The following is a 72,089-nucleotide window of genomic DNA, read 5'->3' as shown; positions in this document are numbered from 1 at the left end:
GAGCCCCCCTTTCTCCCCGTTACCTTTTCCTCTCACCCGTCCAGGTGTATGGTTACGACTAGATCCATAGCTTCTCATCATAATACCGTTGATCATCAAACAGACACTCCCCATCCAAACAACCCACCACAGTACATCATCGAACTTACCAACAGCATTAACCGCATGGCCGAGCAAAACCAGGCCCTGATCAGTGCTTTACTTCAAAGAAACCCCCCCGCTCCACCTCCAGATATTCCACCCAACCAAGAAAGAACCCCGGTCCACACTGCTCCACAACCCCATCCGCTCAACCCAGAAGGTTTACAACCTCCTCCTCCTCCACATATGAGCCTACCACTTCCACCCCCACGCCCGTCAGTCGTGGCACTAGCCCCTGAGGGGGAAGCTAGCAGCGTCCAGCCTCCATTGACCGACCATGGTGACAACAATCCCCTCTGGGACGCTGAACTCCGAGCTATGAAGCTCCAACTACAAGGGGTCATGCAGAACATTCAGCACAAGCCCTCAATCACCGCCAACTCGCCTTTTGTTGCCTCTATCCGGGACAAACCATTGCCCGCCAAGTTCAAAATGCCCACCATTGACTCTTTCGATGGCACAACGAACCCAGTCGACCATCTGGAAACCTACCGCACCCTCATGATCCTCCATGATTTCCCTAATGAGATCATGTGCCAAGCTTTCCCCGTGACACTGAAGGGATCAGCTCGGTTGTGGTTTAGCTAGTTACCGGCGAACTCCGTCTCCACCTTTCAACAATTCAGTGACTCCTTCCTGAGCCATTTTATCGGAGCCCAGCATCAGAGACGCCCAGCCACCCAACTCCTTAACATTCGTCAGACCGAAGGGGAGTCGCTCCTCAGCTTCGTCGCCCGCTTCAATACCGAAGCCCTTCAAGTAGCGGAGAACGACGACAAGGTCATCCTCACGGCTTTCATGGCCGGCCTACAGTCATCCGATTTTCTTTTCTCCCTCTCCAAAAACCCTCCAACCACCATGGCAGCCCCACTATCCAAAGCCCAGAAATACATGAATGCTGAAGATTCCCTGGCCGCTCGACAAGAGCCGATCATTAAAAATCCGACCCCCAGAGACAAAAGGAAAGACTCAGAACCCAGGACCGCCCAGTATAATAGCCAAACACCCCACTATAATGACCGACCCCACAGAGCCGACCGGTCGACTTCGACCCGACCGCCCGGTCGGTTCGAGCGGTACACACCACTCAACTCTCCCATGGAACGCGTCCTCAATCAGATCCAGCGGAACTACCCCCTCAAGTGGCCCCTGCCTTCACGAAACCCTTCCAATCTCAAAGATCAGTCCAAATACTGCCGTTTCTAACAAGACCATGGCCATACCACCGACGAGTGTATTAACCTCAAAGATCAGATTGAGACCTTCATACGTCAGGGCCGCCTCAGCCGATTCACAGACACCCGCCTTCAGCAGAGGCAAAGAACCGACCTTTCCAGGAACAATCGCCGACATACACCACCCCAGAACCAAGCCCCACCTAACCAAGGCCATGATCGCCCACCACCACAGCCTCGACCTCCAGGCAATCCCCCTCCACCAGTCGGAGAAATCAGAGTCATTTCAGGCGGCCTTGCTTGCGGGGGACCATCCCGCTCGGCTCAGAAGGCAGAGCTCAGAAAAATAAGGTAGGGCTCAGACAAAGCAATGGCGACGGTGGACCGACCTTCCAAACAGTCAAAACAGTGGATCGAACCCATCACCTTCACGGACACCGACTGTGCAGGAGTCCCTTACCCATATGATGACCCCCTTGTCATTTCTGCCATCCTCTCCAACTACAAGGTCAGACGAGTTCTCATAGACAACGGCAGCTCTTCAGACATCATCTTCCTCAATTGCTTCTGCCAGCTCAAGATTGGAGAAGAAAGCTTGTCTCCTCTCCAAACCCCTCTGGTCGGTTTCACCGGCAATCGTGTGACCTCCATCGGCTCCATCGATCTATCTATAACCATTGGCAAACACCCGAGGTAGACCACTAAGTTGCTCACCTTCCTTGTGGTCGACTGCCCCTCTGCTTACAACATCATCCTTGGCCACACAGCCCTAAACGCCTTCCAAGCCATCACATCCACATATCACCTTGCCATCAAATTCCCTACCGATCTCGGCGTTGGAACTGTCAGAGGAGAACAGACCGTGGCCAGGGAGTGTTATGTCGCCTCCCTCAAAGAAGTCAAGCTGAAAGAGGCCATGATCATCGAAGGGCTTGACGTCCGAGACGAGGACGAGCTGGTCAGAGGAGAACCTGTGGAGGAACTTGTTGAAGTTAACATTGATCCCACCAACCCCATCAAAACTGCCAAAATCGGCAGCCAACTACCTTCCCAAACCAAGGTCGACCTTACCGCCCTCCTGACCGAGCACAGAGATGTTTTCGCCTGGACCCATTCAAACATGCCAGGCATTGACCCCTCCTTCATAACCCATCGCCTCAGCATCAAACCCCACTTTCGACCCCACCGCCAGAAGCAACGCATTTTCCATCCGGAGCGCAACACTCTTATAGCCGCAGAAGTTGACAAGCTCCTTGAGGCCCAATTCATCAAAAATGTGGACTACCCTCGATGGTTGTCCAACGTGGTCCTCGTCCGCAAACACAATGGCAAATGGCGGCTTTGTGTCAATTACTCTAACCTGAACCGAGCTTGCCCCAAAGACAGCTACCCCCTTCCCCGCATAGATCTGCTGGTCGACGCCATGGCCGGTCATCAAATGTTCAGCTTCATGGATGCTTTCTCTGGGTACAACGAAATCCTGATGCACACATTTGATCGGGAACACACATCATTCATTACCGACCGAGGTACCTACCACTATTATGTAATGCCGTTTGGATTGAAGAATGCTGGGGCCACCTATCAACAGCTGGTTAATACCGTTTTCCATCACTGAATAGGCCGGAATATGGAAGTCTACGTCGACGACATGCTAGTCAAAAGCAAATATTCCTCTGATCACCTCACTAACCTACGAGAGACCTTCGCCACCTTGCGCAAGTACTAGATAAAGCTCAACCCAGAGAAGTGCGCCTTCGGCGTAGGATCTGGGAAGTTTTTGGGTTTTATGGTCAGTCAGCGCGGCATTGAAGCTAACCCTGAGAAGATCAAGGCCTTGGTTGAGATGCAGTCACCTAGGACGGTCAAAGAAGTTCAAAGACTCATCGGCCGAGTGGCGGCCCTCAACCGCTTCATTTCCCGTGCAACAGATAAGTGCCTACCATTCTTCAAAGTTCTTCGGCATACTTTTGAATGGACAGCTGAATCCGAAGAGGCTTTCCAACAGTTAAAGCAATGCATGGCCAATCCTCCCCTTCTTTCACAGGCAATCACGGGCGAGCCCCTTTTCCTCTACTTAGCAATGTCGAGCACTGCAGTCAGTGCAGCTCTCCTCAGAGGAGATGGCTCAATCCAACGGCCGGTCTATTATATCAGTTGGGCTCTCAGGGGAGCGGAGCAGAACTACCCCTTATTAGAAAAACTGTCCCTGGCCTTGGTCATTGCCTCCAGACGACTCCGCCCATACTTCTAAGCCCACTCCATAGTGGTCCTCACTGACCAGCCCCTGAAAAAGGTCATGCAGCAACCAGAACTCTCAGGCAGACTAATGCAGTGGTCAGTAGAACTCAGCCAGTTGGACATCTCCTACCGCCCTCGGACAGCAATCAAGGGGCAAGCTGTAGCTGACTTCATCCTGGAGTTCACCAATCCGGCCTCGACCACTACCCCACCCCTCCTACCAACTCCAACAGAGCCAGAAAATCCTCATTCTTGGACTCTCAATGTCGACGGTTCGTCTCGCAAAGAAGGAAGTGGGGCCGGCCTCATCCTCATCTCCCCCGAGGGCGGCTATTTCAAATGTGCCCTCCGTTTCTTGTTTGAAGCAAGCAACAATGAGGCCGAGTATGAGGTATTGATAGCAGGACTCCGCATTGCCAAGGACATTGGGGTCAGCCACCTCCGAGTATTCAGCGACTCCCAACTCGTCGTCGGTCAGATGACGGGGGACTTCGATGCCAAGGAAGACACAATGCGAGCTTACAGGGATATGGCACTCCCCCTCGCTCGCCTCTTCAATACCTTCCACATCAGGCACATACCTCGGGCGGAAAACTCCAAAGCAGATGAGATGGCTCAGCTGGCCTCTGCTGACCATCCTAATCTCAGCCATGATGTCCGTCTCGAATATCTACACCACCCGGCCATTTCACCCGACCCGCAAGCTGTACAGTTCATCCAAAACGAACCCATCCCTTGGGCATCCGACATTCTCCTATTCTTGACCACAGGGACACTCCCAGATGACCAACAGCAGGCAGCCAAAGTTCGATCCCAAGCATCCAATTACATCATTGTCAACGGTATATTGTACAAGCGCGGTTTTTCCCAGCCATATCTACGGCGCCTTAATCTAGCTCAAGCAACTTATGTAATGCAGGAGATCCATGAGGGAATTTGTGGTAATCATTCAGGCGGCAGGTCCCTTGCCCACAAGATACTCCGTACTGGGTATTTTTGGCCAACTCTTAATCAGGCCGATTTCGTGCTCAAATGCGATAAATGTCAACGTTTCGCCAACATCCCCCATGCTCCTCCTACAGAGTTAATCACACTCTGCAGCCCTTATCTGTTTGCCAAATGGGGGATCGACTGGGTTGGTCCACTTCCCACCGGTCGAGGCCAGACCAAGTTCGCGATTGTCGCCATTGATTACTTCACCAAGTGGGTCGAAGCCGAACCCCTTGCCACAATCACCGAGCGGAACACCACCAGGTTTATCTGGCAATCGATCGTTTGCCGATTTGGCATCCCCCAAGCCATCATCTCTGACAACGGCAAACAATTCGACAACGGGAAGTACAGAAAATTTTGTGCAGATCTCCAGATTCAACCATGCTTCTCTTCCCCCGGTCATCCCCAAGCAAATGGCCAAGTTGAGGTCACCAACCGTTCTCTTCTGAAAATCATCAAAACTAAGCTCGAAGCTGCTAAAGGCCTTTGGGCTGAGGAACTACCAAGTGTACTCTGGGCTTACCGAACCACTGCTTGCACTCCCACTGGGGAAACCCCTTTTCGCTTAACATATGGCGCTGAGGCGGTTATTCCGGTAGAAGTCGGTCTGCCCACCCCTAGGGTTTTACATCCGAATCTCGCCTCAACCGAAGAGCTCCATCGAACAGACCTGGACCTCATCGAAGAGCTCAGAAAGACTGCTGCCGTCAGATTGGCTTCGTACCAGCAGAAAATGAGAACACACTACAACCGCAGAGTTCGACCACAAGAGTTCTCTATAGGCGACCTTGTCTTGAGAGAAGCGACTCTTGCCACAAAGAATCCAACTGAGGGCAAACTGGCAGCCAAATGGGAGGGACCCTACGTTGTGAGAGCCCGACCACGACCAGGCACTTACCGACTTCAAGACATGGAAGGCCGAGACCTTCCCCATCCCTGGAATGCGGAACATTTGAAGCGTTACTATCAATGAGTTCACACTTTTGTATTGTCAACATTATTGTATTTCCCCCTTTAATACATAATGCAAATTCCGACTGAAGTTCTCAGCTTTTATAATTCAACTGTCTGTATGTCGCTCCCATGACACTTTCACTTGCAGCACTTCAAAGCCTCAGCCGAACCGAGCACTCAAAGCCTCGGCCAGACCGAGCACTCAAAGCCTCAGCCAGACTGAGCACTTCAAAGCCTCAGCCAGACTGAGCACTTCAAAGCCTCGGCCAGACCGAGCACTCGAAGCCTCAGCCAGACCGAGCACTTCAAAGCCTCGGCCAGACCGAGCACTCAAAGCCTCAGCCAGACTGAGCACTTTAAAGCCTCGGCCAGACCGAGCACTCGAAGCCTCAGCCAGACTGAGCACTTCAAAGCCTCAGCCAGACCGAGCACTCAAAGCCTCAGCCAGACTGAGCACTTCAAACCCTCAGCCAGACTGAGCACTTCAAAGCCTCGGCCAGACCGAGCACTCGAAGCCTCAGCCAGACTAAGCACTTCAAAGCCTCAGCCAGACTGAGCACTTCAAAGCTAAGCAGGACCACATTTTTAACACTTAGTCACATTTTGAAGCTTATTCACAATTCCCGGACCACGTTTTTACTTAGTTAGATTCCAAAGATGTTCTCACGTATTTCATTTACTAATCAGATTATCTCCCACCCCATCCAGTTTGTTTCTCCAATCTCTTCTCTACAAGTTTACAATTAACCGCTTAGTTACGATTTGCAACCTACTTTTCTGTCCTCATCCATGGATTCTTCATCTGTACTTATTAAACTGGAAGTACTAACCCCATTCGAATATTATGTTCTACAATTTCATAATCCAATTTTTCAATCAACCACTATCATCCTTTCAATTTTCATACAAATCCAATCTCACTCTGCAAGGAGGCACTTTTAACTTAATTTTGCACGAAATTTTTATTGCACAATTTTTATAACTAGTTTTTGTGACAAGACTTCATTCATTTTAGACAATACAGGCCAACACAATCAACTGACAACATAAATGAAATTTTATTCATTTACAATGTGTACACAAGTTCATTACAATAAAAAAAAAAAAAAACAAACAAACACAGAGAGGGGGTTCTTCATCTCTCTTGGTTATTCCTCCTCGCTGGATACAAGCTCTTCTTCTTCAATGCCCTCGTCCAGGGGGGTCTGGGCCACATCATCTTCACCAATCGTTACACTACTCAGGTCCAAGTCTGGGAACAGCTCTTCAGCTCTGCGTTTGAACATCTTCCAACCGCTGTCCCAGAACTCAGCCATTTCGTGCTTGTAGAAGTCTGACTGCCGGAAGCTCTCAATAACTTCTGCCTCTATCCTACCTCCAGCAGTCGTCCTTGATGGGCCCACCCCCCCAGATTCTTGCCCAGCCAGATTCTTGGCGACTGCGGCATCTACCGCCATCTGAAATTCGGGAGACCCTTTGTATTGCTCCACTGCTGCAACGCACAGATCAGGGTAGGCCGCCCTCTCAGAAACCGCATTTGCCCTCTTTTCGTCCAGCTCTCTCTGCAGGGCCCCCCTTTCAGCAGCCGCCGTCGCCCTTTCCTCTTCCATTCCCTTCCTCAGGCTCTCCATCTCCGCCATCGCCTTCGCCTTCTCTGTTTCCAACTCCCTCACGAGCCTCCCCTTCTCCTCCTCCGCTTTGACGCGCTCATCCTCCAACTCCTTCAACAGATCTCCAATTCGGGCATCTGCCTCATCTTTTTGCCTGACCAGCTCTTCATTGCTGCTCATGGCCTCTTCATGCCGCTCGATCGCAACGGCGCAGCCTCTTTCAGACTCCTCCAACTTTTTCTGTTCGCCAGCCAGTTGGAACTCGAGCGACACGACCTTACGGCGTGTGTCCTCCAGCTCCAATTTGACTGTTTGCAGCTCAGCATGGGCAGTCTTCCAGTCGGCACTCTCCTTCTTCAACTTGGCCAACTGGGCCTTAGCCTCTTCAGCCTTTAGCTTGGCAGCCCCTGCTTTCCTTAGAAGGGCCCCTGCCAAGGTGGTTACCTCCATTTGGGCGGAGCATAACCCCCTCAGCAGGTCAGCCTCATTGAATCCCGATGCCGAGCGCAGGGCTGTCTCCTTCACAATCTTCACCAAGCGGTCTGCCCCCGCCCTGGCTGGGCCTTCTTCTCCCTCCAACCTTCTAGCTACCGCGCGAGCGTGATAGATTGCCGTGGCCAGACGGACCCCTCCTTCCTGGGGGGCAGGGCCCTTTTGGGTCTGCTCCCTCCCGCTCGACGCAACCTCAGTCAACCCAACTCCTACTTGCACTGTTGGGGCAGTCTCCACAACCTCCAGTGTTGGGGTGACCCCCACCACCTCTGGGGTATCCTTGGCCACAGGGACCTCCACCTCAGCTGGGGCCACCTTAGCCCTCTTGGCCCCAGGCTCATCTGCAGCTCCCTCTGGGGCACTCCTCTTCTTCTTCTTCTTCTTCAGAGCCTCCTCCTCCTTTCTGGCCTGTTCTTTTACAGGATCTACTGGGGGCGATCGTGGCTCAAAACTGCTTAAGTCCTTTCCCCCCAGCGGCCTTGGGCGCGGTCAGATCCTCTCCCGCGCGATCGGTTGAAGCGGTCAATCTCCTCGCGCTTCCTTCAATTTCGTGGCTTTGGCAAGTATGGCCTGATCCTCTACTTCCTGAACTTCTCTTCTAGCCTCCAATTCTACTCGGTCGAGGTCTCCACCCCTCGGCTGCGGTCCCAACCCTGCCTCAAACAATGCGGACGGCTGAACAAGCTCGTCCCATTTGGCCTTCTCTCTCTCCCTCCACTCCTTCACCCTCTTCACCCTCTCTTCCGCCGCTGCCCCCAGTCTTGGCTCCATCGACCTAATGGGCACCTTCCAGATGGTGCGTACTCCCCGTCCCCCATTGCCAGACACGTAGAACCACCGTGGCTGCCACCTCTTGATCGATGTCGGCAGCCTCGCCACCAATCCCCTCCCCATCACTGCCTGTAGGGTGACCCACGTCTCTTATTGTCCCGAAGCCTTATAACAGGAAAAGAACTGGTCTACCGCCATGGCTTTCCCTCCATTCGCCTTGGGCCACGCGCTAGCACAGGCCAGCAGAATCTTCCATGCATTGGGCATCAATTGCCCCGGTGCTACTTCTAGACAGTTCAGTACGTCAACCACCACTTGGGGCAGTGGCAACCTCAGCCCACCTTTTAGCGCCTCCTCGTAAAGGGAAAACTCCCCTGGCCTGGCATCAGACGGCCTTTCCCTTGACGTTGGCAGCAATAACTCCACCTCTGCCGGAATCTGGTATTTTTCCCTGATAGCCTCCAAATCTGCCGCAGTAATTGTGGATTTGTCAGCCTTAGTGTGCCAATGATCCGGCTCTACCTGGCTTATTGGCTTTGGAGCCACTATCAGGGCCGACGCCTGCGATTGTCCCACCGGTTCCCCCACCCCCACCCTCACCATTCGTGTCTCCGTCCTATATCGCGCTGCTAGCTCCTCTGCATCATCGTCTCCTAGGGGGTCCACCCTCACATTCCCCACTTCTTCTCGTGCCATTTCTAGGGTTTGCTTACGAATCACTTCTGACGCAGGAGCAAGGAAGTTGAGAAAATGTTGCAAAGGTGTGTCGTGCGCAATGAAGGAATTAACACTTGGGTATTTTGAGTTTTTGTAAAAAGGTAGGTGAAACGAATTATACCAAAAATCCACGGTTTACCCGTATTCCATGGATCCAAATTAATTTTCGCCCGTTTCAAAACCTTTCAAATCAACCGCCAAAACCGCCTTTTCAAAACCCCCCCGCGTGACCTATCGTTTCATTTCTGCTCCAACGCTTCACTTCCCCTACGATATTGCCACGTGTATGGCCACAATGCACTGTCCCCTCCCCTTACCCTGTCCTTTCCATTTCACATCATCACATGGCACGCCTCCCCTTTTTTTTTGAGGGTCGCGCCGTCCTGGTCGGCATGCCTCACGGTCGACCCCTCCCGCTCGGCCACCCTTGCGGTCGGCACGTCTCACGGTCGACCCCTCCCGCTCAGCCACCCTTGCGGTCGGCACGTCTAACGGTCGACCCCTCCCGCTCGGCCACCCTCACGGTCAGCTCCCCCCGCTCGGCCACCCTTGCGGTCGACACGCCTAACGATCGACCCCTCCCGCTCGGCCACCCTCACGGTCAGCTCCCCCCGCTCGGCCACCCTTGCGATCGGCACACCTAACGGTCGACCCCTCCCGCTCGGCCACCCTCACGGTCAGCTCCCCCCGTTCGGCCACCCTTGCGGTCGGCACGCCTCGCGGTCGGCACGCCTAACGGTCGGCCTCTCCACTCGATTCGCACTTCTCTTCCTTATTACTATTCCCTTCGTTGGACTAAAGCTGCACTCGGAAATGGGGGACTACTGACATGGATAGGCCCATAAGGCTTACAGCCCACAGCAAACAGCCCCAAACCCATCGCTTGGGACCCATAGCATAACCCGGTTGGCAAAGCCCAGGACAGCTGGAGGCCATCTGGGCATGGAGGGCCAATGACATTCGGGCACATGGCAGGTGAAACACAGGCCACATCAGCAAATAAAGATCTGCAGAGTTATTGCCACAACACATCACCATTAATGCAGCCCGTCACAGCATTTATTACGACAACACCTCCCCGTCGGAACAGAGCCCCCTCACCCTGAACAAGGTAAGCTATGGCACAGGCTTTCGGCGGAAGGGGGCACGTCGCAAGGGACAGTGAAATGATTACCAAAGGATATAAGCAAGAATCGAAGACAAGAGGAAGGTTAAGCTTTTCTATCTCTCTCTCTCTCTCTATATTTCCTTCTTCCTTACTGATTTGCTCGCCGGAGGGTTCACTGGGGGACTACCCCGTTCCCCTTTGGACTTGCTTGCAGGTCATCTGGCGGAATCATTCGCCTGGATCAGAACTTGAAGAGCTTGAACCAGTCCGACCTATCCGCCCAGGACAAACTGCATCATCAAGTTCAATTTTGATCCGGTTACATAAATTTAATGATTTAGTTACAATTTTTATTTTTTTTAAATCATAGGGATCGATTCAATTCCTAATTTATCATAAAATCGAACCAATCCGATATATGAACACACCTATATATGAAGTGGAATCCAAAAAGCTAGCAAATTCATGCCAAAAACTTTTGCAACTTAATAAAATGTCACGAATTCAATTTTCTCATGTACATCTATTCGTTTAATGGAAAAAGTCTAAATGTATAAAAAAATTTCATATAATGAGATATAAATTTGAGATAAAAATAATCTTATTCTGTAAAAATCTCTGTCTTGCCGCCTAACTTGTTTAATAATATCTTGTTTCACTTTTTTTACATAATTAAATATCCAATAAATCTCAAGATATTTATAAAATAACTCCAATTCAAATGTCTAAAAAAAAAAAAAATGAAATCAGAACTGTGGACGAAGTCAATCAAAATGTCGCTTTATTGATTGTGATGAAGAGAATAGTCAAGAGTTTATTTTAGAATTTGCCCACCAAACACAAAGAGGTCATTATAGGACTAGGACACTTCGAGATTGTTAGAAAAAATTGGATTGACCTCATCCAAGGGATTGCTTTGATTGTTGGCTAGTTACAATCAAACTTCCTTGTTGTGATCTCAACACCAATTTTGATGACAAGTTTGAATAAATAAAACTTGTCTGACCATAGAAATGGGTGGACATTCTGGTAATAATGAAAAAAATTAATTTATTAGTTTATTAATTTATTTAGTTTACATCATTTTTTATTTTTTATTTTTTATACTTTTTTTTAACAAACAAAAAAATTAACTTTTTTTTTACCTCCCAAAATAGGCCATTGTATTGTGTTGGTTGTGTTTTTGTCGCGTCATTTAAGATCCGTGACAGAATTATCTCAAAATTAATCTAACATGTTTGATTTTCTATGTTATTATGTTGTTGTCATTTTCATGTTGCGTCCGACACCTTTAATTACAGAAATCAATTATATAGATTTCATGAAAATATTCATTCATAAAAATGTTTGATTTCAACTCAATTTTATTTTTTCAATTTACAAAATTTATACCCTATTATTTTATGTTTTACTAGATTGACTTCAAAACAATAAACAAAAAATACATTATCTTTAAATGAAAAGAAAAATCACATTAGTTTTAAAACCCTATTTTACATATTTTTTAAAACACAATAAGAATTCAAAAATATCTAATACCACTTAGTAAAAATAACATCAAAATATTAATTCTTCATTAAACGGTTTGTCCTATTAATTTTGTGTTATGCAGTTTGAACCACACTCGTGTTGTTTTCATGTTGTTATGTTCGTGTTAAAAAATTGTCAACAAAAACCTATTAATTTCATGTACAATTCGAATTATGTCATTGTATCACCCAAAAGCAATCTACATGACAAAAGTGACCCAAAACTGAAAAGAACTATATCATATATATTCATTACCCTGTAAAACAAAGAGAAACCATAACAAAAGCTGCTCCTCTATACCATGGCCTCTAAAATTGTCTGCCCTTTACTCCCTCTTATGCAAAATACCAAGTACAGAAATGAAACACAATGACAAAAACCATTTATATTATCAGAAATCTACCAAACAAGGCCAAGAAGAGTGTATCTTTACTGGCATTACAGCATGAAGATCACTCCTCCAGGAAGCCGATTCAGTAGGGTGAGTAGTAGTAACCTCCCGGCTGCCCCATCCCAGTCACCGGTGGCATTCCATAAGGCATCATCATCATTGGTTGTGAACCTGGGCCATAGAAACCACCTCCACCGGCAATCTTGGCGAAACCCAATTGCCCTTGCATCCCATTATTTCCATACTGCTGCCAAATCTGTTGTTCTTGCACAAGCAAATGCTGTTTTTTCTCCATATCAGCTATCTGAACATACGCAGGAGGGGGAACCGACAACGACGCTGCAAATGGATCTTGATGCCCCACTGCTTGTACCGTGCCATCTGGGGCAGGCAATGCAAGCACTGGCGTTGCACTCTTACCTGCCATAGGCAACGCCACACTACTGGCACTCCCACCGCTCACCTGAGAGTTACTCACATGTTGCCTCACTGTCCCTTGATCATACATGCCATTCAATAACAATGAATCAAACCCACCAGCCAAATCAGCTTTCTGATTTGACAAATTACTAGCAGTCTCAACCAATGCTAATTCCCAATTTGCTTTGCCACTCTCAGCAGCCGGTGTTTGCCACGCTGAGGTCACTTCAGGCTCTCCATTTGACGAAAACACTTCCCACGTGGTATTTACATTTGCGGTGGGTGGTCCAGAAAACAAAGCCAATGCCAATTTGTTGCTGTGATCTTCAGCAGATACTCCATCTTTCACATTGATCAATTCCTCCGTCACACGATGATGTTGCTGTGGCTTGGTCTGTGGCTTGGGTCGTGGTGGAGGAGCGTAATTCTCCAGTGGAGGAAGCGCTTTTATTTCATCCATATCTTGTACTGGTTCCTCTTTCACAACCAGTGAACTATCTCCCCTACTTCTCTCAAGGCTTTTTGCCCTATTTGCCCTTTCCCTCAAAAACCCCTCAAGTGTCCCCAAAAGCTCATCACTAATTTTTTGCAGCTCAGGGTACTCTGATGACCTCACAACCCCTATATCCTTACACCAATCATAAAACACCACAAGCTCATCAATCATCTTTGACGCGCCAACATAAGAATCAAAAGCTTTAACACAATCCACATACTCCATCTCCGAAAACCTATCCAACAAAACCCTCAAAACCTCACATACATCAACATAAAACTTGAAACTCTCCTTCACAACCAGGTATAGTGCAATAAGCACCATCCTACTATTCTTCGCTGATCCAGTTGGTCTAGATGCCAAGAACCGATCAAGAAGCCTCAACAACTGATTCAACCTCTCCAAAACCCTCTCAGGTTTCATTTCCCTAATTAGGGTTTCATCTTTTCGCTGTTCTCGCCCCACAGATTCATTCACATCACCATAAGAACTTGACCTCCTATTCATCCCATAACTCGGCTCATCCCTGAACTCTCCATGCCCATAACCAGCCTCGTTTCTTTGTCGATCATCAACACTCAATTTCCTGTCATACACCATGAATTCAAGCTTCTGATCAAGGTACATTGCATAAGTCCTCACAAACCCAGAATGATCCCAAGAATTTGAGTGAGCCTCATCGTGAAAATCCGACAAATTCAAAATCCTCGTCCCCCTTCGACTCACATACATAATTTCTTGCCCCAAAACAGGGTCTCCATCAACCAACAATCTGTGAACAAGCATTAAGGCCTTCAAAGCCACAATCCAATCACGGGTTTTGCTCAATCGCTTCGAAATCGCAAACACAAATGCATTAACATAGGCTTTTGAATTCCAAGTGAGGTTTAGAATCTCCCGAATGTACTTCTCGTCGGCTGGTTCATTGTCATGGCTCGTCGCCTTCACGACCAAAACCTCAAGGTCCGGCGCCACATTGCCGGCAACTTTGGCAATGCTGATGCTAGTTTGGTCCTTTACGGCCCCAATCGCCTTCCTGATCGTGCTCGGTGCCATCACCACAGCCCACCACTGGTTGATCACCCGTTAATTGTTTGTGAAAATATCTGTGAGATATATGTTTATAGCGTCAATTTTACTTTTATTCCTAACTAGCACCATTTTTTCTATTTCATCTCTAAATTATCCATTTCATCTATTTAATCACTAATTTTTTAAATTTCAGTTCATATGATCCAATTGAAAACGATTATACAAATCAATAACAGTTGAAGCCTAATTCGATGAAAAAAAAAATTGTCATTTCAGAATTTAAACAACTTCATCAAATTAGACCTACGATCGTTTCCAATTGAACTACATGAACAGAAATAAAAAATAAAAATAAAAACTTTAAAAACTAAATAGATAAAATTGATAGTTGATAAAATAAAATAAAAGAGGGGGTGATAGCTTAGGAAATAAGGATTAGCAATTGAGATCAAGACTTGATAGATATAGTGTATGTCTACATCGATAATCATATATAGATGAAAAACTAGAAAGTTACCGATGTAGAGCAGAGAAGGGGGCGAATCTATGGAGGAAATGAGTAATGAGTGGAGTGGTGTCAACGGCGGTGAGCGGTGGAGATGGGCTTGGACTCACGGCGGTGCTACCAGAGTCTCTTCTCTCTCTCTATATATATATATGTATATATATCACAGCTTCTCTCTCTCTCTCTCTCTCTAGAGTGAAAAGGCTCGGGTATGTATAACGGAGAGAAAGAGAAAGAGGAAGAGAGAGAGAGAAGACGAAAGTGAGGAAACCGCGTGTTTTTATGGGGAGAAAAATGCTTAGGCCTCTCAAATGTTCTATTTAATATTTCATTAAATATTTTATATGATGTAAAATTTATATAACAAAAATAGTAGGGATTTTAAAAAATTTACTAAGGTTAAGTTTGGTATATTGTAAAAAATTAAAAAGTCAAAAAGTTACTCAAAAAGTTAAAAAGTTAATACTATTCACTAAAAGTCAATAATTATGGCTGCACAATTTTCCATCCTAATTTTTCCCTACAAATCAATTTTTATAATTTTTTATTACACATTTTTCCATAAAAAGTCAAAAAGTTAACCCAAACATCCATATTTTTTTCCTTAATTTTTTAGTCTAAACAGACAAAAAGTACACTTATTTAGGACACCCCAAACAACTCCTAAAATTTCTATGAAGAAAAATATTATGGATTCTAAATAAATTATTAAATTTTTTACTAAATCTCTTATATAGGTGTGGAATCCATACAAATTACATGTGGGTCTCATACCCACGTGAGAGATTTGATGGTAGAAAATTTGATAATTTATTTAGATCCCTAGCATAATTCTTCTACCAAATGTTTCACATGATATGGGCCAGATTCATATTGTGTGACTCTCACACTTATATAAGATATTTGATATATATTTTGATAAAACTTTTAAAATCTTTAGCATTACTCTTTACATAAAATTTGTATGATATTGATTTCAAATGTTATATTAAATGTTTTATATGATGTAAAATTTATATAAAAAAAATATTAGAGATTTTAAAAGTTTTACTAAAATTTCTATCAAGAAAAAAATTATGAATTCTAAATAAATTATCAATTTTTTTTATCAAACTTCTTATATAAGTGTGGGACCCACACAAATTACATGTGGGTCCCATACCTATATGAGAGATTTGGTGGTAGAAAATTTGATAATTTATTTAGATCCCTAAAATAATTCTTCTACCAAATGTTTCACATGATGTGGGTCAGATTCACATTGTGTGAGTCTCACACCTATACGAGACATTTGATATATATTTTGATAAATTTTTTAAAATCTTTAGTATTACTCCTCACACAAAATTTGAATGATATGAATTTCAAATGTTATATTAAATGTTTCATTAAATATTTTATATGATGTAAAATTTATATAACAAAAATATTAGAGATTTTAAAAGTTTTACTAAAATTTCTATCAAGAAAAATATTATGAATTCTAAATAAATTATTAATTTTTTTACCAAACTTCTTATATAAGTGTGGGACCCACACAAATTACATGTGGGTCCATACTCATATGAGAGATTTGGTAGTAGAAAATTTGATAATTTATTTAGATCCCTAGCATAATTCTTATATCAAATGTTTCACATGGCATAGCTCAGATCCACATTGTGTAAGTATCACACCTATATAAGATATTTGATATATATTTTGATAGAATTTTTAAAATCTTTAGTATTACTCTTTACATAAAATTTGTATGATATGAATTTCAAATGTTATATTAAATGTTTCATCAAATATTTTATGTGATGTAAAATTTATATAACAAAAATATTAAAGATTTTAAAAGTTTTACTAAAATTTCTATCAAGAAAAATATTATGAATTCTAAATAAATTATTAATTTTTTTACCAAACATTTTACATAGGTGTGAGACCTACACAAATTACATGTGGGTCCTATACCCATATGAGAGATTTGGTGGTAGAAAATTTGATAATTTATTTAGATCCCTAGCATAATTTTTCTACCAAATGTTTCATATGGTGTGGGTCATATCCATACTGTGTGAGTATCACACCTATATAAGCTATTTAATATATATTTTGATAGAACTTTTAAAATCTTTAGTATTATTCTTTACATAAAATTTGTATGATATGGATTTCAAATGTTATATTAAATGTTTCATTAAATATTTTATATGGCTGTAAAATTCATATAAAATTTATATGATTTGAATTTTATATTTATATAAAATGTTTAGGTTTTGTTTGAGGTGTATTATATGAATATATTTTTTATCCTTTTATTTTTTAAGTCATATCATTTATTTATTTTTTTATATCACTTCATTAAAAAATTAAAAAAATATATTTATTTATATTATTCCAAATTCCTCGCATTATTCTTTAATGGGTGGTGGGAAGATTGGCTGTTTGTTTGTTTGTTTGCTTTACCGAAAGTAACGCCAAATATCTGAAGAATCCACTCAACTGAGATTTGTCTAATACGTCCCTCTACTTTCATCATATTTACACACTTCCCCTTTTTTATTTTGTCAATTAGATTTTCAATGTCATTATTGTACGAGCACGAAATAATTCTTTCTGTATGATCCTATTGATCAAGTTTGTGCTCCTCCAAACGTCGTCGCTTTACTTCCTGAAAACACAACTGTGAGCTAGCCGGCGGGTGTGCGCCAGAAACTTCTCGATGCATAAGTCAGCAACTAGACAATAGACAATAAACTCTGTGTATTCTAGAGTAAGAATTGGGATACCTCTACATAGGTCTGGTCATGAGTTTTTATAGATTCTGCTTTGCACAATCCTAGTAGGATTCCAACTCTCCCTATGAGAGTCCTCCTAGGAATCACACACCCTATTCACTACCAACTAAATGAGATGGCTTTGCACAACCCTAGTAGGACTCTACTCTCCTTAGTAGAGTCCTCGTAGGAGTCACATTCCTACTCACTGCCAACCAAGTGAGATGGTTACCTCCTTTATATAAGCTGCTAAAACCACACTAAGCTAAGTTACCTCGGTCACACACTTAGGCAATGATATAGATGGCGCCTGGCCGTGTTATACCAAGACCGGCCGAGCTATACTAAGCCCGACATCCTTTTTCACCAATACCTCGGCTAACCACCAGGCCCATTTATTTCGGCTGACCCTTTTACCTCGGCTGACATCTTTTACCTTGGCTGACACCTTTACCTCAGCTAACATTACGGTCAACCAAGTTACTTCGGCTCTGTGATACTTTAAGTACCACTGTCAGTCTTGACTTTGAGATGACGTCCTGCAGAGCTATCCTTTAGCTCAATCCTCCTTCTACTGATACCTCGGCCTATAGTTCGGCCCAAACTCGAAATATGAGATGTCTTCTTGGCCTAAGACCGAGCTACACCAGCCCTTATCTCGGCCCATTACGCGGTCCAACTCCCAAAGAGTACTTTTCCTAGCTTAGCCCAATTTGTTTACAAATTACCCTCTCAATTGCCCTTTAATTTCATCTGCATAGCATGATTGGGATTATTTTTCCTCCAGCCGAGCTAAGAACCCCCATTCTGCCGAGCTAAAAAATTTGTTCGGTTTCACAGCTTGTTCGGCCCCAACAAGCCTTGTCAGTTGCTCAACATGTCTTTCCACTAATCTGGTACGACATCATTTCCAGGATACATGGCGTGCCCCCATATACCTCTAAAATTTTGAACAACCCCTGCTTTTTTGCCTTTAACGTATATATCCTTCGAGTTTGTGATCGTACGGCGAGTCGCTCTTTCTGTGTCTCGCCGAGCAGACTAACTTGGTTTATACTAACCCTGTCAACCTGCTTTAGCCGAGATAACCATCTCGGTCCAAGATTTCAAAAATTTGTTGGTCAAACCTGCCAACTTGCTTTTGGCCGAGGTAACTATAGACACCCCATTTTTGACCGTCCTCGAGACTTGATTGTGCTTGCAGGTACACCCAACAACTAGTTCGATTGCTCGTTGAGTGATTGACTGTCGCGGCGGAACGTCACCGATTTGAGCTTCCCGGATCCTGTATCCTTTCTGCCTTTTTTTTTTGGACCTTGACTAGGTCCTTTCAAAGTGACCTTCTTGGTGCACTGCCGGCCATGGAATGGCACTGTTGGCCATTTACTTGTGCCTGCCGGCCATCAGTGAGCCACTGCCGGCCATTACTGATGGCTGGCACCCCCCCTGTCTCAGCTGGTTTTCCTCCAGATCTTTTGAGCCAGCTGGTTTTTTGTTTTCTGCCCTCTATACACGTGTATGGAGGGATGGAGCTCTTAAAAAGCTTCTTGAAGAAGCGTTTTCTTGCTCTTTTCTATATAAGCAAGAGGGCTCCCTCTATATCAGAGGTTCAACACTTTGACAAGAGAGATAGCTCTCTCTCTCTATATAATTGTTGTTTTAGTCTCTTTTCCTTGCACTTTTGCACTACACCTCCTAGCACAACACCTCCACCACCCATTCCATCACCTTGGAACTGATTTACAGAGGTTGAAGACTCACTTCCTTGGTCCAGAAGTTGCTGTATTGCTGTGCTACAAGGGTAAATCCTCATTTCCCTCTTTTTGCATTATTTTGCTCTATACCTTAGCTCAATTTGTAAGCATTTTCGAGTTTTGGCATGAACTGAAAAGTGTCTTATTTTGAGCCCCTCTTGAAGTTTGATTAAGGATACTTTTCTGTTTGAGGTCATCTACCTCCTTGTATGCTCCATCTCTCTTTTAAGGCTTATTTTGCATCATATCTTAGCCTTACTTGCAAGCATTTTCGAGCTTTATCATAAACTGAAAAAAGCCTTATTTTGAACTCCTCTTAAAGTTTGTTTAAGGTCTCTTTTCTGTTGGGGGTCATCTCCCCCCTTGTATGCTTGTTTGCATCTTGTTTTGAGCCTTGCTCCTAGGCCTTTGTTTCATGCTTTGTTTGTCCTTCTAGATTTTCAGTGGCTAGCATACTATTTTGAGAGCCAAAATTAGAGGGGGGTGACCCCCTCTCTCCTTGTCTTGTTTGTTGGCCTTTTTGGCCTTCCAAAGGGGCTCTATTTTGCATGTATTGGATTCATGTTTCAGGCCTTATTTTGTGAGTTTTAAGGTCTGCCTAAGCTCTATCAAGAGCCCATTTTACCATATTTTGTGTCCCCCATGCATGTTTAGAGCAACCCTCTTCAAGGCCTTTCGAAGGGACCTTTCATTGCATGCTTCATTGACTCATTTCAGGCTCTTTTTGATGGGTTTTAGGACCCTCATAAGTCATTTCCAGAGTTGGTTTTGCCATGTTAAGTGTCCTTGTTGCATGTGTAGAGTAACCTCTCTTGTAGCCTTTCAAAGGAACTCATCATTCTTGCATGTGTAGACTTCATTTCAGTGGGTTTTTGGGGTTTATTTGACATGCCATGTTTTTGTTTTGGGCTGATTTGGTGACCTCCCTTGTGCTTCATATGCATGTAGTGAAAACCATGCTTATTAGCCTATGTTGCATATTGTTTTAGCTCTTCATGTTAGCACTTTTTGGCCATGCTTGGAACTGATTTGGTGCATGTTTAGGATTGCCTTGGCTCTGTTTTCATGCTTCATGTCCAAATAATGCTTGCTTTGTATGGTTATAGTTCAATGCATTTGCCTAGTTTTGAGTTTCGAGGCTTATTTCATGCATTGGGTGACATATTTCCATGATTCGGGACCATTGAGCATCATATCTTAGAGTTAGAAATTGCATGTTTGTATGCCATCTTTTATCCCTTGCCATGGTTTGGTAAAGTGACATTTGATGCCTTAGGATCGGTCCCTTGCATTGTGCATGTTTACATGTGTCTCAGTTGTCTCATTTCCATCATATGGCCACTGATTTGAGTGTGGCTGAGGTCCGCTCATATTGGTGTAAACCCATCGTGCATTGTGTATGCCATTTTAGTCCATTGCATTGCGTATGCTAGGTTGTTAGTCGCATTGTGTATGCCATATAGTTTATAGCATTGTGTATGCTAGTAGCACGTTGCGTCTCATACTTGCATGTTTGCATGGTTAGGTCGCATTGCATTAGGATTGCATGCTAGTTGCATTTGTTCATGTCATGCATATTGCATTGTGTTTGGATTTAGGGTTAGTCCAAACACGGGAAACGAGGGACGTTTCATACTCCGAGTGATGGAACGTGTCTCAATTCTCGGTCGCTGAAGCTCTTGATGATTCATGATAGAGTTCTAGGCTTTACTTGTTGTATTTGTGCATTCATTTTCATATTGATTTGCACAAGTCCGATCTTTGGCCATCATGCATCGGGATGCGTGATTGATGGTCGTGGATCCGACTATACCTCTCCCTTGATGTTTTGAGGTGATTTGGGGTGGCATAGTGCATATACACCCTTGGGAGACCCTCTCATTTCTCTATTTTGTGCTTTGTTGCAACTTGGTGTCACAGCACACCAGTGGCCGGCAGTGCACCACTGATGGCCGACAGGCTCTCATCCTTGGCCAGCAGTGCCCTATTGTTGGCCGACAGTGCCTCTTTCATGGCCGGCAGGCCACTGGTGAACCCTCCAGCAGTGTTTTGGTAAGTTTCAGCAACAAACACTGGAAGACACCCTGCAAACAGAGCCTCTAAAGAGCAATCGGAAGGCGTTCCGAGGCGAGGAACCAAAGCAAGCATGCATACCTTCCTTCTTCGAACAGAGCTGGAGCATCTTCATTTGTTGTTTATTAGTTAATTTGTTAATTAATTAAAGTTGTGTAAATAATTAGTTGTAACTAGTTATTCATTTGGTTTTGTAATTAATTAGCTTGTTAGTTAGTTAATTAGGCGGCTTGTATTACTTATTCGGACCCTCCGAGAGAGGGCCAATTGTAATAAGTGTGCGTGTGTGTGATGTATGTCTTCTAACCCCACGTCTTTCTCCCTTTTATTTACCAGCTTACGATGGTTAGATTAGGGCATGTTTCAATTAGCATCCGTATGCTATGCATGTTTGCATCATTCATATGTCTTACATGTACCAGGCTCGACGCATCATACTAACTGCATTGTATTTCAATTTTAAGTTGAATACGTGTTAGTTGTAGCATCTCATATGCCATCTTAGAACAGCCGAGTCTATTGTAGTTGCATTCCTGCATGTGTTGCATTAGTCATCTTAACATGAACTAGGATCATGCATGTGATTACTAACTAGTTTCTGTTTTGGCTCGGAGTACTCGGTAAGTGTTTATGCTTTAGTATCCTTGCATGTGTGTGAGTGGCTGCCATGATAGCATGCTTACCATGAGGCTAACTACTTATGTGATATACCTGCCTGAATGCCTGTGGGTGAAAGTTGGATTATCTGAGTTGGAATAATGCATTGATTGTGAGTTTTAAGCCCACTTGAGAGTGATAAATCATCTTGTTTTCTAAGCCCACCCGAGGGTGGCAAATCCACGTCTTAACCTACTTACAAGTAGCACCATCAAACCATTTTCAAATAAACAAACATGAGATGTCTTGTTCCAATTCAGGCGATCTAGTCTATACTTGTATGCTGTGCGTATCACATAGTAAATCTAGGCTAATAACCAGAATAAGAACGCATAATGTTTTCAAAACTCGATATCATGGTTAGTAGAGGCCGATCTTTGATCGGGCGAGCGGGGGTGCTCACGAAGTGACCTTCCCCAATCGTACCCAAGTTCCCAAGCCGAGGCAACTTTGGTGATGACGGACACGTGGCCTTAGGTACGAGTCAGGATTTCCTAAATTTTTTCCAAAATAAAATATTTAGGTGGCGACTCTGTATCTGGCAAAGCAGTCCATGTTTGGCACTTCTTTCAAAAAAAATCTGTTTTCAAAAATGATTTGCCGGATTTGGACTCTTTGACGATTCATCGGTCTTGCATTGTACTCTGCGAGATTAGATACAAGACCGTGACTTTGAGTCCTGAACTGTAGTGAGCCCCAAATGAACAAAACGGGATTTCCCTCCTGGGGCGTTCGGGGATGTCTACAGTAACCATCATCCCGACCAAAGAGTTTAAAAATTTGTTGGTCAAGCCTGCCAACCTTCTTCAGCCTAGATCCTAATCTCGGTTGAAGAGAACGAAGTGTTGGTTATTCCGGCCAACCCTCTCCAACCTAGATCATGATCTCAGCTGAAGAGAACAAAATGTTGGTTTTTCCAGCCAACTCTCTCCAGCCTAGATCCTGATCTCGGCTGAAGAGAACAAAATATTTTTGCAGCCAACCCTCTCCAGCCTAGATCCTGATCTCGGCTGAAGAGAGCTCAAAGTTGGTTATTCCTGCCAACTTTGAGCGAAGTGTTGGTTATTCCGGCCAACTTCCTGCAGCCTAGATCCTTATCTCGGCTTAGGAGAGCTAAATGTTAGTTATTCCTGTCAACCTTCTTTAGCGCGGATCCTTATCTCGGCTGAAGAAGAGCTAAATGCTGGCCAATCCTACCAAGCTTCTTGATTGCCCCCCAGTCGGGCAAAGACTTGTTAGAAAGAGTTAGCCAATCCTGCCAACCTTCCCAATTGCCCTCTAGTCGGGCAAAGACTTTTGCGCGGTCAATCCTACTTGTCAATCGTGTTAACTTTGGCCAAAAAGTTTTTTGTCTGGTATCACTGTTGCGCCGGACTCTGCTTTAGTGCGTGCCCCGTCTTCCTCTACCCAGATGTGTTGGTGCACTTTCTCCATTAGGGCTTCCATAGTAAGGGGCGACGTCATTGTCATTGAATCCCTCAACTTATTGCCAGCCGGCAAATCTCGTTTGTACTGTGTGATAGCTAGGTTTGTAGGGCAATCTCTAATCTGATTAAAAGTCTCCCAATACCGGCTATTGTAAGACCTCAATGTTTCTTTCTCGCCCATGTTTATAGAGAGAAGCTGGTCAATCTCCACTGGTGTCTTGGTGTTCGCTCTGAATCTGGTTACAAATGCCTCCGCTAGTTGTGCCCACGAAGCTAGAGGTGGGCAACAGTTTATCCGAACCACTCAAACTGCCCAATCCGCCCAACTCGCATATAAATGGGCGGTTTCGCAAACATAATGCGGGCGGATGCGGTTTGAAATATGACAATTTTGTGAGTCGCGGGTTAAACCCGCAACCCGCAAAAACCACCCGCACTTAAATTATTATTATTATTATTTTTTATATACCAACTTTGTAACTTTAACAGGAGCACCATTATGTATTTCTCAACTTTCTTAATGCCGTAGAATTATCAAGTCCTAAATTTGGTTTTTTATATGATTTTCATTGGTGACTCATCCACTTTTTCCTAATAAAATTTTCCTTCTGGTGGTCGATGGAGCTTCTAGTTTGATTATTGATTACTGAACTGACAATTCTAATTGAGTACAACCTTTAATGCATTGATATACATTTTTTTCATGGCAAAAATACTAGTGTAGGGTCTCTTTGTTTTGGATACTTTCATTTAATGCATTGATATTCAATTTTTATTTGTAAATTCATCAGAAAATTGTTGTCAAATGATCACAAATATATAAAATGAATCTGATGCCTAAATTCGATAAGAAAAAAAAAACTCAAAAATTAATTTTTAAAGAAAAAAGTATAAACCGCAAACCGCCCGCAACCGCCCATACATCTGCAAACCCTATCCGCACAAACCGCACACTACACTGCGGGCGGTTGCGGGTTGACTTTTTTTCCAAACCGCATAGATGCGGGCGGGTCAAAACCAAACCGCAAACCGCACAAAACCTATCCGCGAACACCTCTACACGAAGCTATGCTACCTTCTGGCAACCTTTCAAACCACGTTAAACCCAGGTCACCAAGGCTGGAAGGAAACAGGATACACATTAGAGCCTCGTTTCGCCGATACACGGCCGTAACATGGTAAAAGTGGCTCAAGTGTATGTAGGGGTTCGAGTTCCCCTCATAAGTAGTGAATTTGGACTGGTGGAGGCCTGAGGGTAATGGTGCGTTCTCTATTGTTGGAATGAACGGTGAGCTCTACAACCTTGCTAACGCTTTGTCTGCTAGTTCATAGGCAAGACGTGGCTCTAGAATTCCAACCTCAACACTCCTATGTGTTCTAAGAGCCAATCATTGTAGTGCGGAGACTCTGCGGGAGTCGCGAGCCTAAGTGTCTTCTCTCATTCGAGCCCTTTCAGTCCTAATTCTCTCAGGCCTGGAGTAGCGTGTCTTGGAAGTCTTTGATTGTGTATCGCCCGACCTGAGGTTTCTTCTTTCAGTTTGTGATAGTGTGACTTATTTGTCACGACCTTCTGAGTGGCAAGAGTGTGTGTTGCCTTTGCGCCCCTCTTTTGTTGCTACCCATTTGCCTTTTATCTGGCGTTTCATCATCTCTATGTCAGCCGTCATTTTTCTTATTACTTCGTCTTGCTCCTTTATGCGATCTTCGAGAACCTGAGGATCCATCTTCCGTCTCTGTTTATCAGGGTTTTGAGAGCGGTGTGGACTTGAGCCCTATTTTTCTCTTGCTTATCTCCGTGGATTCCTTCGCTGGGGATCTAATTCCACCATGGGTGGGATAGAAGGTAAACCTTCGTGCCTTCCATCCCTTTTCGGTGTTTTCCCATCAATAGTAGATTGTGGCAAGTCTTCATTATGCGCCATTACTTTCAACTTGAGAGGAAAACTTGATCAAGAGGTTTTGCTCTTTGTGAAATTCCCACAGACGGCGTCAATTGTACGAGCACGAAATAATTATTCTCGTATGATCCTGTTGATCAAGTTTGCGCTCTTTCAAACGTCATCGCTTTACTTCCTGAAAACACAACTGTGAGCTAGCCAGCGGGTGTGTGCCAAAAACCCCTCCGATGCCTAAGTTAGAAACTAGACAATAGACAATAAGCTCTGTGTATTCTAGAGTAAGAATTGGGATATCTCTACATAGGTCTGGTCATGAGTTTTTATAGATTCTGCTTTGCACAATCCTAGTAGGATTCCAACTCTCCCTATGAGAGTCCTCCTAGGAATCACACACCCTATTCACTACCAACCAAATGAGATGGTTTTGCACAACCCTAATAGGACTCTACTCTTTTTAGCAGAGTCCTCTTAGGAGTCACACTCCTACTCACTGCCAACCAAATGAGATGGTTACCTCCTTTATATAAGCTGCTGCAACCACACTAAGCTAAGTTACCTCGGTCACACACTTAGGTAATGATGTAGATGGCGCCTGGCCGTGCTATGCCAAGATCGGCCGAGCTATACCAAGCCCGACATCCTTTCTCACCAATACCTCGGCTAACCACCAGGCCCACTTATTTCGGCTGACCCCTTTACCTCGGCTGACATCTTTTACCTTGGCTGACACCTTTACCTCGGCTAACATTGCGGTCAACCAAGTTACTTCGGCTCTGTGATACTTTAAGCACCACTGTCAATCTTGACTTTGAGATGACGCCCTGCAGAGCTATCCTTTAGCTCGGTCCTTCTTTTACTGATACCTCGGCCTATAGTTCGGCCCAAACCCGAAATATGACATGTCTTCTTGGCCTAAGACCGAGCTACACCAGCCCTTATCTCGGCCCATTACGCGGTCCAACTCTCAAAGAGAACTCTTCCTAGCTCGGCCCAATTTGTTTGCAAATTACCCTTTCAATTACATATGGATTATATATAAGATTTGTATTTCATACTAAAAATTAGTGACAAGTCGATTTTTAGGAGTGTGTATAGCATTAATAAGAATTTGTTTTGTTTTGATTGTAAAAATAAGTTGTGTATTTATCAGTAGTTTATAAAAATTTAATTTTTATCTACTATTTACTATTACCGATTGTTAATAGTTGAACAAGTTATAAAAAATGATTGATAATAGTAGTGATATGAACAAATAGATAAATTAGGTGGATAAATAGGAAGAATAGTGGACAAATAGGTAAAAATAATATAGTCTTTCAAAATTGTTATTGTCCTTATGTCTTCAAAAGATTAAAACTTGTAATTCTTACCCATAGAAGTTTTAAACTTAGATCTATGATCCCCGAGTCCTATTTCATGCATTTTTTTAATTTTAGATTATATTTTTTTTTTCTTTAACATGATCAATGTAAAAAGCAACATTATCACCTTCACGCTTCACACCACATCTTCACTACTCGTACCACTCATTTTTTTTTATTTTACTCTCCTCTTCTCTTTCCTTTTATTTTTTTATTTTTTTCATTTCTCTTCTTACCGATGCTTATCTTTTCACTAATCAAATCATCATTGTATGCTCTATCAACAATGGATTAGACCATTATCAATGACCCTATTTTCTCTCTAAGTTCTCGTTTGGAAACATATTATTTTAGTAATTTTTTGACTTTTTTACTAAAATATGTTTGGAATGATTTTTTAATTTTTTACGAAAAAATATACAAAAAGTAAAGAGAAAATAGAATCTTTGACCTTTTGATATAGGTTATAAGTTTTTTAATTTTTTTAATAATTTTTAGACTAAAAGTGTCGCATACCAAACAAGACCCAAGTCATGCCTTAAGCCATGTTTATTACCAACACCGTCTCTTTAATCCATTTACCATTACCGACACCCTCGTTCTCTTTATTTCTTTATTTCATTCTTTCTATTTTGGCAATTTTGAGTTGATTTTATGTTTGGTTTGTATAGTATGATTTTGATTTTTGTGAGTATAATTTGAAGGAAAATTTGGTGGATTTGTTATATTTTTATAGTGGTTGTGGTAATAGATCTGTGTATTGTAAAAATGATTGAGTGGACTAAGATAATGAATGACTGGTTGCATGGAAAAGTGTGATAATAATGGCCGTGAAATAAGATGGGGGTGGAGTCCATGGTATAGAATGTGTTGGTGATACACGATGGAGTAGAGTCATGATTTTTTAGAGAATATGGTGGTAAGAAGAGTGAAGCGAGAGAGTTGGCCACTATAAAAGTTGAAAAGGGTTAATCCATTGATGTTGGGCAATGCTGAAAGTGTTGCGATGTTAGAGATATGGATGAAGGGTGAAGAGCAGAGTGATATGCAGTGGTGGTTGTGGTAGATAGAAGAGAGGATAGAAAAGGCAGTAGTGAGTGGTGGTTGTGCTAGTAAGATAACTAGAGAGAATGAGAATGAGGTAGTGGTTGGCATGTGTATATATAAGAAGAAAATAAATAAAAGTATATGAAGATAGAAAGTGAGGTTAAAATTGTCATTTCAAAATTTTAATTGTTGACATCAATACAATTCAACTATTGATGTAGCTATTTGTAAACAATTCTAAACTTGAAAGAGGGGATACAATTTTGAAATGTCAAAGGTATTAATGTAATGACAGTCAACCTTTTGAGTGTAATTATTCTCAATTATTTCCTTTTATTTTCTTTCTTTTTAATGAAATCTTGATTAAGTTATTTTGATTTATTTGGACATCCTTGTGGCCTATGAATAGATCATATTTATGATGAATAATGCTTATAGAGACCAAAGTTGGACATTGAATTTTAGATATCATCTAATGAATTATTAGTGAATTAGTATAAAATATGAAGATGAGGTAATTAAATGATGTGTTGGTGGTAACAAAGTTTTGTAATATTCAAAATTTACTATCCAAAGTTAGTCATTATAACATTATTATTATAAATATTATTGCAAACCATTGTACGGTCTTTATGATTGAAAGTTTGAATGTAATTTTCTCAATTATTAGACTTCATAAAAAATAAAAATACATGCCATAAGATCATTGGTCATTTGAATAATATAATAAACCAACAAGGGTTGGTTTAGTTGGTAAGGCTTGTTCCCTTCGCCCATTTGGCTTAGGTTCGAGTCCCGCTGCCGGCAGCCCTTTGTTGATGGACGATATTGCGTAACGCTTTCCCTGGCCCTGGAATGGGGTAGCCTCCCTTCCTCCTAAACTTTTTTTTGAATAAAAAAATAAATAAATAATATAATAATATTTTTAATTGTAAAATCTAAAATTATATTAATCATTATTAGTTCATTGATCAATAAAGTAATAATTTTCAAATTCATTATAATTCTTTTTATACATATTTATGTAGCATTCATACGTGGTGCTCCAAATTACTTAGGGTTGGCAAATGTTTTTTAGTAGTTTTTTCTTTTATCATAGCTTTAGAATAAAGTTCTTACAATCGGTAAATGTTAAAAAACTATTTTTTGTTATTGAAAAAGTTTAACGCAGAGTTTGATATTAATTTTTTTAAAAAAAAATTAGTGAACTTAAAAAAAACAACATTTTATTAAAATTTTATATCTTTCTAAACAAAAAATACTTTAAAAAAATTAATAAAATCTTAGCACAATTCAACTAAAAATAAAAATTTAGAAAAATGTAAATTTTTTTTAGTATTTCCCAAACAAGATGGATCGGGTTAATTTTTTTTCCACAATTGCTAGCCAAATATTAATTTCACATTTATCTTCCTAAACCATCATATTTTTTTTTTTTATAATTAAACCCTAAACTATTAATTTTTCTAAAATTTATGATTTCTCTTGACGTGGTATGATTAAAGATAATTGTATAAATCGGAAGCCTAATTTAATGGGCCAAAAACAGAAAAATTTACAATTTGGACAAAAACACTTGTTAATTTAATTTTTTTTATAATTAAACCCTAAACTTTTATTTTTTCTAAAATTTATGATTTCTCTTGACGTGGTATGATTAAAGATGATTGTATAAATCAGAAGCCTAATTTAATGGGCAAAAAACAGAAAATTTTATAACTTGGACAAAAACACTTGTTAATTTGGTCGTAGGGTGGAGTTGGTTCAAAACAGTAAAAAATATATATGTTTGTGATTTTTTAAAAAAATTCATTTAGGTGAGTGATTTTTTTCATGAAATTAAGTTTCAACAATTATTGATTTGTATAATTGTCTTCAATTGGACTACACAAAAAATAATTAAAAACTTTAGAGGAAATTATGAAAAAATCCAGAGTTTGACTTTGAAATAAAATAAATTATGATTTTTTAATTTTATCAATTTAAATTTTAATATTTTGATTTGTTTTCAATTTAAACCACCTGTTTATTTTTGTTAAGTAAAATCGACAGAAAAAATATATTTTAACTATTAAACTCAATATAGTTATATATGAAATGTCTAAAATATTATTTTTCATTGAATTTAATGCTAAAATACTTTTTTTTTTCATTGATTTTACTTAACAAAAATAGGTAGATAATTTCAATTGAAAACAAATCAAAATATTATGATTTAAATTAATAAAATTTAAAATTTAGAATTTATTTTATTACAAATATAAAACCTGATCTTTTTGTTGTAATTTCTCCATAATTTTAAAAATAAATAGATAAAATTAATATAATTTAATAAGAAAATGATCTTACTAACAAGTGCCTTGAGAGCACAAAGAAAAAGACAAAACAATTGAAAAACACAAGTCATTTTTTGATAAATTAAATATACTTTTATTGAAATTAATATACTTTTAAATATATTTTTCATTTTTTTAAGATACTTTTTACGTACTTCCTAATATTAAATAATACATAGGACTAGGGGTGTAAAACTAGTCCACTCGAAGCCCGCTCATGGCCTAGTGCGACCCAACCCACCCTAGGTGGGCCCAAGATCGAACCCAGCCCGTGCCCATGGACAATGTGTTTTGGGGCTTGACCCAACTTGAAACTCGACCCACTCAACGACCATTTAAGTTTGTCCCATCCCGACGCCTAATGTAATTTTCAAACTATTTTAATGAAAAAAAAAAAAAAAAAATGATTAGGCTTACCTAAGAGGTGAGTACCCCTGATTTTAGACTTGAACTTGGGCATGAATCGAGATTTTACATAAGTGAGTCGGCCCAATTTAACCCAATTTTTAGTTGAAATCCGCTAAGCTTGACGGCCGGCTCTCGCCTGCTAGGCCATTTTTTTACCCATAGATAAGGGACACGTGTTAGTATTTATTATAAGAAAAATACTAGTAAATAATTTAAGGATTAAAATTAAATTATAATTTTTATTATTTTATTTTTTGTAACATTTTTCTTGTTATTATCAATTAGCTTGTTGAGTAGTTGATGCCCAAATTGTTTTCTAAAACCAAAAATGTTGGATGCTTCTCCAACCGCCAATCTCTCCTTTCTTAAAGCCCAACAGATCAACAACAACGACAACACGTTCACCAATCTCCAAAAACAAAAAAAACAAAACTAAAAAAAAAAAAAAATGTTCATCCTCCAAATCCACTCCATCGACACGCGCCGCCCCTTCTCCTCCACCGCCACCACCAGCAGCTCCGCCGCAAAGCCTAGCAACCACCTCTCCATAACCGAACTCAATGGCGTAGTCCACCTCTTCCGCAGCCAATCACCCTCCTCCACCACCTCTCTCACGAGCCCTAGCGCTCGATCCACCAAACTCTTCGTCGTCGCTGTCCCCAACTACCTCTCTCCTGACGACTTCCTCCTCTTCTGTGGATCCCACCTCGACCACTTCTCCGAACTCTGCTTCCTCCGGTAACCACCCCCAAGCTCTTCACTTTATTTATTTATTTATTTTTTTATTATTTAGATTGTTACTCGAGAATTTGAAACCCTAGGGTTTTTTTGTTTTTGTTTTTGTTTTGAGTGTATTGCAGGAATGATGGAATGGAGGATCGGTACAGTGTGTTGATCACGCTTGCCAATCAGTTGACTGCTGATGGATTTTACTGTAACTTCAATGGAAAGCGGTTCAGATCATCGGAGGTCCCTAATCATCTCTCTCTCTCTCTCTCTCTCTCTCTCTATATATATATATATATACTGGCAATGGGTGCAAACGATGCGATTGTAATTTTACTGCAATTTTACATCTGAATGTTTTGATGATTTGATGAATGAAGAAGATGCGTTGAATTTGAGAATGGCTAGCTGTTAATTATTATTATTATTTTTTTTTTGAAGAAGTTAATAATATGAGTATTTTTTAATTTAAATCCTTATGAGTAGTGTGCTTTATATATTAGTATGCAATTGTAATTTCACTGCAATTTTACATTCTAATTTTTTGATGATTTGATGAATGAAAAATATGGGTTGAATTTGATAAATCATAGCAGTTATTTTTTGAAACAGTTAACAATATTGAGCATTTTTTTGGGGAAAAAATAAGTTTCAAACCTTCAAACCCTTATGAGTTGTGTGCATTATATAGTAGTATATATATTAGTTAGATGTAAGAGGTTTAATGTTATCTTTTACTAGTGTTTTTAATTTGAAATTTTTATGGTTGATTTGTTAGGCTGAGGTCTGTCATATATATTTTGCTCAATCGGCGGAGAGCTATGAGTTGGCAGAAGAAGCCTGTTCACCTCTGCCTGGATTTGTTGAATTGCCTACTTGTCCGGTTTGTCTTGGTTAGCATATATAAATTTATAATTGCTAGTTTGTTTAGTAGTGATTTGTGCGTTCTTGATGGTGCATTTGGGGTTTACTTCGATTTTGGGGGTTAAAAAACTTGTGAGTTGTAGTTTTATGGTGATTTATTTCAATTTTGTGCCTAATTTTTTTTTTGAACATAATTCTGTGTCTAAATTGGTAGAGAGATTGGACCAAGACACAAGTGGAATACAGACTACACTATGTGATCATTCATTTCAATGTCCTTGCGTTTCGAAATGGACCTATTTGTCTTGCCAGGTGAGTTTCTTCATTCTTGCTTTTCTCTGACTTTTTCATGTTGTAGATAACAATTTTAGTGGATTTTTGCTACATTTTGGTGAAACGAAGCACACAGATCTTTTCTACTAGTTATTAGCTAGATTTTTGGTGTTTTAGTCTGGATTCCTTATGTCCTCAGTTGATGTATCTTCAAAACTCCACTTGTGATGAGATGTACATTCTTGAAGCATAAATGTTATTATGTCTTGAAGGACATGAACTATAACCACCTCTAACTGTTTGTTTTTGGAAATTAATAACCAACTTCCTATTAGCATATGAAAACTAATTGAATTTCCTTCTTGACTGTTATCCAACTTGAAATATAAGATAGATAAATAACTTATTTTCTCTATCTCTGTCTCTCTCCTCTTATCTTTGTGTGAATTGAATTCAATAATGTTTCCAGATTGTTATTGATCCTTTGTGTTATCCATATTAGAAAGAATTTAATGAAACTTGGTAATGTTGTTCCTTAAAGAAAGGACTTTTTTATATGGTGCTATCATCTCAGTTTAATTTACTTCTCTATCAAAAGTTCTTGTGCATGCCCCCCAGTAATTGTAATCAATTTTTTGTTGATTTGTTTGATTATCTACCGAGTGCCAAGGATAATGAATACTAGTAGATAGTTCTATATCAAGACCTGTGTACAACACCATCTAGGTGGCATTCCATATGTTGGGGACACGTGGACACAGTCATGTCCATGTTTTTTGTCAGAAATATCTATTGGTTGATGTTTATGAAACCTTGTATCCACGTTAATACTGGAACATACACTTTTCCTTTTTACATTAATGTCTAACACAATGCAAATGCTTTGTAAATGAAGGGCTATTATTTGTTATAGACATCAGAATTTTTGCATGTGTCAAGAAGAAATGTTTTGTGTTATATGCAAATTGGAAATTCATACATGACTTTCCCCAGTTGGGAGTCTACCATGACCAAGATTGTAAGTGAGCTGAATGGAGTCGAGTAATAGTATGTTATTTAAGTTTGGTTTAAAAATTTAATGAATTTTAAAATGTATTTAAGATTAAATTATTTATTTTTTGAGCCAATCTAAAATGAGATTTAATTGAGCCAAACTTTAACAATTTGATTTTTTATAATCCACATAATTGAGTCAAAGTTGTATAGTAAATTGTTCGGCTTGAAAATGTAATGAGTTTTAAAATGTATTCAAACTTGATTTGTTTATATAATAAGCCAATCCTTGATGAAATTTTAACAAGCAGAACATGAATTGAGCTGAAGTAAGTAGTTTCACTTTACAACCCTAACGATGGCAATTGATACACGTCCCAAATGCATCCCTATATAGGTGGTAATAAAGAGATGAAAATTTCAATATATTATTTGCTTTTTATTATTTTATCGAAAAATCAATGACTTATGACATGAAACATAACCATGAATCTACTTAGATGGTGAAGTGATTATGTTTGAATTGAGCCATAGTGACATAAAGTGCTAGATGGGTAAACCACAAGAGGTAAACAAGATTTTGCCTTATTTTTTAGTGAATTTATTTAGCAGCAGGAGCATATTGACTTGTATGTTTATACAAAATAATGTATATAACCTTAGTGCCAACCACTTATATTTGTTATAGAAACTAGAAAGTTTGCAATCAGAAAGAGATGCAAAATCAATGTTTTGGAATAGAGGAGGAGCTTGCAACTACCATGTGTGAGAAGATTTATCTTATAATGTTATGTATGCTATCAGGTCTGCCGACTTTGTCAGCAGCAGGATGACAAACCAAGCTGCGCTGTTTGTGGAACATTGAAGAATCTGTGGGTTTGTGTGATATGTGGTTTTGTTGGCTGTGGAAGGTAAAGCATTATTCACTTATTTGTGTTCCTAGCGATACTTTATTCAAGTACCTTAGCAAATTTATGTTATATTTTTTATCGGCTTAATTTCCTTTACTATGGATTTGTGGTTATATTAGTCATTTTTGTCATATCTAGGTACGAAGAAAGACATGCTATTAGACATTGGAAAGATACACAGCATTGCTATTCTCTTGAGTTAGAAACGCAGCAGGTTTGGGATTATGTTGGTGACATATATGTTCACCGGTTGAACCAATCAAAAGCTGATGCCAAGTCAGTGATGATGAATTCTCAATGTTTGTCACATCATGAAGAATGTGGCACTTGTGGATGCAGCGAGGATTCTGGAATTAGTGGGGCACTTTTTGACAGCAAAGTTGAAGCGGTAATTTTTTTCTTCACCTTCTTTTATTGACAGATATGTATCTCAAAAACATATTCATATTGGAATCTACTCGGAACTATGAATATAAAGGATTCTAGATAGGGATACAAATACAAATACAAATACGGGAGACACAATAAGAACACAGACATGGGTGAAACACAGTGATGAACAGATATTTTTTATACATATATAAAAATAAGGATAAATTACACTGACACGTCCTGAGGTTTCCGTTTAATACAAATCTCCCTTCACATTTGAAAAATTACACTTACTCCCTGTCAAATTAAAATGACATATTTGTGCATTAGCCTTTATACATATAAAATAATAAAATAATGCAGATATTTTATTCATGTCATTTTAGGGAAATAACAATCATTTTCTTTGGTTTGACTCACACAAAAAATTGAGGTTTTTTATTTTTTATTTTTTGTGTTTTTTTATTTTTATTGATTTTTGTTTTTAATATTTTAAGCAATTTTTTTTATTTTTTAGATACGCCTAATCTAGATATACTTAAGAAGTATAATATTTTGTTATTTTTTTTTAAATTCACCAAATACAAACATACAAAAATTCAGTACATTATCTTATTTTGTTGTATTCAATGAATTTTTTTTAAATTTGTTGTACAAATTTTATACTTTTTAAATATATCTAGATTAAATTGATCTAATCTAGATATAATAGTAGAAATAAAAATGAAAAATTATATTCATATATAAAAATTTATACAAAAATATCATAAAAATGTTGTGATAGTAATATTGTTGTAAATATAAATCATATTTATGAGTGTTCTATTTTAAAGTAAAACGTCACCATTAAGTTATATCATTGTGTTTGAAAATTTTATATAAAATTTATGTTTGTATATCATCACTCAATAAGAATATGTTCAGGTAGAATTTAATGATGGAAAGTTGTAGAATATAGTCATGATGATAGGAAGAAGAAATGGTAGGAAAAATGATAAGATGGTCATTTAGAAAATTTTAGGACATGACATCAGTTATTTAAGGGGCAGTTTGTAATGAGATTACAAACTTCAGGGAGGGAAATGAAAATTTTCAAATGTGAGGGAGGGATCTGTATTAAACAGAAATTTTAGAGGTGTCAGTGTAATTTATCCTAAAAAAGTATAGTCATTTTTTACATAACAAATAAATCATTTTCTATGTTCATATATTGGGAGAAACAAGATGGGACTAGAAAGCCATAATGTCTTTTAAAAATCTCTATGCATTCACAAACAGATTGAAAGTTTGAAGGATATAGGCTTTCAAATATTAAAAAGCCTAAAAAAGAGGATTAATATATAAATATGTGCCTTTTTAATTTAAATTTTTGGCTGCCATTTTTTTCCCCATACTTGTGCAAGTCCCTAGTGTGTCTCCCATGTGTCTAGGCAATTGGCACACGTCTCATGTGTCTAGCTTTTGAAAAAGATACAAAACAAGTTCAAGTTAGTCTTTGATACCTGCAGTGCATGCAACTAGTGTCAATGTCCAACACACATCAGACATGGACGTATGGATGTGGCACCCTGGGAAGTGTGTCCATGGCCTGCCATGTGTGCTTCCTAGACTGAATTAAATCTATGTTCTTAAGTGATCCTAATACATTTTTACTGGGACTTTGTGCTGGGATTACCCATAATTTTAACCACTACATTAGCTACAATCTTCATTAGTTATATGATTATTCATTTTCCAGTGTGTATGCAATGCTTATTTGATCTGTGTATTTGATATCAGATCATGGACGAGTATAACCGTCTTCTTGCAACCCAGATGGAGACTCAACGACAAGTACGTATAGGCTTGCATTTATACTTAAAGAGTAGTTTCTGTTTATTGATAGTCACCCATGCGTACAAAAATTTGAGGTTTGTAGGGGTTCTTAGAATCATTGAGTCATGTAGTTAGGTAGGAAACAATTTTTTTTGTTTTTTTTAGATAGTAGAATAAATAAGAACCTACTGTGTTATTTTTATCACATTTTTACCAGCGTTCTCCTTCAGCATTTTGAAGTGCTACTCATAGAGGCGAAAAGTAAAAAGGAGAGTTCAATATCTGGAGCAGTGGAGAAAGCCTTGGCTTCAAGGATGCATGATATCCAATCAAAACTGGAAAAATGTGTCGGGGAAAAGAAGGCCGTTGCAGATGTAAGCTTCTAAAAATTCATCTCTGTTTGGTTTCATTTTCAAAGTCTGCTTTTTTGAAAAACACTAAAAAATAATGAAAATTTCTAAAACACTCCTCATTTTCATGTGTTTTTTGGGTGCAAAAATAGTTTTTGAAATTTCAGAAGCATCTTTTTGGTGTTTATTTTCACCAAAAATGCAGATTTTGTGGTAGGGTCACCACACCTTGATCACACTGCCATTGCTTATTTATTTTTTCCACTTATCTGTATGATGATTGACAATTGTAGTTGCGATAAAGGTTCGTTAAATTGAGCATGATCATTGATGATTCTTTCCCTAATAAAGTCGCTTTTGTCCTCAGACGAATCAAGATCTTATGAAAAACCAAGAAAACTTGCAGAAAGTGGTCAAGGAAATTGAGGAGAGGTACGCCAGCTTATTTTCCATTGTACCATATGTTTGATTGCTTCCTCGTCTTGAATGTGATAACGTAGGACAGGAGAAGAATGATAAACAACAATACAGTACTTGCTAGTGATTCAAGTTGTCGGGAATATATTTTGTTGAATAGAATATGCTCTCTTGAACTATGCATTTCCAGATGACTTTTGTTCTTCTCCTTAATTGCATGTACAAGCTAAAAATTGGCTAAAAAGTAATTTGCCTATGTCAAATCCCAGTTGCTGTAACTTCTACATGATGACAATGAAATGCCACCTATGCCAACTTCAGATAATTTATATTATTTTATTTTATAGGGAAATTTCATCTGTGAGGTCAAGAGATGAAACAATATTGGATCTACAAGACCAGGTATATGAGTGACTGCCGTGTAATTTATTTGTTAAAACTATTTCAGTTGTTAACTTACTCTTTTGTTTTTGTTTTTTTTGAAATTTATAATTTTGAATGGTGATCACAGATTAGAGACTTAAAAATGTACATTGGAGCCCAGAAAACGCTTGCTACCATGGCAGATACAGATGGGATCAGAGGAGGAACACTTTTACCAGTACAATCTAACGTGTCCTCTGCAGCCAACCCCAAAAGGCGGACAAAATCTAGTCGAAGACGGAATTAGCTAATCATAATCTCTACTGAAATCTCATTCATTGATTGTACATTGTTTGGATCCTTTTTACAGTGTTACCTTTTAGGAGGTTCATTATACTAGGAGTGTGGTGCAACCCGGTTGCTTGTTCTGGTCAGAAATGCTAAATAAAGTTGTGAGCGAAATTGTTTGCCCTCGCTTTTTATAGGTGGTGTCGTCTTTTTTTAATTTTTTTTCTTCATTTTCTGACAGGATTTATTTGCTACAACAATCTGCTGAATGCTATGATATGCTGAAATGTAACAAAAAGTTTTACGTTGCATCTTATCTTTGCTGGGAGGAATTTTTTAATTGGCATTGTTTTCCTTCCCTAAATCAATCTGCTAGTGGGTAGTGGTAGGAGAGATCCATTATGGTGGGATGGACCCATATTGCGAGGGTGAAGGACCCGGACCCATATTGGGAGGGTGAGTCGAGATTCAAAGGTTATTGTTCCTTTTTTAGTTTCCGTTCTAAATAGTTTTCGTGTAAAAGTATCGATCTTTTATTCCTAAGACAAACAAACTAGGAATGATGTGCCAAGTTACACCACCACGGAACGGAAGATATTATTGTCATGGATGCTCGCTCTCTCCTTCTCCTTGCTTTTGAACGCCATATTTTTTTGAGAGGATATATTTTTGAACTTATTCTCATGATGACTTTCGCAAAGTCAAGTTTCTTGCTTTAACTTTCAAAAAAGGGTAAAGCACAAATTCTACTTTTTATAGCCTCAAAAATTCTTTCACAACATAATCCGTCATTTTTCAGTTTATTGCTTTTGTAATGAAAGTGTTAGGGTTTTGTCACCTCTCTGACTCCCCGATTAGGTAGAATTGTTATTGACATGAGGCGTGATAATTTCTCTAAAGAACAAGAATATTTTAGTTATTCTACTGTATTAAAAGTTTTATTCCAAAATATGTTTAGTTATCATGAATTACAAAGCGTGAACTAAAAAACAAGACAATTGTATTTTAAAATAAAATAGTCGTATCTTGAACCCTTACCCTTATCATGAATCATATGGGAAAGAATAAAAGGTCACTCCAATGAACCCAACCCAACTTCTATGGCTTCCACTATAAGAATAACTCATCTCCATACCATTCATTATCTTTCACATTCCTCCATACTTCATTTTATGGATCAAAAATGTTAATTCTTAAAATTTTATTAAAAGCTTTACTAAATATCTCACATGAGTATAGAACTCACATTAATTCCACTCTTGTAAGACATTGATAAAAATTTTAAAATCTCTAACATTACTCTTTTGTGAATTCCAATTTAAGCCAACAACAATGATCTTGAACTATTAATCCAATAAACCTTACATGTAAAAAAATTAATTTCATCAGATATCAATGAATAAATAAACGAATTACATTTTATTTTTTTAAAATGAACAGTTTAAATTTAAATTCAAAGTAGCCATCAATTTTTAAAACAAAATGTGATTGTTTATATATCTGATGATATCCAATGAAATTAATTTTTTTACAACTCATCTTTATTGCTTGACTTACAAGATGAACAGTTGGATCATCATTGCAAACTTAGAATAAGTCTACAAAATAGAGTAGGAAAAGATATGAAGAATAGTGGTATGGTGGGAGTCCTTACGCACCAAGGCACCAGCTTCAAGGGGAAAGTACACCAGACATCAACAAAGAAGAGCATAAATTCAACTCCAAGGGGTTAGCTGGGTGACCAATCGGAGTCTTAACAAGCGCTTCAAGGCGACGAATTCAAATCTCACCAAGTGCTTGGCCCTCTTGGAGCCACTCCCTAGGCCTATTCCTGATAATTAATTAGTATGTGTAGAACAAGAGATTTGCATGTACCCTAGGGACTACTCGCAACAAATAACCCCATTACCAAAAACATAAAAGAGAGCATAAATTCAAGTAATAAACTGAATAGATCATATTAACACAGACCCAAGAGGGAAACAAATCAGCAAAGCTTGCTAAACACATTAAACTATAAAAGAACAAATTTTAATTAACAAAGTACCCTTTCTAAGTAGTTGAAGGACAAACAAAGAGCAAGAACTAAAAACCATCATTTCCTTCCAAAGTTCCTTTAAAATCAAAAGAGAACTCCAGATCTGCTTCACCAATGCCTTGCAAATTTACATCACAGTTCCAAACAGCATGATCTCTAGGATTTGAATGAATTTGAAGCCACTGATGCCCTTGAAAACTAGTTCTACTAGGCTGATTTCGGATTATCCTACATCTATAAAACCTAAATCTTTCAGTGCCACTTACCAACAAAAAGAATCTTCCAGCTTCCCCTTAAAACAAAACTTATGGTGGGGCCAGAGAGTGCAAAGAGATGGATAGACTGTATGTATCGGTACTTTTTATCTTTGAGGTTGATCTGAATTGGCTGCACCGGAGGTGGTGCTAGGCCCGGCGCCATTTTCGTGGGGAGGGGAGGTGCCCCATTTACCTTCTGCTTCTAGTGGCTCGACGATATAGACTCCACCATCGGTAAGTCCTACTGCAAATTGATTAGGTTCAGATGGATGTGCCGCAACGACAAGAGGATAAGCTCTTGAGCTGTAATAACATTAAATTGTTAGATAAAGGTAGGTAAACGAAAAGGACCTATATTATTGCCTCAGAAGTAATTAAATACATTGTTGTCAAAACAGCAAATTGAATTGCGAATCCATTTGATAAAATATTTAATTTTGCGAAAATAACATCATTCCATATATTATGCAAACATAACTAAATCACAGTGAATGGCAATTGAATTGTACAAGTCACTCGATTTAAGATTTAACAGTATGATTCAAATTGTTTTGATTGAAACTCGTATTGAATCGTACGAAAAAAATCGAATCATGAACTGCACGATTCTAGCAACAGTGATTAGATAAGTATTCACCTCGGGTTGGCAGGTAGATAGGAAGTAGGGTTGATTCGACATCTTAATCGTAGTGTTGCAGCAGTCAGAATACCAACACTGCCATCTTCAAAACTGACATATATGGATTGGCTATCACAGGAATATGTAGCATGTGTGATTGGACCACTTGCTTCTCGAGGAACCCACTATTAGAGAAACACAAGTTGAAAACATAAATGTCAGAACCTAGGAATAAAACAAATTCCCGCCTAAACTAATAACACATGTATCAAACAAACAGAACCCAATTTTGCTTCAAAATAAATTGATCCACAAAATTTCATATTTGTTAAAAAATATACCAAATAATGTCCACACATGCAGCACATAAGCTGAAGATCTAGGGCGCTATTCAGAACATGACTCCCCAAATAACCAAAAAACAAAATCCAAGTTTCAAAACTTTGAATGAGTTAAAACCGCAGCATTATCTGACACTACCAAATGCAGTACATAGGTTGGTGATGCTGAGAAGAATATGTAAACAAATCATGAGTCACTCAGTATATGACTCACCAAAATACCTAAAAATGAAATCCTAGTTTCGGAACTTCAGAATATGAGTAAAAAATGATGCATTATTTTGACCATGGTTGGTGCAGCTTATGAGGCTGTTTATAGCTTTTTTCAGTTTGGAAATATGTGCCAGACTATTGGTTTAGCTTCTGCACAGCTTATGAGGCAGAGATAAATGAACTGAAAAAAATTGATTATTAGAAAGCAGAGTTACTGTTTTCTAATGAACAACTTTCAGCTTGTAAAAAGCTGCACCAAACAAACCCTTTGACAATAAGAACTTTTTGGTCCAAGATGTTTAATTTGAACATCTAATAGAAGAAAAATTATATGCTTCACCTGCTTAAGGCATTCCAGTTTAGGTGCTTCATATATGGCTATCTGAGTTTCATGGACTGCCAATAAATGAATCTGATCTTGGTGAAACTGTACACGAGTATCTGCAAGAGGATTCGGTGTTCGCCCACTTGGAACCTGCAAGTATTTATTTGTTTGCTTCTCCCATCCATCTGTGCTCCAAACACACAACTGTTGAAACAGATGAGCATCACTGACTGTATAACTCCAATATGCAAAATTTTGCCAATTTTTAAAAGTAATTCTGGAAATGAAGAGCAATGGCTTATAGAAGAAAAGTTAAAACAATGAATATTTGATTTCTTATAGGAGAACCGAATCACTGGGAAAAAAGGAAGAAAGAAGAGCATCCAACGACTCAATACAATGGATTTTGGTAATTGATTGGTGATGAGAGTCATGGGGCAGTAGGATGGAGTAGTTTTCCCTGGTAGTTATCCTACTAATGGGCTCAATTAGTTGGTAATTTTTCTGTGTAAAAGAAGTATATCAATAAAAGAACATGAGGTTGAAATTCTCCTCGAATTGAATCATCCGAGGTCTACCCCGCTTGAAGTGAGACTTTTGTTTCCTTTCTTCAGACCTATGGTGCTTGCTATATTTTATCCAAACCTCAGGAGAGGTCAGTGTAATTTACCCTTTTATTTTTGTTTTGCTCGTAGGTGTGTAACATTTATACTACTGTAATTTTACAGAATCATCCTCCAATGCCTTGTGATCTCTAATCAGGTGGAATTTTTCAAACTCTTGATTATGGCTTGGTATTTTCTTTGTTTTTGGCTACAGGCATAAATTAGCTGAACAAAGTAACATACACATGGCCCCAATTTCATACCTGAGAATCAGCACCTGAAGATACCAGAACATTGAGAACATTAGAGAAGGCAAGGCCTGTTATTCTTTTCTGATGGCCTTTTAGCTTAGTTTTGACCTGCATAAATAGAAATTACAGAATGTTAACATGGTGGGCCCATTATCAACAAGTTTTAACTCACAAACTTAATATGGGTCCACAATGCATTGCCACTTGAAATCAAGATATTAAGATTGAACTTATCAATTGATTTGTAACATTTCAAACATAAAGAATTTAACTCACAAACTTAAAGCTTCACTTAAACAGATTATTACAACCTCATCAACTCGGACATTATATATTTGGATAGAAGAGTCCTCCATCCCTATTGCAATGATATTATTGTCCTGAGGATGGAATGCTAAAAATGTTGCTGCAGGTGGAGGCGGCATGAACGTTGTCATTGTCTGCATTCATGAAAGCCAAACAATAAATGCAAGAAGAACAAAAGAATGAAAGACAATGGGAAAACAATGGAGGAAAAAACGTAGAAAATTCCTAATCAAGCCTACTAAAAGTAATTTCAAATGTTAGCAACTTATGATTAGCAACTTGATCAATTTATTCTTTATTCAGCTCACAATGTTTTATTTTTAAATATTTGTCCTTCTAAAGACTGGTATACAATTTATTTTTCAAATAAATTTAGGCTAGAGAGTAGAGATTAAATGTTTTGAAAAATGAATTTCTTTTTGACAAGTAAACAAGTAAATTAACTAATTTTGCGAAGAGTTAGGCAAAATTTCTTAGGATGTGTTTGGTGCATGGATTTGATGAGGGAAAACGAACAGAATAAGCAAAGGATTTGATTACCATGGAAAATAATGAAGAAAAGACAATATAACGAAACTAATGGAGAAATTTTCATTCCTTATCCTCTTTTCCATTATTTATTTCTTTTCAATGACTTATTATCTCAGTTCATAAAAAGTTTAATCCAACATTTTTCCTAAGTAGGAGGGGGGAAAAATAAAGGACAACAGTTTTCCTCCTCACCTTCCTTTCCCTTTCCCCAAATCCAAGTTCCAAACAAAGTCTTATAATAATCATAGATTCCAAATACCATGCCATTTCAACAGTTAGGAATAAATTAATCAACCAAATAGAAAATATTTGACAGCTCACAAAAAAAGAGTATTTGAGAAAAGATAAAGAAGAGTTGGTGTAAAAGCCATTTTACCTTGAATGTCATCATATTAAATAACGAGATTTTCCCTCCTGAGGCTGACATTACATAAGAGTCATTCTTCGATAGTGCAAAGCAGGGAACAGCATCTTCAGGATTTGTATCGCTAACATCATTCATCATCAATATTCCACTTGAAGGTTGCCAGAGCTGTGGTGCAACACTAGTAGTTGCCTACAACAAAGAGGCAAATTGGGTGTACTTGTGTAAGCGACAAGCTTATGAATATTAATTTCATAGAATTGCAATGCAAGTTTCTTGCACAGATGACTAAATATACCTTGCCAGACACATTCCGTTCATTTCTCTGCCATTTCCAGAGTTTGTGCACTGCATTGGCTGACAGTGTCAAAATCGCAAGTCCTGAATTTGTATAGATCATCTTAGAAACCTGAAACAAGGGGGGAGGGGGAGAGAACATAAGAATGTAGAACACAAGGAACCAAATTAAGTTCAAAAGGAAAACCCAAAAAAGAAAAAAAAAAAAAAAAAGCTCAATGAATTTTCAAATCTCTACTCTAGAGAAAGTATCAAGCAACACAAAGTAAAAGAGAAACTATTGCATGTTGTGTTGCAAGAACATCCAAGATTTCTGTTGCAAGTAAAAATCTTCGAAGATCCTTTTCTTAGGGGTGGTTTGGGATGATCTAAATAAGTGCACTTTTTAACTTTTTATAAAATATGGGTTAGGTATGGGTTGGGTTTGAAGTGATGTGATAGAGAGATCATGTGACTTAAATAAGATGATGTGACTTAAATAGGATAGTGACTTTTGACTTTTTTAAATTATGACAAACAAGGCCTTAGTCTACATACAGATCATTCAGTCAAAAGCACTTTCTGGTGCTAGTGCCTTTTTCAGTGATGTTGATTTAAGTCCAGAAAACAAATGCATGAGTGGAATGTGTATAAATTAATTAAATTGTCCGATTTTGAAATTTTTATGCAGGAAGAAATCTAATCAAATTAATCAAATAACTGATGGTTAAGCAATAAAAAACACTCCCCCCATCCCATTTTATGAGTGCCTACTTTCCTTTTTAGAAGTCCCATTTTATGTGTCCAACCAAGTTTTAAAATTCATAAAAGTTTAATCTGCTCTTCCCCAAATTACCGTTCTTTAAGTTCATATTTTAAGTACAATCCCAATTTCCCAAAAATTTATTCAAACAAGACAAAGGGCTTTTTGTGAATCTATTATTCAAAGAAAAGATGCTTTTTGTATGCTGTGCCACATAAAAATGGGTCATAGGGAGTAAAAAATAAATAAAATGAAACAAACAAATTATAGCTGCTATTAATGCATCTATGCAGTTTCTTTATTAACTAAACTTAAGGATGTAGTCAACAGCATAATTAGGCGTGTGTGTGTGTGGGTGTGTGTGTGTGTGAGAGAGAGAGAGAGAGGATGAAGCAAACAAATTATTTTAAAAAAAGAGAGAAGAAAGTAGACAGCATTCCACTAATAACATAAACAACCAAAGCACACATTGAATTATAGAGAAGATTGTAAAGAGGAAAAATCAATCCAATAATTTCTAATAGGCCTACCTTTGTTGCTGTCATATTATCCGGGAGCCTTAGGGATCGGCATTGTGATGGTTCATTGATTTCTGTCAGTTTCCAGATCCTGGATTTGTCTACTGACTCATCAGCAATTCTGGGTTTTATGTCTACCAAACTTCGATTGTCACCATTCTACAATAACCAAAAGGTCAAAATAGATCATTGAATGAACAAACATTCTAGTAAAGCTAGTTGCAAGCACATGATGCAGACTTATCACAATGACACGAAATAGTACGCATAATTATATTTAAAAAATACATAAATCAAAAGAACAAAGGTGCTCTGTTCAAAAACTGGGTTCCTCACAATTGAGACAACACTCACCATTGCAACAATGGATGCCATTGGAGCAGCTCGATCTACGATGCTCGATCCGACAGGTGCATTAGCAGCACCAAATGTTCCCATTGTAGGAGCCTATTCAAATATGATATCAGTAATATATTTGCACAAAAAATGCAAAAGTTTACAAACAATGTACCTTCGCAACAGCAGCAGAGCCAACTCTAGAAGTATCAAACGAACGATTTTCAACCGTCCGTAGTAGCCTGATGCCATCTGTATTTGCTAGGATTTTGATACCATTCTCATTTGTTGAAACAGCCATAAACATACCTTCCTTGTTGAATCGGATACAGGGAGAAGCCTAGACAAATAGTAAAAAATAAGAACAGTTGATCATGTCAGACAGATCTACATTGAGGCTATGTTCGGATGGCAGGAATCCTAAGGTGGAATGAGAATATGATTCCAATGTTTGGAACGGAATAGAATAAGAATGTGATTCCTGATTACCTCTTCTACCAGGAATCGCATTCCCAAACTAAGCTGGAATTTGATCCCTGTCGTCCCCTATGATAATCTCACATTCTTGGAGGAACATTGACTATTTCAGAGTAAAAAAGTTAGATGGACCCACAATTTTGAATTTTTATCAATTTTAGATAGATAATTCCTATCTAAACCAAACACATGAATAACATTGATACTGGAATTCTATTTCTAGCAATGTGATTCCTGGTAGCGAGATTCCTATTCCCTCCATTTGATTCCAACCATCCAAACATAGCTTGAGTGACATGAATCTAACAATTACCGGTAATCCACCCTCAGCATCAATAGTTGTCAATAAGTTAACATTGTCCATTTCCCAAAATTTGACCATGAACTCATCACCAGCAGCCAAGACTCTATTCTTTGTGGTATCAAATTGCACAACACCCACGGATCGCTTTCCAAGACCATGATAAGTACGCTTGACAGCTCCCTCACTTTCATTCCATTCCACAAGAAATGAATCTCCTTCTTTATTGGTCCCACAAGAGAACAACCTATCAGGTGCCCATTTGATGAAACCAATCCTTTAGTTGAGAATGCCATATTTAGCAAATATCAAACCCTCATTCCTAACCCCAAAAATACAAAAAAGGTAACGGAAAAAGTAGAACGTAGGAATCATTTTTTGAACCTGGTCCCATCAGCACTGTATGACATTGTGATGGATGAATGACCTGGAGCATCATAGTCAACTCTAGAACCCATGTCATCATACAACCACGCCTTTATTTTCCCATCAGTTGCCGTCGAAAAAATAAACTGGAATAAAAAAAGGTAGAAGTTTTTAAAAATTAAAAATAATAAATAATAAATAAATAAAAAAAAATCCAACAACCATAATAAGGCTGTCTTAAAGTGATGAATTTTGATAATTACAGTGCAAGAAACACCCTACAACTTCAAGTCCCATGATACGTTAAACCTCTTGGACTTTAATACTCATGTCCGAGACAAGTAAACCCCTCGAGAGTTTCAGATCCTTCAAACATACAGATGACCACACCACATGGGATATGGACAGTAAAAAAAAATCAATGACTAGAGCTAGAATGGCTTTGACATAAGTGGTACGTTTAGACCTAGATCAAAAAGATTTTTTTTTTTTAAAAAAAAAAAAATCTTCTAATGGATATTCTTAAAACAAAGAAAAATCATAGCTTTTCCATTTATCTAAACATGTCTCCATTAGCTTTTGATCATGACCACAGCTACTTTGACTAAACTCTAAATAAGCATAGCTGTATGTAAACTTAATCATGTTAAATACACTAAAAATAGGTCAGATTTGAGTAGTTTGACATAGGGGTGGATTGGTGCAACTTATATAAGCTGCTTATTATAGCTGCTTCTTTTTTTATTTGGGGAAGTCTATACTAGTTTTTGGTACAACTTCTGCTTACAACTTATTAGCTCTGTTACCAGAATCTCACGATTCGCGATTCGATTCGCAATTTTTGCAAAATCGATACGAATATATAGTTGAATCTATTTTGGAAGTGAATCTTTAGTGAATCGCACGATTCACAATTGATTCACGATTCGATTCACTTTGTGTGATTCATACAATTTTTAAAATTATTGTGTCCGACATATTTTCCACTCTATTTGTCCTCAATTTTTTTAGTAAAAATGACATAATACAACTTTTAATAGCGTTTAATACCAAAATAACCAGCATATATACATGATTTGTGGTTATTTTAGTGATCATGGAGTTTTTAATAAGATCCAATCAGATTTAGTCAGGCCCAACATATTTTTCACCTTTCTTCTCATTTTTTTTTTCCTTTAAAAAATCGTAATATATCTTCTAAAGATGTTTAAGATTAAAATTACACTAAGAATTATCTATTGCTATTTTATTAAATTAATTATTACATGTATGAGGTCAGTTATCTTTTTTAAAATATTTTAGGCTTTAAAAAAAAATTCTAAATGATTCTTTCTTATTATTTGCTCACTGTTACTTAGAAAAGTATGTATGCTTATTGTTCAAATATCAATATCGTTGTTAATTATTGTTACTTTAGAAATTGATATTTTGTCTATTTAGTTATTATTTTTATTCAGAATGGTTGATAAGAAATATCTAAAAAAGAAAAAAATATAAGATGATGATCTCACATAGAAACCTTTATTAACTTCTTACTTATTAAACTACGTGATTATCATTCAAAATAACATTTTTATTGATTTAAGTCTAAATATTTTATATTCATAAGATATATTTAACATCTAAATGTGTAATATATGTTTTTAAATAATTTAGAAGAAGTGACTGAATCTTTTCGATTCACGATTCGATTCATGATTCGGTACGAAACTATTTCAATTCACGATACGAATCCCGATTTGACAACTATGCTTATTCGGCAGAAATAGAAGATTATGTAGAAACTGGAGGGAGGGACCTATGCATGTTAGAAGAAATCGAGTAAATCAAACCTTGCCCCCCTTGACTTTTAAGTGTTTTCTCAATTTTGTCCCTCAAAATTTTTCTTCTCACTTTGATCCTTTAAGTAACTAAAATTTCACAATTTGCTCCAACAATCGTCTGTCCGTTTTTTTGACAAAATCTCACATATGTGCCACATCATGGCATTTGTCTGACATGTGTAACCGCCCGGCCACCACCCAACTAATGGGAATGTTTCCCTTTTTTTGGTGTAAATAGAAAAAAAAAAGATACTTTAATAGTCAATGTGAGAAAAAAAATGATATTTGAGGGTCCAATGTGGTGAAGTAATAAGATTCCACGTATTACTAAAAATTCCAACCCGCAGTACTAAATTTTGAATCTTAAATTTTTAAATTTTTGAGGGTACTAATATATAGGTGGTTTCCCTGCCAACCAACCAAAAGCACCCTAATCCAACTGCTGAAGCTCTTCTGTAAAAGCCTGATACCTACTCACATGACTAGCCCTAGTTATATCCCACATCCTGTGGTTAAGTGCCTTTGTCAATGAGACTAACACCTTTAAAGTGAAAACATGTTCCCACAATAACAAACAGTCAAAAGCCATTTTCTATCTCCTCCTCCACTTTTCTTTCTTTCTTTCTCTTCCTTCCATTCATACACGGTCAAGTATAGTTGCCTGGATCGCGACTAGTGAGAATTTTTTTTCTATATATTTTTCTGTTGGTGTAAATAGGGGGTAAACCTACTTGGAGGGTTAATGTAGAAAAAATGTAATACTTAAGAGCCAATGTAGGAAAGTAGTAAAATGTCACATGTCACATATATGGCATGATATGGCACCTACATCGCATATTTCTTCATATATTACACACTGCTTAGCATTAGTTTCAATGCTTTCTTTTATATATTATATAGTGAACAAAGAATACCTGAATGTTTTCCTTGCGATGTGGACATACAGAATAGACGGGTGCTTCATGACCCTCAAAAGTATACTGCTTATTCCCTGTAACTGCATCCCACACCTGTAGAAAATTAAACCTTTACAACTGATGTCCAATCCTCTGCATTACTTGTAAAGCAATGACATAGAAACCAAACCTTAATGAGCCGATCCTCCCCGCATGTGACAATAGAAAGTTGTTTGTTTGGGTAAGAGAATGCAAGATCGTTAACACTACCAGAATGAGCATCAATCTGGATAACCAAAAAAAGGTAATTACAAAAAACGATATTGTGCAGAGATTTAAAGTGAGTTCTGAACACTGGAAATATTGACAGGAAAAAAAAAATCAAAGCAAAAGAAAATCAATGGACTCCCAGTTGATTGATTGTGGCACAAACCTCTAGATGGTTTCGTACATCATTGCCACCATGGTAGGAATATATGTGCACAATGTTCTTGGAGTATGCAACACCTAAAGTAAGAATGTGATATTAGAACTAACAAAATCCCCACTTCATTCTCAATATCCTTCATTGAAGTACATTGTCTAGTGTCAACAAAAAAATAATAATAATAATGGACAGTTCAATGTATGAGAATTTTCTTTTGTAGGAGATATTCTTTGCCCAACAGCTGAGATCATGCGAAGCATAGCCTACTCTAGTTCTATCACCGGAAGAGCAATTTCAGAGGAAGAAAAATCCTCAAAATATGACGAAAAATATTTTGAAGTAGAATGGAGCAATCATGTTAGGCCAATATACCAAATAAGGTACCGTCAGGACTCCAAATCACACGGTTGATAGATGCAGTATAATCATTGGCCAGAGATGCCTGATACACAATCACAAAATGTATCAATGACTCTAGGAAGCATCAAATACATACTTTTTTCACTCAAAGTTATTTAGTACTAAAGCAGCCTAACCTGCAGAGGCATTGAGCATGCTTGGAGTTCCCAAACCTTGAAATTCCTAACAGCAAGCCTCTCCCTACTACTGAGGTCCCACACCATGATCTCTCCAGTGTTTATTCCGACTACAATTAGTTATCATAAATCAAATTATCAACATACGAACAAAAACAAAAGAAATAAACAAGCAATTATCCAGATTCCTCAAAGCTGACCAATACAGAAAAGTGGGGCACGGTGGGAGCTAACCAAGTAGTAGAATTTGTTGAACTGGATGGAAATCCATACTCTTCACGGCTGAACCTTGATTTAGAGTCATAACAACAGCCTTGGGCAAATCATCAGAAGAGTATGAACTCTGACCATGGCTCTGACCATGGTATCCAACAGGCAGAATATTTACAGGCAGATTATTGACCTGTCAATGAGATCATGTAAATGTAGGAACAATTAACTCAACTCCCATCCCAACATGAAAACGTACTTTCAACAAAAGGATCTACGGAAGATAGGCTTATAAATGAACCTTAGTTCATCTTGCTTATAAATGAACCTTAGTTCATCTTACCCCTCTTCAAATAGATAACATGTACAGATTCAAAAAAAAAATAACTAAACATAAAACAAGAAGAATAAAAAAGGTAATAAACACAAAACATGAGGACATGCACACAGAGACATAAAGAGGGCTGCTCTGGTGTGCATAAGATAAGCCTCATAAAAAACTAACTCTTTAAAATGCAAACAAACTGACAACCCAACAGCAGATAAAATAAAACAAATCTAAGTTCTTTATGCCCATTCCCTGCTCCTTTACTATTTTTACACTTGAATTAAGTGCATTCAAATTTTTTTTTTCATCGTCACAACTCAAATCATTTCGAATTTCTCATGTAGTTGTCTATCCTCCTAGGCTTCCAGAATTGGACACTCTTGAAATTTGATGTTGTCAGTCAGTCACATTTGAAAGAAAAGGCTAATGTAGACAGGAATTGTTCAACTAATTTCCTATAGCATGCAATTTCTCACACTTATTTTTCTTTCTTACTAAAGTACTCTCTTGTTTCCTAAGCACTAGTTGCTTCAATTTCAGCTGGAAAATAGATTCCACTTTCCTAATGCTGAAACTCAATTTAATAATTGATTCCAAGTTCCTAATGACCAAACAAAGTCTAAAACCATTATTCCATGGTACAATGGGACCTTACATATTTGAACTAATTGAACTACATCATTGTATTCTTGTTGTGCCATACTTGATGGCAAAGGGGCATCTTAATGACTTGTGACTGCTCCACATTAAAAGGTGGAAGAGGATTTAATAGATGCTGCAATAAGGTCAGGCCTTCCACTCATATGCACACTTTTTTAAAAAGAAAAAAACAAGAGAAAATTACTTTACCCACTAGAATTTGGCCCAAAAATACATAGTCCCACAACAGTTTAAAAGTAACCACAAACTCCCTCTGGTTTGGAGTGATCTGCATCATAACTGATTTAATGAAATGACAAATACCCTAAACGCGTTAACTAGTGTGAAGAGCTTTTTTCAGGGCAAAATTATCATTTTCAGGCTCCATTTTGACAAGCATAACGGTCTACTTATTGTAGCTCAAATAATTCTAATGGTTTTCATCCACTTTGCACTTCAATCCAAAATTAATCACAAAATGGGCCAAACCCGAAGGGGTAAAGTAATTTTCCCAAAAATCAACTACCAATTCTGAAAAGGAGCCCCAACGGCAAGAAATTCCATTAATCACAAAATTAATTATGAAAAATAATGAATCACGCCATCTAAGAGCTTCAAAACATGAATACAAAACTCCTAATCATGCCCAAAAAAAATAATAAATTAAAATAAATAAGCAAAGATATAACTTTGGGTGATAAAACTCCTATTAAGCTTCCATCCAGTCCACAAGAAAATACCGAGGAATTGTTATGCAGTACTTCGTCTGGCATTCCAAAAGGTCTTGATCTCTTCAATACATGTTCAGAATCTGCTGTCTGATAATCCACAGCTGCATTATTTGTAGGAGTCCTGGGGCGCTTTAGAATACCTGCTACAAAGTGAACATATACACAGAAGGCAAAAAGACTCAATAATGAGAGAGCTTGGGTTGATTGGATGTGAGAGAGAGAGAGAGAGTTGAATCATGGAAGATTCTTCATAATGAATGCCATTCAGATATCATTTTAGTTTAATGGACAGTGGACACAAGCTTAAAGACATCTTATCACTAAAATCTTCATGCATTATTTATTTGTTCAGTGTATGCCACCAAATTGTAGCGATAAATAACCATTCACGTAGTAAGTAGGAAAGGATTTATATTATACTTGAAGTGCCAGCATTATTAGCCGGAATGAAACCAATGGGCCCAGCAGAAGCAGATGCGTGAGGAACCGGAGATGGATTAGTCATCCATCCTGCAATAGATGTTGGCAGAGCAGCTTGTGCTGGCTGGAATGGCTTTGAAAAAAAAAAAAAACACCAAGTCAAACTTCTAGAAATAAAAGTTAAAACATCACATGAACGGGGAGTGAACTCCTCCACTTCCACTTACACCATGAGCACCCAGCGGCGGAAAGCCTCCAGCTTTAGGAACAGCACCCATTAGTGGGTTAGTTACAGGCGACGGGGCATGAGCACCATTTGGTTGTGATTGTCCACAAGAATGGTCTACAAACAGGGTTTTTATGTCAGGATTAGGCTTTGGATTCTTGCAAAGCTGGTGCTGCCAATTTAAGCTGCAGTGCAACACAACAACACAATACAACAGAGTGTCAACTAAAGATGAATATCTTAACTTGGAAGAAAAACTTAAGCCTGAAAAACACAAACAAATTACCTTTGGTTAATTAGCGTCCGCAATCTTGAGTTCTTCAAGTTAGGAAAAGTTAGCTTCTCACGAAACAGGGGGTTTGCTTCAATCAACTTTTTAAGTTCTGCTAGCATTATACTCCTAGCAGACTTAGTATCTCCGTATTTAGATAGCTGCTCATTATCTCTGCGGGTCAGTAAGTTAATGTTAGAAACCATGAACAATACGATAGATGTTCGACAAATTGGATATGTAGGAACAAGGCAGCAATAAAAACAATTCTTGCAGACTATTGTTTTAATACCTAAAGTTCTCCAAGGTCAAAAGTTGTGTTATTTCCTTAAAGAGGTCCTCATTAAAAGTTGAAAAAACTTTCAAATCCTTCACCAGAACATCCACGGCTTTCGCACGATCCTTCCTACAATTAATGAGAAAAATAGCAAAGAATTAACACATGTTTCAAGCCAAAATAAGATGCAAAAGAACTAAAGTAAAAACAAAAAGAAGCTAATGAAGCATGCTTCACAGAGATACTTTCAAAATGATCAGTTTAGCACTTACTTGTCTAGCGCTTCTAAGTACTTCTGTTTTCGGATCTCAAAGAAGATCTTCATGGAGTATCTATTATCATCAACCTTTGTGAATCCAGACAAATACTTCTCCACCTCATCCCAATCCCCGTTTGTCACCATATCCTCAAAATGTCTCATGTTAAAGAAAAACCCGGACTCTTGCTCCAATCTCCAACATACAAACAAAAATTAAAACAAATAACCAATCTTAGCTTAATCACACCAAATCACAACACAAATAGAATATAGATATTATACAATTATAAATCTTCCAAACACATATGCATCTTGGCTCAATCACACCAAATTGCAACACATAAATAGATATACAAATTAATACACAACTATAAATCTTCTAAACACATATACAATTCTAACCCCCATTTGGTATCTCTGAAAACGGGCTGTAATCAAACTAATCCACAAATCTTAGCTTCCTGGGTTTCGGCTTCCCATAAATGAATGACCATCTAAGCTAAAAAAATAATGGAAAATCCATTTCCTTGATTTTCTAAGCAAACAAACACAAACAAAATAATACCCAAAAAAAATAATTAAAAAATAATAATAATGTACATAATTGAGCCTTACTTGTGAACAGCCTCTTTAAATTTCTCTTCCTCCAGAAATTGAAGAATAAGAAATACAAGTTCTCTACTCAGAGACGACATGCTTGTCTTCAACCCAACCAAAACTGCAAAAAATTTTAAAAATCAAAAAAATCAAAATCAAAACCCTTTCAACAACAATCCCTAAATTACAAACAACACATCAATCAACAAAGTTCTCACTACTCAAAAACCATATCTGTATATATATAAACATTTTTGTATATGAGTACGAAAATTGAGATAGAGAGTTCGTACCTAGATTGAATGAGAGACAAAGAAACAGATCGAAGCTTTTTATTTACGAGAACGAAGACGAAGACTGCGAGACGTCGCGGCTTTTACCAGTCTTTCTCTCTCTACACGAACTTTCTCTCTCTAGGGATTTAAAGGACAGAAGAGGAGAGAGATGTGAAGCGAAGGAGAAGAAGCACAGAAGGGGGTTGAAGAAGACAAAATAATATCTCGTCTCGGAAGATGAAATACGAGATGAGATATTATGCGGCGAGGGTTTTGATAAGTGCGTCTACGTATAAAGTGATAAGTGGTTGAAAATGGTTCATTGGGGTGATAAGGTACTCTACTTATTTTATATATATATACGTCTTAAACACGCCATGACGCTAATATGTACTTTCGGCTGGTTTTGCGGGGTTCACGAGGAGGGGTTACCTAGGAAATGGTTCTGTGTGGTCACCTGTATGTTGTAGTTATGGACTCTCAGCTTCCATTGGAGAAGTGGATTGGCTTTTTGGCTTTTTTGGCTATTTTAGCCTGGGTTAAAAAGTTTGGTTTGAGAAGAACTTTTTGACTTTTTGAATTTTTTAATTTTTTTTGTGAGAGAAGAATGTAATGATTATAGGTTGGATGTGATATTTTGTTTTTTATGGCTAAAATAGTTTATTTTGTCTTTTGTGGCTAAAATAGCCAAAAAAATCCCGTTTAGCTCTTGTCAAACGGAGCCTCAGCCTGTTTTTCGATTTTCCTTTGGCTATGTTTGGTTATGTTTTTCAAACGTAATTTCACACTTTGATTTAAGGGATTGTTTAGGATGACCTAAATAAGTGTACTTTTTGTCTTTTTACGAAAAGATGTGTAGAAAAGTAGAGAAGTGATGTGATAGAAAAAAGATAAAAAGATGGATTATTTAAGGTATGCCAAACTTGGCCTAAGTGTTGTCTATTTTAAAAATTAATTTCACATTTTAAAAAAATATGTCTATCCGGTCATCTTTTTAGATGTCCTCTGAACTTTCGGCCAGTTGATCGAAATCTTATTTTTTTGGGACATTTGTCATTTTTATATTTTAAATAAAAAATATTTTAGAGATTTTTTTTAAAAAGTTTATGAATTTTAAATAGAATTTTAGATTATATGTTTAGTTATGAGTTAGAAAAATTTTTAATCAAATATCATATATCACATTAAAAATTTCAAAATCAATTCAAAATTTATAACCAAATAAATTTTTTATATTTAAATCATAATTTTAAAACACTACCAAATATTAACCTTATTTTTTTATTTTTGTTTTTGCGGTGGTTTTTTGAAAGCGAACCTTACGATTAGTCAAATGTTGAGAGTGCTGTTATTTGCAAAATTGCTCAGCGCCAAACTTGACTCTTGACTTCTCAAATTTTCTTTTGCGAGAATTATAAATACATCTTTTAAAATTTGTTTAAATTATAAATTATTTTTTATAATTTAAAAAATTATAAATACTTTTTTATTATTCTTTCCGTTTCAAAAATTATAAATACTTTCTTATTATTTCTTTTTTATTAGTCTCTTATTTTATTTTTTATTATTCTAAAATATTAGTCTCTTCTCAAAAATTAAGAAATAAAATAATATAAATGTACTATTTTACCCTTCGTCAAAATTCATTAATAATAAAAAAAATACAATTATGACAATTGATATTTCCAAAACAATATATTGTCAAATGGTAATTTTGAAAAATTAATATTTTTAAAATATAATAATTGTACTATCAAAAAAAATTAGGTTCCCAAAATAGACTATTATTTTGAGACAGAGAGAGTATAATTTTTTATTTAACAGAATTAACTAAAAAATGAAATTCTTAATTGTTCTCCTATACAATAATAAAATTACTTAAATTATTAATTAAAATATATTTTTAACATCATTAAAAATTGTTAATTGACTTGATGAGTTATTAATAAAATGGACGGTTTGTTATGAAATTAGAAAATTCAATGGGTGAAATATAATTTTTAAAATCACAGAAGTGATTTGTATTTTAATAAAATCTCAAATAGTGTATTCGTAATTTATCATTTTTATTATTATTAAGCCCCATTTAAGAATATTTTATTTTAGTTGATTATTTTATTTTTTATAAAAGATATATAAAAAGATAAAGTGAGTGATGTGATGAGATGTTTTATTTTATTAAGTATTTTAGGCTGTGACTATCCCATCCCAAACACTCTCTAAATATTTTACATAATTAATTTTTGCTTACTTAAATTGCATGTGCGTATGCTAACTATTAATCATTTTATATGTCAACAACGTATTAGTTTAATGAGTTTTATAACTCAAATTTGTTATTAATGTAATATTAACACATAAACAAAACATAATTAAAAATAGAATCATTATAATGTTTTTTAATTTGAAAAACATAAATTTTAAATTTGAATAATGTGTTGCAATTTTAATGATTCTCTATATGTATGATAATGAGTACATTCATTTTATCTTTTTTAATAATAGAATCATTATAATGTTTTTTAATTTGAAAAACATAAATTTTAAATTTGAATAATGTGTTGCAATTTTAATGATTCTATGATAATGAGTATATTCATTTTAAACTTGAAATGCCCACCTTTCAATGCATTGGGAATTGGGAGTTGTACTTAACAAATGTGCATGTCTTTCAATGTATTGGGGCATTGTGCTTAAAGGTTAGTTTGGGATGGATTTGCATTTTAATTTTTTAACAAAAATATTAGAGGTTTTAAAAAATTTATTAAAAATTTTATTAAATGTCTCACATAGGTGTGAGATTTATTGTGTGGGTCTCACACCCATGTGAGACATTTGATAAAATTTTTGATAAAATTTTTGGAATCTCTAACATTACTCATTTTTTAATTTTTTGATTATTTTAGTCTGAGATTAAAAAATTTCATTTGAGATAAATTTTTTTATTTTTTTTTATTTTTGTGAGAAAAAAATAAAATGATTATGATTTGAATATGACATTTTGTCTTATTAGATTAAAAAGTCTATTTTATCTTTTTATGACTATTTTGGTCAAAAAGTCTCATTTCACCTTATACCAAATGAAGGCTAAGACTCTAAACATTTTTTTATTTCAAAAAAAATTATGCTTTTTATTTTTTGTGTTTTTAGGAAGAAAAAAAAATATTTTAAGAATTTGTTTTAAGTGCATTTAATTTAAATGTACTTGAAAAGTATAATATTTATAAAAATAAAAAATAAAAAATTATCAAATATAAAAAATAAAAAAACTAAATAATTTTTTCGTATTCCTGTGTATTATTGAATTTTTTAAATATTTATTTATAAATATTTTACTTTTAGATACATTTAAGTTATGTGCATGTAAAAAATTAAAAAAATATTTTTAAAATATTTTTAAAAATTCACTAAAAAAAATTTTAAAAAAAAATCAATTAAAACCAAACAAGGTGATGACAGATCTACACTCTATCGCTGTCTTTCTTCCTCACCGTCATTGTCGTTTGCTTCACACCACTGTCCTCCCCATTTGTTGTAATCATCGTCGACCATTGTTCTCTTCCGTCGCTGGCAACATCGCTCACGTCAACCACTGTCCTTCTCTATCGTCATCAACAACACTCATGTTGCTTGTTGTGTTGATTAGTTTATCATTGTTATTTTCTGAAAGTTATGTCATTTTTGTGAGTTTGTAAGTTATGTTATTTGTTTTGACATAAAACTTATTCCTGATGATTTTTAAACAGTGATAAATTTATTATTTTTGTTACTGGAGAGAGGTAAATATATAGCATGGTTAATCTATTAGTAATAAATTCTTAATTGGTTTGTTGAATATGTTGTATACTGTTGGTGAAATTTCATATTTATACAGTGATGAATTTATTACTGATTTGTCATTGTAGAGATGAATATGCTAGATAGGTTAATCTATCAGTGATAAACTTATCATTGAAAAACGGACAGATAACAAATGATAAGCCCATGATTACGTTGATCTATGACACTAAGGACAACTATTTTTTGGTAAGGCATTCCTTTTTTCTCTTCATCTTCATCTTCATCTTCATTATCTCTCTCTCTCTCTCTCTCTCTCTCTCTCTCTCTCCCATTCTTCTTCTTCTTCTTCTCATTCTTCTATTTTTTTGTCACCATCAAATCTAAGGAGGTAATGATAGTAGTAATATAGTGGACATGAACGTTATTTTTGCTAAAACATGGCGTCAGGAATTGGCAATGGAAGAGGTTGCCGGAGGTAATGATAGTAGTAATATAGTGGATATGAACGCTATTTTTGCTAAACATGGCGTCAGGAATTGGCATTGGAAGAGGTTGCCGGAGGTAATCGTTGGAGGTTGCAAGAGGTAATCGTTGGAGGTTGCTGGAGGTTATCATCGGCAGTTGAAATGATCGCCAATGGTTAGAAGTATGTGATGGTGGGTCATGTCAGTAATTTAATGATTGAGTTATTGAATGAAGTGTAGGAAGGATATTTTGGGGATATTTAATAGGTGAAACAACGAGCAGGACATACAGATGGATAAGTCTAGTTAATAGGACCGGCCCATAAGGCGATTCGATAAACGTAATATTTTTATTTATCGTATTTATCTCTAAAATTATAGATAGTCTATTTTAAAAGTATATTTATTGTCAATTTTTTTATAAATAAATGCAATAAAATGGAAAAAGATTATTATTGAATCAAAATAAATTTTTTTCATGGATAATATATATTGCGGGTCTTACAAAATGAACGGTTTGAATTATCGAAATAGAACCCGTGGTGGGCCTTATAAGCCCTTAAAGTTCTATCATGTTGAGATCTCAACATGAGAAAACCTAATTCAATATATAAATATGATTATTATAATCACCTTGTTTGGTTTTGATTGATTTTTTTTAGTGAATTTTTTAAAATATTTTAAATAATTTTTTAAAATTTTTTACATGCACATAACTTTGATTTTTTTTAGTGAATTTTTAAAAATATTTTAAATAATTTTTTTAAATTTTTTACATGCACATAACTTAAATGTATCTAAAAAGTAAAATATTTATAAATAAATATTTAAAAAATTCAATAAATACACAGGAATACGAAAAATGTATTTAGTTTTTATATTTTTTATATTTGATAATTTTTTAATTTTTTTTATTATAAATATTATACTTTTTAAGTGCATTTAAATTAAATGCACTTAAAACAAATTCTTTTAAAAGAAAAATTCTTCTAAAAACACAAAAAATAAAAATCCTAATTTTTTTTCAAATATAATGTTTAGAGTCTTAGCCTTCGTTTGGCATAAGCTAAAATGAGACTTTTTGACTAAAATAGTCACAAAAAAGACAAAATAGATCTGAGATGGTATCAATGGTGCATATATCGACGGTGGCGATAATTGATAAACAGTGGCGGCAAGCGAATAACCACATTGGTGGGGTGGATGACAATGGTAGTGGTGGCGGTAGATCACGACAGTGGTGGCGGTGGTGATAAACAGCGACGGTGCCTGTGGTCGGCCTCGTATGAAGTTTCTAGAAATATGGTAAAGAGATAGAGAGATGAAAAAGAAATATGAAAAGATTTGATATATTAATGAGGACAATATAGGTAATGGATGATTTATTAATATATTTAATTAGTCAATCAGACTTAATGGTATTTAAGTTTCAAAAGTACGACTGGTCAATAATAACCTCCTAAATTTTTGTATGGATAATATATATTATGGACCCTACAAAATAAATGATTGGGATTATTGAAACGAATCCTATATCGAGTCTTACGTGCCCCTCAAATTCTGTCATCTCAATATGATATAAGCATAACCCATATATGTTATAGGAAAATGTTTGGTAGCTCAAAATTTTATGGCTCAAATGGCTCAAATCTGTTAAAACGACGTCGTTTTACACTCAAAATTTGTCAAAACGACGTCGTTTTGAGTGATTTGAGCCATTTGAGCCTGTACGGGGAGCAAATATTCCGGCAAGCCCGTACTCCTTTCTTCCGAGCTCCGTTCCTGTCCGATCACCTGCGAGCAAGTAACGGTGAGCTACCCGGCGGTGTGTGGCCGGAAAACCCCTCCGACGGTCAAGTTAGCACACACCTTAGGATAAAGAGAGAGAGAAGAGTGTTGGAGTGTAGGAATTCCTTACAGAATGTTCGTCTGTCGTGTATGAGGGGCGCAGACATGCTTATATACCCTCTGCGCCCCATATCCACTCCCAATCATCTCCTGACACGTGGCTCCGCTATCCCATCTGTCAGCATAAACCTCGCTGAACATCACCTAATCTCAACTGCCTGCCTTCTCAGCTGGAGCTCGGCAGCCGAGCTTCTCTATCCACGGCCGTGCTATGCTTCATACCCAAGCACTTCACTGGCTAAGCCCAAGGAGGACCGGGCCAGGCGGCATCTCGGCAAAGCCTAGCCCGGGGCACCTCCTGTGGTCGGCCTTCCTGCCGATCAAACGATTACCTCAGCTGACCACGCCTTTCCGGGCGCCGGTCACTCAGCTTGACTGGCTCCACCATCGCTTGATCAAGCAGCTCGTTCCAACCGAGCACTGCCTTGCTGAGCAGCTTCTTTACGGTCTGGGGCGGCACATACTTGGCCCAACTCCTGCCCGGCCCAAATCCTGGCAGCCCATCTCTAGGCGGATCGCCGGTCATCTCGGCCCCATGCACCATTAGGCTCTCAACCTGCTCGGCCGTTGCCTTGGCCCAATTCTAGATCATAAATCTCCCTCTCAATTGCCCCTTAATTCCGTCCGCGCAAGCATGACTGGGATTACCTATACTTCGACCGGGATAACATTTCTTCGGTCTTCAAAATGCCGAAGGGCGATCGGGCTAGTTAACATTACTGTCCGCAAACTTGCCCGGTTATACTCCTCGGCTGGCGTCCTCTTCTTTGAAAGTAGCCCGGTTGGCTCTTCGACTCTTCAACCTGTCTCTTCAGTTCTGATGTCCCCATAAATGGGGACACGTGGCGGGCTGTCATTGGTTCTCGAGCAGCCAACCCGCCGTTTTGCCAGGATTTGAATTTGGGCGGTCTCTTTTGTCTATACACATAAGACCCTTCGTCCTCATTTTTCTCCTACTGTCTTTCTGCAATCCGACTCGCCAGAGCTCTAGCATCTTCCTCCAAGCCCCGCTTGCCATTCTCTGCGTTTGTGCTCAAAGGAAAAGTAATTACCCCTCACTGGTAAGACCTTCAATCCCTCTTTTGTTGCTATCTTCTTTAATATTTCACACATTAGGGCACTAAAACTTAGTTCTTAGGGCATAGGCCATAGAAACCGTCCCAAACCTCCCACTGTTCTTGGTGTTCTTCATTTTTCCTGAAGAACACTGAAGAACTGGGGCGGACCTGGCTCCTGGTCTTCATTTGATCCAAAAAACCAATCTAACCGAGCAAATAACATATTTGTCTCAATCCCAGCAAAAACCGAGATAACGAAAGGAATTGGTCGCTCAACCGGGCTAACATCTGGTCTGCTTGGGCGACCGAGCTCCTTAGTTAACTTAGATGACCGAGGTGGTTTGGCACTCTTAATGACCAAGCTAAAGTCCAGCTCCCTTCGCGCTACCGCGCTCACACTTACATTTGCCATCATTTTCCTGCAGAATCCAAGGGGACCACTGTCCATTCCTAAGGCTCTCAGGGCCGAGCAACAACCAATTATCACAGTGCCAAACCCCTCAGCCGAGCTACCCTAGTCCAGCCACAAATGGGGAAATTTCGCTTCCTAGTGGATACTCCGGCCGCGCTGGCTGTGTTCTGGGAGGAGTACGGCATCTCGGCCGATGTCCACCTGGAGCTCGCAGAAGAAGAGACCACGCCTTGGGGTAGAACAGAACAATGCTCCTTCACCGTGCTGTCGATCGTTGAAGGAGGCCTCCGCTTCCCACTGAACCCACTTATCACCGAGTTCCTCCGCCGCACCGGGCTGGCACCCACACAAGTGTCCACCAACACTTATCGAATTATCAATGGTGTCCATGAACTGAACAATCGGCTAGGCACCAACTTAGGTCTAGCTGAGATATTGAGGCAATACACGATGGGTCACACCGGTGACGGCCTAGCCTATTACTTGAAAATCAGACCGGGCAAGGAGAAAATTGTAACCGGCACCCCGGATAAAGATTTGCACGACGATGATTTTTTCTGGGTGTCGAGCAATTACGAAACAGCCGAGGTACCGGGCTGGTTTATAAGCAAGGACTTCGGTTCCTCATGTAAGCCGCTCAGACTTGCTCGGTCAGCTTACTTCTTTATTCTATAATTAACCGATTTTCCTATTTCCTTTGCAGCAAGCCAAGCCTTGCAGGCCAACTATCAATTTCCCAACGTAGAGGCAATACGGATCGTGCTTCGCCATCGTCACCGAGACTGCAACGAACTGCTCGGTTACACCCCAACCTACAGGTACTCTGCTCCGCGCCGGAGTAAAGTAACAGACTTCCTCCGTGCTCCATCTCCACCTCCAGATCCTACCCTTCCTGACGTCCCCTTAATCCGGTTGACAGACGAACAAGAAATGGCCAAAAGAAGCAGAATCAAAAACCTTCTCACTGCAACCTCGGCCGAGATACCGAGCGTCGTCGCCCACTCCCCGGCTGCCGGTCAATCAAGTGCCGCCGTGGTCGCCTTAGCTTCTCCAGCCACCGGGCAGTCTAGCAAAGAAACACGCCGGGCTGGCAAAAGACCACAGGCAGATCCCTCTGCCGAGCTCATCGCCGAACTGACAACCGAGCAACCTGTCAAAACGGTCAGCCCCATCCCAGCATGGCGGCCGCAGCTGAAGCACCGGGGTCAAGACATCCCGGCCACGGCTTCGATCAAGGGCGATAAAGAGCATTTGCTCGCCTTCGATCTTACCAAAGCTCTTCTTCTACCGAGCGACGTGGTCGGCAGCGATCACATCCCTGACACTCGGTTGATAAAATCATCAGTGAAGTCTATGGCTAGGGTAAGTCAATGTGCCTCTTAAATTTTCACAAGTGTTTGCCCGGTTCCTTCTCTAATCAACTTTGCTTCTTGCAGGCCATTCAGAAACAACACCTGGTAATGGAGCGCATCCATAGACTTCGGCAAAAGGCCAATGACACAGCCAGCCAAGTCCAGAGCCTCCAAGCCGAGCTCGGCCGGGCAAAGTCTTCACTTAAGATGGCTAATGCAGACAACAACAGACTGCTCGGTCAGCTGGATGCGACCATGAAAAAACAAGATGAGCTCCAGACCGAGCTAAACGCGCTCAAAAAGTTGCAGAAGAAAGACTGCCAGGATACTAACAACGCCGGCTTCAACGAAGTCGAGGAGAGCTATAAGAAACAAGTCTTTGCAACACAAGACATTTACTTCAAAGCTGGCTGGAAGTCCGCCTGTGAGCATCTCGGCCAGGGCTCTGACACCGACGTATTTGTCAATCCTCCTCCTGCGTTCCTACCGGTCTACCTCGTGCCTTACGCAAACGATGTCTTCAGCGCGTTGCAAGCTGAGGCCAAGGAAGGGCTTGAAGAGGGAGACGCCGAGACAGATGAAGAGGCAGAGGATGCCGAGGTGCAGGAGCAGCCCGGCTATGACGAGCATGGTGCCCAAGACAAAAGTCCAACCATCAACCTTGAGGCCGCCGAGGACGAGTTTACCAATCTCTCCCCCTTAGTTTAGTTTTCTTTTCTTTTTGTATGTTTGCTTTCTGCGTTTCTGATGTAACCGGGCTCTGTCCCCACCTTTTGTATTGACTTTCTATCAATGAAAAACTCTAATTTTGCCAAGTGTTTGCACGGTTGTCATCAATTCCATCTTCAGCAAAACATCTCGGTATAAATCATAGATTGAACGGAACACCTCGTCAACTGGAATACATAACTCGGTTGAAGTACTTAAACAGAACAAAACAGCAACTTCATAAACCGAAATAACCATCTCGGTTGGTAATAACAAAGTTGAACAAATCACCAACTCTTCCAACCGGAGTAAATCATCTCGGTTGGGAATAGTAGTTGAACAAATCACCAACTCTTCCAACCGGGATAAATCATCTCGGTTGGGATTCCTAAGTTGGACAAAACACCAACTCTTCCAACCGGAGTAAACCATCTCGGTTGGGAATCCGAAGTTGGACAAAACACCAACTCTTCCAACCGGATTAAATCATCTCGGTTGGGAATCCGAAGTTGGACAAAACACCAACTCTTCCAACCAGAGTTAATCATCTCGGTTGGGTATCCAAAGTTGGACAAAACACCAACTCTTCCAACCGGAGTAAATCATCTCGGTTTTTACATTAAAACAACAGTCCAAGTGCTACAGCAAAATTACTTCTATATATTGACAAAAAGAATTACATTCTGAAGTGCAAGCCAAAAAATTCCTTTGCACAAGAAAAGAAAGCAAAAGCTTAGAAATAATACAGTTTCAAGTTGGCCGCATTCCATGGCCGGGGTGTTGCTCTTCCCTCTAGATCCTCCAAGTGGTAAGCCCCCTTGCCCGCCAGACCGGTGATCTTGTAGGGTCCTTCCCAATTTGCCCCTAGTTTGCCTTCACCTGGCACCAGGGTGTTGCCCATAACTTTCCTCAAAACCCAATCACCAACTTTGAACGGTCTGGGGTGCACCGTCTTGTTGTACTTCTTTGAGAGCTCTTGTTGGTATGCAGCCACATGGATGAGGCCTTCTCCCGACGCTCTTCCACTAGGTCCAGCTCCAAGGCAATAGCCTCAGCATTCAGTTCGGGCTCGAAACTCTCACTTCTTAGGGTGGACATGCCAACGTCCAGAGGTATGACCGCCTCCATGCCATAAGCCAAAGCAAATGGAGTTTCCCCGGTAGATCGCCGCGGGGTTGTTTGGTATGCCCAAAGCACGCTGGGTAGTTCCTCAGCCCATTTTCCCTTTGCCTTCTCCAGCCGTTTCTTCAACCCATCCAGTATAGTCTTGTTCGATGCCTCGGCTTGACCATTACACTGCGGGTAAGACGGAGTGGAGTTGTAGAATTCAATCTTCAAATTTTCACAAAATCCTCTGAATAGGCGACCGTCAAACTGGGTGCCGTTGTCAGAGATCAAGATCTTGGGGACGCCAAACCGCGTGACCACATTCTGCCAGACAAACCGCTTCACGTCTTTCTCTTTGATTGTTGCCAAGGGCTCAGCTTCAACCCATTTCGTGAAGTAATATGTGGCCGCAATGAAGAATTTCCGGTTGCCCGGTGCTGTTGGCAGTGGCCCCACTATATCTAGTCTCCACATGGCGAAGGGCCAAGAACTGGTGAGGGGAAGAAGTTCCCTAGCAGGCTGATGGATCTGATGGGCGAATTTCTGGCATTTTTCGCACTTGCGGACGTACTTTTGTGCGTCGGCCTGCATGCACGGCCACCAGTATCCCTGCGAAATAGCTCGGTAGGCCAAGGACCTGCCCCCTATGTGGTTGCCACAAATGCCTTCGTGAATTTCGTACAAGAAGGCCTCTACACTACTCGGGTGCACGCACTTTAGATAAGGACCAGTGAAGGACTTTTTATACAACACACCAGATGGAGAGAGCCAAAACCGCTCTGACTTCACCCGGACTTTGTGTGCTTCTTTCTTGTCAGTTGGTAGAGTCCGGTCTCCGAGGAATAAGATCAAGGGGTCCATCTAGGAAGGACCTAGCGCGGCGTAGAGTACATCCATCTGCCCGGCGTTTTCAATGCTTGGCCGTGGAAGAAAGTCAATTAGCAGGGGGTTTGGAGACGTACTATCTACCATGGAAACGAGGCCGGCCAGCTCATCAGCTCGGCTGTTTTCTTCACGGCTAATCTGTTGGACTCTGATTGCCTGAAACTGTTTGATGTGGTCCCTGATCAAAGCTTGATACTTCATCATTCTGTCATCCTTGGCCTGGTAGACCCCAGAAACTTGGTTAACCACAAGCTGGGAATCACTGTAAACCATTAACTTTGATGCCTGCATTTGAAGCGCGCTCTTGAGACCGGCCAAAAGCGCCTCGTACTCGGCCTCATTGTTGGATGCAGGGAAGCCAAGGGTGATAGAGTGTTCAATTGTCAACCCATTTGGTGATATCAAAACTATACCTAGCCCGGCGCCGTGACGGTTCGAGGCACCATCAACAAAGAGTTTCCACATCTCCCCCACGAAGAGCTTCCAGCATTCTGAGGGGTCCTGAGAGGCTTGAAGGTTGATGGGGTCACAACTGCTCGGCTGTGCGGTTTCAAGCTCTGTGTTGATTGGTTCCAATTCAGTCCCCCTTGATGATTCGGCACCGGACTCAGCAAGTTGATCTGTAATTCTCAAGTCCGTAGGCGAATCATCAGGTTGCGGTGTTATGCCGGCCGTAGGTTCTGAGCTGTGTGGTTCCATTTCTTCCCCCCATGGTGATGCGGGACCGGACAGAGCAGAGGGGTCGGTGATACTCAACTCCGTCATCGCATCACTGGGTGGTAAAACCGTGCAAACCAAGGGCGCTTCAATGGTGCGCGCAAACTCTGCGTCGCTACCTCCACCAACTGGTTGTATCTCGGATGGTCTTGCGTGCATCTCATCATCTGCCATGGTAATATCGACCGAGCATACCGGATGAGTGCCAGGTGAGAATTCGGCGACGAAGTCGGCCAAAGTCTGGGCTTTGATAGCAGTGCGCGGCTGGAACTTCACATCAAACTGTCTCAACTCGACCGCCCACTTAAGAATCCGACCGGAGAAGTCTGCCCGTTCGAATAAGGCTTTGAGGGGGAACTCAGTCAAGACGATGACGGTATGTGCATGGAAATAGTGCGCCAATTTTCTTGAAGCCATCATTAATGCCAAAGCAAGCTTCTCCAACGGCAAGTATCTCGACTCTGCCGGTAGCAAAGTTTTGCTGACATAAAAGATGGGAAGGTGCTTGATTCCATCAGCCCGGAGAAGCACCACACTGACTGCATGCTGTGATACGGCCAAATAAAGGTAAAGTTCTTCTCCAGGCTCCGGTGTGACCAACAGTGGCGCTGAAGAAAGATACTCCTTGAGCTCGGCCAAGGCTCAGTCACATTCTTCATCCCAGGAGAACTTCGATTTTAAGGACTGAAAGAAAGGGCGGCAGCGATCTGATGACAGGCTTATAAATCGATTAAGCGCGGCGGCCATTCCGGCCAGAAGCTGCACGTCTTTTGCCGAGCTAGGCCGTTTTAACTCTTGCACGGCTTGGATTTGTGTAGGATCTGCTTCGATACCTCGGTTCGTGACTAAGAATCCCAAAAATTTCCTGGATCCCACGCCGAAGGCACACTTGGACGCATTCAGGCGTAGCTTGTGCTTTTTGAGAATGGCGAACATCTCGGCCAAGTCGGACAAATGATTTGCCTCATGTCGGCTTTTAACCACCATATCATCAATGTAAGCTTCCATTGTCCAGCCCAGCAAAGGAGCAAACATCTTCGTCACCATCCTCTGAAAAGTTGCCCCGTCGTTCTTCAAACCAAAAGGCATGACTCGGTAGCAGAAGAGTCCCCTTGGTGTAGTAAATGAGGTGATTTCTCGGTCGGGGCCATGCATGGCAATCTGATGATAGCCGCGGTAAGCGTCCAAGAAACTTAGCCTGTTATGTCCAGCCGTCAAATCCACAAGCTGGTCAATTCTGGGCAAAGGAAAGCTATCTTTTGGACAAGCTCGGTTGACGGTCTTGTAATCAACGCAAACCCGCCACTTCCCATTCTTTTTCGGTACCACCACTGTATTTGAGATCCACCGAGGATAGTGCACTTCTTGAATCGCTCGTGCCTCTAGCAAATTCTTGACTTCCTCCGCAACTACCTCAGCGTGATCCAGCGCCGATCTCCTTGTTCACTGTATAACTGGCTTGGCACTGGGGAAGACATTGAGATGATGGCAAATAAAACTAGGATCGAGGCCGGGCATGTCGTATGGCGACCATGCAAAAACTTCGATGTTGGCCATCAAAAACTTAACTATCTCGGTCCGTTCGATGGCTGTAAGGCTTGAGCCGAGCAAGAAGAACTTGTCCGGCTGTTCTGTATCAATTCGTACCTCCACCAATTCCTCGACAGCTTTGTCCACGGCCTTGGTGCCCATATCATCCAAGACGCCTTGGTCCTCCGGTCCCTCAATCATTTGAACAAATCCTTTGGCAGCCCGGCTCCCATTGATTGCCACGAAGCACTGTTTTGACGTGACGTGATCGCCCCAAATCTCCTCGATTGCCCCCATAGCCGAGGGGAATCTCATTATTTGGTGAAAAGTCGATGCCACGGCTTGCATGGCGTGAAGCCACCACCTTCCAAGGATCAAATTATAAGTAGATGGCATCTGTAACACCCAGAACTCCACCTGTTTGACTACGGATCCCGCTTTGACCGGCAAGATAATCTTTCCCAAAGGCCACTCCGGTTGTGAGTTGAAACCAACCAACGGCGAAGTCGCCGGGGCCAAATCCGTATCTTGGAGCTTGAGCTATTTGAAAGCGTCGTAGTACATGATCTCGACCGAGCTTCCCTGATCGATCAAGATCCGTTTTACTTCAAAATCTTTGACGCGGAGTGTAACTACTAAGGCGTCATTGTGCGGTGTCTGAATGCGCTCCAAGTCCCTTGAGGAGAAACTGATCACATCTTGCGCTTCCGTCTTCCCCCTCTTGAGCGCAGGCTGAACTGACAAAACTTCCCTCATGTGCTCTGCCTTCTTGATCATACCACGGAGCTCGCAAACACGCGCCGGTTCCACTATGCCGTGGATAACATTTACAACCCCTTGAGGAGGTGCATCTCGGTCATCCGGTCCCCGCAGATCAACCGGAACTTGATTTGCCTTAACGCCCCCATCAATGTAAAGATCCAGGTGCCTGGCCGCGACTAGCTCTTCTAGGTGTTGCCTCAATGGCAAACAATCCTCAGTCCGGTGGCCTCACTCCCGGTGAAACGTGCAACGATACCGCGGATTGTAGCCTTTTTGTCCATCGCCCAACTTAGCAGGAAACCGGACATACTCCTCGTCTCAGATTTCACTAAGTATGCGATAGATCGGAATCTTGAAGACTGTGGTTATGCCAGTCCTTGCCTTCAACCTTCTGTTTGCATCCGCTACGTCATCTCGGGGGTAGTCATCCCGGTCATTCCGACGTCCTCTACCCCAATTTTTGCGATTCGAGCCACGGTCCGATTCCTCTGCTCGGTCACTTGAGCGGCTGGACCCTTGCCCAACTGCGTGCACTTTGCCCGCTGTCTTCTTGTCTGTTGCTACCGGAGTTGCCTTCACGGTAGATGCTGACGCGTCATCCTCGACTCGGATGTGCTCATTGATGCGCTGCATGAGCTGGCCCATGGAGGTCGGCTGGTGCATGGTAAGCGAGTCCCGCAGTCTATGTCCGACCGAGAGACCACGCTTATATTGCGTGATTGCAAGGTTGACCGGGCAATCCAAGATCTCGTTGAAGGTTTCCCAATACCTTGAATTATATGCCTTCAGGGTGTCGCTCGGTTCCATCTTGACATTAAGTAAATGATCGAATTCCTTTGGTGTTTTTGTGTTGGTTTTGAAGCACGTCACAAAGGCTTCGGCCAACTTATTCCACCGTTGTATGCTCCCTTCCGGCAACCTTTCGAACCACTTCAAGCCCAGCTCGCCTAAACTTGACGGGAAGATCAGGCACATAAGTCCGTCATTTCGCCTATGTCCGGCCATAACCTGTCGGAAGTGGCTCACGTGCATGTAAGGATCGGTTTTTCCGTCGTAGAGTGTGAACTTAGGCTGGTGGAAGCCTACCGGAAGCGGTGTTGTTTCTATTTCCAGGGAAAAAGGGGTGGCACTCAGCCTGGCCAAGTCTGTATCTTCAAAGAGTGGCACTGCTTGGCAGGGTGGAGGCATTCCGACCTCCTCGCTGGCGTGAACCCCGTAGGATAGCCGCTGGAAAGCCGATATTCTCTGAGCTTCGCACCGGCGAGCCCGCTCCTTTAAGACCGCCCGTAAATCCTCTGAATGAGCGGAGTAAGAGTACCTCGACGTCGTCACCGGACGTGAGGGTTTGTAGGTGCTGTCTTGCGCTCTAGACTTTTCTACATGCGCGTCGGAATCACCAACCTGGTAACTTCTGGTAATAGATATGGACTGAGTGCGTCGCTGACTCTGACCGCCTGAACGGCGGGATGGGGTGCGCTCACTGTGGTCACCCACTCCAGCTACACCTTTCCCTTTGACATGCCGCTTCAGATCCTCCATCTCCGCCGCCATTCGCCGGATGACAGCGTCTTGGTCCCTCAACTTATTTTCCAGACGTCTGGCGTGTGAGTCTCTCCTCCGCCGGTGACCGTCTGGACTCCGTGAATGACCATGACTTCTTCCGCGCTTATCCCGCGCGTCTCCTGACTGTCCTCCAGTGGGCGTCCCCAACTCCGCCATTGGATGGATGGCGGGAGGGCCTTCTCTCCTTTGGGTGAACTCCGGGGTGGCTCCGTCTATGGCAGACAACGGAAACTCGTCGTTGTTCGCCATGGATGGCGATCAGATGAACCTGGAAGACAAGGTTTTGTCTGTCAAGTTCCCACAGACGGCGCCAATTGTACGGGGAGCAAATATTTCGGCAAGCTCGTACTCCTTTCTTCCGAGCTCCGTTTCTGTCTGATCACCTGCGAGCAAGTAACGGTGAGCTACCCGGCGGTGTGTGGCCGGAAAACCCCTCCGACGGTCAAGTTAGCACACACCTTAGGATAAAGAGAGAGAGAAGAGTGTTGGAGTGTAGGAATTCCTTACAGAATGTTCGTCTGTCGTGTATGGGGGGTGCAGACATGCTTATATACCCTCTGCGCCCCATATCCACTCTCAGTCATCTCCTGACACGTGGCTCCGCTATCCCATCTGTCAGCATAAACCTCGCTGAACATCACCTAATCTCAACTGCCTGCCTTCTCAGCTGGAGCTCGGCAGCCGAGCTTCTCTATCCACGGCCGTGCTATGCTTCATACCCAAGCACTTCATTGGCTAAGCCCAAGGAGGACCAGGCTAGGCGGCATCTCGGCAAAGCCTAGCCCGGGGCACCTCCTGTGGTCGGCCTTCCTGCCGATCAAACGATTACCTCGGCTGACCACGCCTTTCCGGGCGCCGGTCACTCAGCTTGACTGGCTCTACCATCGCCTGATCAAGCAGCTCGTTCCAACCGAGCACTGCCTTGCCGAGCAGCTTCTTTACGGTCTGGGGCGGCACATACTTGGCCCAACTCCTGCCCGGCCCAAATCCTGGCCGCCCATCTCCGGGCAGATAGCCGGTCATCTCGGCCCCATGCACCATTAGGCTCTCAACCTGCTCGGCCGTTGCCTTGGCCCAATTCCAGATCATAAATCTCCCTCTCAGAACCACAAAATTTTGAGTTACCTAGCATTGTTGTGTATTATATTAGATTTATCATTTTTTTGTCCTAATTATATTGATTGAATAATCTCACTATTCAGGTCTATTATTAACACAACGATAAAATTCAACGATAAATTTAATTTAATATATAAATATAATTATTATAACATTTCATTTAAGAATGTAATTGTTAAAATAAAATTTGTAAGTATATTAGCATTACTAGAACCAACTTACAGGAAAATTTAATGGGAGAATAACAC

At 39.6% G+C, this 72,089-nt stretch overlaps 3 protein-coding genes across 6 annotated transcripts; 1 reads left to right on the top strand and 2 right to left on the bottom strand.

The window, feature by feature from the left end:
- Positions 1-11,956: 11,956 nt before the first annotated feature.
- LOC114271320 (putative clathrin assembly protein At4g32285) lies at positions 11,957-14,885 on the bottom strand. The gene is made up of 2 exons (XM_028212935.2): positions 14,589-14,885; positions 11,957-14,145 (listed from the first exon to the last, which is right to left on the bottom strand). The coding sequence occupies exon 2, from the start codon at positions 14,093-14,095 to the stop codon at positions 12,206-12,208; it is 1,890 nt and encodes a 629-aa protein (XP_028068736.2). The 5' UTR covers positions 14,096-14,145; positions 14,589-14,885; the 3' UTR covers positions 11,957-12,205.
- Positions 14,886-30,440: 15,555 nt separating this feature from the next.
- On the top strand, positions 30,441-37,985 carry BRIZ1 (zinc finger (ubiquitin-hydrolase) domain-containing protein). The gene is made up of 11 exons (XM_028242451.2): positions 30,441-31,040; positions 31,163-31,271; positions 31,807-31,921; positions 32,107-32,204; positions 33,963-34,069; positions 34,208-34,457; positions 36,221-36,274; positions 36,487-36,630; positions 36,974-37,038; positions 37,371-37,425; positions 37,535-37,985. The coding sequence occupies exons 1-11, from the start codon at positions 30,751-30,753 to the stop codon at positions 37,691-37,693; spliced, it is 1,446 nt and encodes a 481-aa protein (XP_028098252.2). The 5' UTR covers positions 30,441-30,750; the 3' UTR covers positions 37,694-37,985.
- A 1,622-nt stretch (positions 37,986-39,607) lies between these two features.
- On the bottom strand, positions 39,608-54,808 carry LOC114297974 (topless-related protein 4). Of its 4 annotated transcripts, none has more exons than XM_028242452.2 (26): positions 54,495-54,808; positions 54,220-54,322; positions 53,618-53,797; positions 53,361-53,474; positions 53,084-53,242; positions 52,799-52,982; positions 52,572-52,704; positions 52,161-52,294; positions 50,478-50,646; positions 50,244-50,353; positions 50,080-50,149; positions 49,714-49,787; positions 49,471-49,566; positions 49,299-49,394; positions 46,580-46,707; positions 46,208-46,442; positions 45,593-45,757; positions 45,436-45,528; positions 45,094-45,240; positions 43,823-43,933; positions 43,537-43,716; positions 42,635-42,763; positions 42,336-42,431; positions 41,483-41,671; positions 40,607-40,773; positions 39,608-40,272 (listed from the first exon to the last, which is right to left on the bottom strand). In XM_028242452.2, the coding sequence occupies exons 2-26, from the start codon at positions 54,297-54,299 to the stop codon at positions 40,074-40,076; spliced, it is 3,438 nt and encodes a 1,145-aa protein (XP_028098253.2). In that variant the 5' UTR covers positions 54,300-54,322; positions 54,495-54,808; the 3' UTR covers positions 39,608-40,073. The 4 variants fall into 4 exon arrangements, with proteins under 4 accessions (XP_028098253.2, XP_028098254.2, XP_082726399.1 ...); XM_028242453.2 differs by having other exon boundaries at positions 52,161-52,291; positions 54,495-54,797; XM_082870273.1 differs by having other exon boundaries at positions 52,182-52,294; positions 54,495-54,706.
- Positions 54,809-72,089: the final 17,281 nt, after the last annotated feature.

Source organism: Camellia sinensis, chromosome 5 (genome assembly GCF_055761805.1).
Source record: "Camellia sinensis isolate YWXY chromosome 5, ASM5576180v1, whole genome shotgun sequence".
Taxonomy (NCBI): domain Eukaryota; kingdom Viridiplantae; phylum Streptophyta; class Magnoliopsida; order Ericales; family Theaceae; genus Camellia; species Camellia sinensis.
This window is presented reverse-complemented; position numbering and strand designations above follow the sequence as displayed.

Coding starts and splice junctions, on each gene's coding strand:
- LOC114297974 (XM_028242452.2), bottom strand. CDS start 54,299: ATGTCGTCTCTGAGTAGAGAACTTGTATTTCTTATTCTTCAATTTCTG. Junction 43,717..43,822: donor AACGGAATGTGTCTGGCAAG/GTATATTTAGTC, acceptor TCTTTGTTGTAG/GCAACTACTAGTGTTGCACC. Junction 40,774..41,482: donor AACTGGAATGCCTTAAGCAG/GTGAAGCATATA, acceptor TTTCTCTAATAG/TGGGTTCCTCGAGAAGCAAG.
- LOC114271320 (XM_028212935.2), bottom strand. CDS start 14,095: ATGGCACCGAGCACGATCAGGAAGGCGATTGGGGCCGTAAAGGACCAA.
- BRIZ1 (XM_028242451.2), top strand. CDS start 30,751: ATGTTCATCCTCCAAATCCACTCCATCGACACGCGCCGCCCCTTCTCC. Junction 37,039..37,370: donor GTCAAGGAAATTGAGGAGAG/GTACGCCAGCTT, acceptor TTTATTTTATAG/GGAAATTTCATCTGTGAGGT. Junction 37,426..37,534: donor TATTGGATCTACAAGACCAG/GTATATGAGTGA, acceptor TGGTGATCACAG/ATTAGAGACTTAAAAATGTA.